This window comes from Gigantopelta aegis, chromosome 9 (genome assembly GCF_016097555.1).
Source record: "Gigantopelta aegis isolate Gae_Host chromosome 9, Gae_host_genome, whole genome shotgun sequence".
NCBI lineage: Eukaryota > Metazoa > Mollusca > Gastropoda > Neomphalida > Peltospiridae > Gigantopelta > Gigantopelta aegis.
Window position 1 is genome coordinate 1,642,490 of NC_054707.1, and position 51,307 is coordinate 1,693,796.

General features: G+C 36.9%; 1 protein-coding gene and 1 long non-coding RNA gene across 4 annotated transcripts in view; both read right to left on the bottom strand.

Annotated features, from left to right (window-relative positions):
• Positions 1-409: 409 nt before the first annotated feature.
• Positions 410-30,664, bottom strand: LOC121382101 (dnaJ homolog subfamily B member 6-like). 2 transcript variants are annotated; one of them, XM_041511596.1, is made up of 7 exons: positions 30,576-30,664; positions 15,507-15,616; positions 12,017-12,126; positions 11,318-11,500; positions 9,063-9,180; positions 8,295-8,408; positions 410-4,034 (listed from the first exon to the last, which is right to left on the bottom strand). In XM_041511596.1, exons 2-7 carry the CDS (start codon positions 15,584-15,586, stop codon positions 3,914-3,916), a joined length of 726 nt encoding a protein of 241 aa, XP_041367530.1. In that variant the 5' UTR covers positions 15,587-15,616; positions 30,576-30,664; the 3' UTR covers positions 410-3,913. The 2 variants fall into 2 exon arrangements, with proteins under 2 accessions (XP_041367530.1, XP_041367531.1); XM_041511597.1 differs by having other exon boundaries at positions 3,913-4,034; positions 8,291-8,408.
• A 20,370-nt stretch (positions 30,665-51,034) lies between these two features.
• Positions 51,035-51,307, bottom strand: part of LOC121380452 — a 9,037-nt gene continuing 8,764 nt past the window's right edge. For both annotated transcript variants that reach the window (XR_005958935.1, XR_005958934.1), the window contains exon 5: positions 51,035-51,188. This is a non-coding gene — a long non-coding RNA (uncharacterized LOC121380452). The remainder of the gene's footprint in view (positions 51,189-51,307) is intronic.

Here is a 51,307-nt window from a genome sequence, read left to right on the forward strand (position 1 = left end):
CATTCCTCATTCCAGCTGATCAATCTCCACTGTGCCATTCCTCAATCCAGCTGATTGTTTTGTTTAACACCACAACTAGAGCATATTGATTCATTGCTCATTGACTGCTGGATGTCAAACATTAGGTCATTCTGACATGTAGTCTTTAGAGGAAACCTGCAACATTTTTCCAATTATAAGTAAAGGATCTTTTATATGCTTTCTTATGGACAGAACACATACCACGGTCTTTGATAGTCCAGTTATGGGGCGCTGTAAAAACCCAATAAAAGAATGGATCCACTGAAGGGGTTTGATCTTACAACCCATACAATTTGAAATAGCCCAACTAAATACCTGCAATTCAAAAGATCCCTGTAGAGCCCTTACAGACCCAGATATGTTGCCTTAAAAGAACCACAAATAAATCTTAAATATGCACCAATTTTATATCAAAATGAACAACACTACAATCATGTTATCACATCATATACACGGCAATATGCCATATATTACAGGACATCTTCTAAGATAATAATAGTGATGAATTGTAAGCCTTCCAGTAACGTTAAGAACATTACAACATGTCCTAAACGATATACTAGTAACTGTTACCAATATAACTGTGAACTGTTAGCATACTAGTGATGAAGAAGCTGATAAAGATCAACTATTGTACATCTTTTATTGATGAGAAAACACTATAACATGCCCCTAACGATGTAGCTTATATTCTTCTGGTGATGCAAAAGCAGAACAGAGACTATTGTCAAATCTGCAATAGTAAATTGTATTGAGATCTTTTGGTGACGTTCAAATCTTAATTATCATCCAGTACAGTCAACATTTGCATGTAGCGATTGAAAGATCACTTACCCTAGGGTTCATACATTTTCTCATGAACAAAATTCCACGACTTTTCATTACCTTAAAAGCCATTTTCATGACATCTATTCTTTTCTTTCTTTTTTTAAAGAAGATTTTCAAGGATTTTTCTGTCATCATCAACATAATATTACAATGAACCTCTTCTGGTGGTATTTAGTCGGTAAACAATTATGTTCAACCAATTTTCATGACTTTCCATGACCCAACTCGAAATCCACAACTCTGTAAGGTCTACAAAAGAACATTTGCAAATTTCACGACTTTCCCGGATTTCCTGAACATGTAAGAACCGTGTTCCTCATATACATGTCCATTAACAGTCACAATTAGATGTATCGATGTAAACATTATTATATAGTCATACACTACTGGTGAATGTTGTTGAAAATCAATTATTTATAAATATGCAACAGCTACAATTAGCAACGACCGCACAGCATCGTGTTATGTAGATCTCTATGTGTGTTTTGAGAGGATAAGCACCCAGTTTAAGTGTTGTATCTTACCTTCTTTAAATAATTAAATGTAAAACAGGCGTTTGAAGATTGTGAGAACGATTGTTTCATCCACGCACGTCAAATTTTTCGCAAACCTCCGTTTGTTCCGAGCATTAAATTTAAGACATCATTTACCTGGTGATAACAGGTTACACACAAACAAAGAGAGGAAAGACAAATGTGTTATCTGCATTTGTTTGTTTGCATAACCCATACACGGATTATGCAAATTTTAACTCTGTTAATTATTTGGGTTTTGTTTTGCTACCAACCCATTTTCAATGTTTTTACTTTATGAACTTAGTTGTGTAATAAAACAGATGCATAAACTTGCAGCCTCAATACTGTTTTCCAGTATACACTTATAACATAACTTCCACTGAACCTCGATACTGTTTTCCGGTATACACTTACAACACAACCGCCACTGAACAAAAGTAAACTTTTACATGATGAAGATTATTTACAGATTTAAAAAAAATTAATTTTTTTTTAGTTCCAATACAAATATCAGTGGAGGATATTACTATTTAGTGACTTATTATTAAATATTTGTACTATTACCGGTAGTACTACTATAAAACTTGGTGGCTTTGATTTTAAATGTTTATTGTGGTACTGCTAGGTAACTAGATGGGCTTCCATAAACAGCAGACATTGGTCCATTCTATCTGCTGCTTGTTGGTACTAATAAGAATTTTCATAAATATACTCCAAAAACCGGATACACCTAGATCAACTAAAGAGTAAAACAGTTTTTTACTACATCCATTTTATTCCCCTCCGTAAAGGTCCAACAGTTTAAAAATCGAAAGGAGACCAACACAAAAATCTATTTTGTATTGGCTCATTCAGAACTCATAACACCCACACACTTTTGACACATACTTAACACAAACTTGTATATCATACCATACATCAAATTAAATACTAAGATGTTTTTTTTGTTTTTTTTAAAGATTGAAGAATGATTTGTTATTAGTTAAAAACATTTATGTCAGATGGAAAAGTAAGAGCAGGAGAAATGTCATTTGCTTAACAATTTAAAAATAAAGATACGGTCATGTCATGATGTGGCAAAATTTAAGTTGGAGAGAGAGCATTGAAAAAACAGAAAAAGAAATGAGCATGAAAGTACTTAATTAAAAGCTTGCAATGAAGCCATCAGCTAAATGTAATACAGTAAAGATAACATACAGTATACAGACAGTTAACAAATGCATGAGTAATAATTGTAATGGATAATTTTTTTAAAATAAAATTAAAAAACAATAAAGAAGAAAAAGTAAAAACATTACAATTTTTCAGTGACAGTGACCTGGTTTATGATGATAATAATGCAAACAACAGGCAATTCTGATTTCTTTAGCAAATTCATAACAGCAGAATAGACTAAAATATACATAGATGTGCCCACGACAATAACCCACACACTATAAATGGGAAAACCATATACATGTGTCAACAAATATAACACAAAAAAATTGGTAACACAAACATCAAAAACTAAATTGGCCTTGGGAACTAAATAGGATTTTTTGTTTCCGTTAAAAAAAAAAATCAAAAAAAATCTGCAGGTTTAAATTTTAGTGACGGGTTCTTAAATAATTTTTTTAAACTTGACAAAAATACATCGATTCTTAATCAGAAGTTCTGTCTAACGTAGTAAAACCATCTGAAACAATTATAAATGTTAAAATGTAAAAAGTAGTCTACTAACTCATCCAATACAACTCAGTCCACAGCAATACATCTTTAAAAGGTAGACAGTGTGACAAACACATGTCATTATTATTAAAAATGTGCCCACAAAATGACCAGAAATCCCATTTCCAATGGGTCCACTGAGCCAACAGACAGACAGATGTATGTGACAATCACCATTTATATACGTACTCAATACACTCTTCTTCCAATGACAATAAAATAAGAAAGAAAGGAAGAATTTCTACCCAATAACTCTAGTTTGAATGTAGGGCTGCTTTGTATCACCATCATTTTTTTTAAACCTAGCCTTTCCGTATAGTAATATCTGCCACAAGGGGGCACCAAGGTAACAAGAACACTGTTTACTATTACAAACATAACACTGAGGCAGACCGCCAATAGGATTCTTTGGCCTGATAAATGACGAACTATTAATACCCATTAGGCACCAATATACATAATACGGCACAAATATCAAACTATATACATATACCCACATGATGAAAGCAATTAATTACTTTCCTGGAGTTAATATCCATTGTTATATTACACACTTTAATACTTTGTCCCCAGTTTGTTTAACAAAAGATTAAAACTCTTATTTAAATACCAGACGAAAGTTTGTAACAAAGTCTGACCACCGATAACCAGGAACAATGACTGAAAGGAAACATTTGTATACTCCAAAGCGTTGCTATGACAGAAAATACATGTAGTTAAAATTGCGACTGGTTAATAACAAATGATGTGCTATTACAGATAAGAGTTCAGTTCTTCCAAAAACAGTTAGGAATACGTAATCCATTTTTGTTAACGCTGTGTCGTTCATTCACGGTTGTCGTCTAAGCTCGAATACTCTGCTGAGCCCGCCCACTTTCAAGCTGTTGGACGCCGTTCACGGATTTCGATTTCAAAACACCATCTTCTTCAATCACCACCGTTTCTGTGCCGTTTTCAACAACTCTGTAATAAACAATTTACACAACACTGTTTAAGTAGGCCTACTATAAACATGCACAAACTCTATCTTCAACAAAGAGAAAACTAATATAATTATTTTATTCATTATGCAAGTATTTTATGCATTGAAATGTTTCTATTTTATTGTTAAAAAGATAGGAATCAAAATTAAAGACACACAGATTTACAAACCCCTCCCAACCCCCCCCCCCCAAACCCCAACCCATCCAAACAACAACAACAACCCCAAACACCCAGGATTTGAACGTTCTAATGAAAAATTAATAAATAAGATTTATTGAAATACTTTAATATATTATAGAAATAACATTGTTATTAGTTGTTAGTGACATAATACCCAAATAGACTTTTTTCTCATTCCACTGCACATGTGCCCGTTGCGGAGTTACTCGAGGATGCAAACCGCGAGATTTCGCCAAAATAGACCTATCTGCAAATTGGGGGGCAAAAGCAATGGGACCATTGTTCAATTATTAACTGTTTCAATCGCATATGTCCGGGAAATTCGTTATCCATCCATTGATATTCAGCCAATGGATATCGGAAACGTTTGTGGGTAATCGTTTCACGTAGAAAACGATTTTAATGTTACTATAAGTACGAGGGTTTGTTCGGCACATTTTCTAGGAGGGAAGCCAGTTAACGCATAAGGGACCAAAACCTTACCGGTTCTGTACAGGACGTTCCTACACAGGGCGGTCTAGTATACTTAGATATGGTGGAAAACACATTAACAGTAGAGAAAATAAATATATATTTTGTATATAAAGAAAATATATGTATATTTCGGATTATACTCAATAAAATATATAACGTGTGCGTGTGTAAATATAAAAAAAATATATGTAGTCAGGACAGCTCTGTACAGAACGTTCCTATACAGGGCGGTCTAGTATTCTCTACTTAGATATGGTAGTAAACAGTAAATAAAATAAAATAAATATATATTTTGTATATACAGAAAATATATGTATATTTCGGACAATACTCAATAGAATATATATATATATATATATATATATATATATATATATATATGAACTTTTAATGTTGTTATTACTCAGTATGTTTCAAATTTAATTATAAGTATTGTCTGTTATTACTTTTACGTTCATCTAGGTATGAACAAAAAAATCATCCGCAAACTTATGTGAGAACGGCTTCGCCGATTCACAGTTTACGGATGATTTATTTGTTCATACCCCGATGAACGTAAAAGAAATAACAGACACTCCTTAAATAATAATAATAATAATATATAAATATATATAGAGTGATGATGGATCTGTACAGGACGTTCCTACACAGGTCCGTCTAGTATTTTATATACTTAGATATGGTGGAAAACACATTAACAGTAAAGAAAATAAATATATTTTGTATAATACTCAATGCGTTCATGTTGACACTGTATAAAAACGTGTGTATGGGTAAACAGAACGGCACCTACCTTCAACCCCCCCACCCCCCAAATCCCCCCTTTTTAAATTCCCACTTTATAGATATACATGTAACAGCATAAAATGTCTTTTTTTTTTTAACTTTTCCCAATTAGACAGACACAAAGAAAAATGCAAAAAAACATCTTCTGATATATATATATATATATATATATATATATATATATATATATATATATATATATATACATACATACAGTCAAACCTGTCCTTAAGCGGCCACTTTGTTCCTCCCAAACGATTTATAATGTAAATGCACCTGTAATAAGCGGTCACCTGTCTAACGCGGCCAGCAGCCACCTAAATCAGAGCCCGAATCGCTAAAATACCTGCATTAAGCGGCCACAGTAAAGTTTTACTCTTATATAAAAGGGATATTTTAACAACAGCGACAAGGTGCAGCAAATAACCTATCTTCACACCTTCAGGAATACTAGTACCCATTCAGTCCCGACATCTCCACTGTGTATCAATTAAGGAAGTATGAATCTGACATGCATCTAATTGCCTCTGGGCAGGCTACGCTTGACATTTGTAGATTTACTTACTATGACAATACATCGCATGAAGTCGGAATTAAATAATTAAATGGAAAAAGAAAACAAACTTGTGGAGAACGGTTAATTTAATATATTCTATTTGCATTATTTCTGAAGGAGATAACATGTCAAAAGTTGATTTATAGTCAACTATGAAGCACACATCCATTAATTAGCAGTACAGACGGTAAAACAAGAAACAACAACAAATGTTTTAAAGACTATATATGTGGCAACCTGTACTCAGCGGCCACCTGTCTTAAGCGGCCATGTTTATCTACTCCCTTGTGTGGCCGCTTAAGACAGGTTTGACTGTATATATATATGTGTGTGTGTGTATATATATACACTCTCTTACTCTTACTCTCTCTCCAAATATATACATCGATCGATGCCATAACCTGTCGAAGGCATAACCTATGGAATCTGTCAAATGTTTTGTTTATACTTTTTACAAGATAGTCTTTTAATATGGCATTATAAAAACCCTCAGATACAAGTCGCAGAGACTTTGTCCAAGTTGTTGCACTGCTTTTTAATTTGAACCATACCGCTGTAAATTTCAGCGGACTGTTTTCTACGGCCATTATACCATCTAATTCGAAATATGTACATGTTAGTTGCCAAAGTTTAAAAGTCTCCTACGAAGCTACTCAAGTCGCCCATAACAACATGTCTGTCACGCCCCCCAATTTGTAAATAGACTAGTTTCAGTCTATTTTGTCAAGGGACGTTACTCTTCGCGCAATAGGAATGCGAAATACCTCTATTGTGTTACTACTAATGCAGAAAGTGTTACGCCCATGGGAATAAGTGAAAGTCAAACTAACAAAATGACTCTACGTGTAGATACTGCATCTATTTTTTCAAGTTCTTGTAACAATTGTACCTGTCTTTGTTGTGATTTTCCCACAAGTTCAATATCAACAAACAATTAATGTCTTTCCACTAGGGAAATCACCAAATGTCTTGGGCAAACAAGTATTCTGAGAGTGAAAGTGGGTAAATCACCACGAAAATAAAATTTAACAGTAACAGTACATGATAAAGCTACCGTATATTGCCGTGTATTAGCTGACTCCTTGTATTACCCAGCCTTAGTTTGACCCTAAATATCTAGTATAAAATTATCAGTCTCGTGTATAAGCCGAGTCATCTTTTGTCCAGTTGTACATTGTATTGATTTCAATAATACTGTCAACAAATAGACTTATGTTTTTCGTTTTTATTATATATTTTCCCCTTTAATTATTACAGACCCGGTAATCGTTATCACAATGCTAAAGTCTTCCATGCCGTGCAAAAAATAATTTAGCACCGATAAATCATAACAGAAAAATAAATAATTCAAGCTGTAACAATATATCACTGCACATAAGTAATTAAATTATTCACTGGACAGCAAATAATAAACTAACTAAGGCATGTTTAATCCCTGTTTTCCCCCCAACACAGAAAACTTATTCTGTGGTCCATGGCTGTTGTTTTCACTGGTGCAGGTGGCAAAATCATGCAATCCAATCAAAGAGCTTACAAAATGATACAGACAGAGGTGTCAAACAAAGATGGCGGATGGTTGGAATAAACATGTTTTTACCATTGAAATGACAATAAAACACTTAATCTTTATTATTATTCATCAAACTATTAATGCATTCAAGTACAAAAAACTACATAATATTGGGGTGTTTTATTTATACTGTGCACAAATTATAAGCTGTGAAAGGCTGTAAGGGTCTGATCAAATTTGTAAGTTGCGGTCGGGAGTGTTTTCGTTCGGAATTTTATCAACCAATTTGTTGCCTCCTTGTATAAGCCGACTCTCTTCTTTTGGAAAGTATTTCTAGACTTCAAAATTCGGCTAATACACAGCAATATACGGTATATACAAAATTTCAGCTCAATATCTCAAGGCCTTGTGGAAAAAAGTCCAGAAAACTAATTTCACATCCCCAAAGGTCAAAGGCCATAACTCCGTCGAAAATGGGAAATTGCCATGAAATTCAAACTTGATCTGTAACAGTACATGATAAAGCTATGCACAAAATTTCAGTATCTCAATATCTCAAGGCATTCTAAAAAAAAACATCCTGAAAACTTTGTGGAACAGACAGACAGACAGACAGGATGGAGATGAAACCTATAAATAGCAGACATTTGTTTTTGATTAATATGTGCCAAACTGTATCTGTAAATATTGTACAGTACTTAAAATTATGCTTCATTATGTAAGCACAACTTACTTTTTCGTGACAACCTTTTTGCCGTTGATGTATTTAATCGATGTTGATGTGGAACGGAAGTTTCCACCAGCAGACGGACCCCCAAATGATGTACTTGAAAAATGGGATGCAAAACTGAAATCAAAGACAAGCATATTTCACTATTTACTGACTGTTGTGACAGCACCATACTTTTTAAATGGATCACAGCTCGTTTTAAAAGAACGATACCAAGTGATCAATCTGTGGATACCGGTTTAACAACAGGATTGTATAAACATTTAAATATAATTACAAAATTACTGCAGTTATACGATTTACTCTATACTGATTGGATGACGCTGCTAAAAACATTAAATGTTATTCTTCTATAAACCTTAGAAAATTATGTCTTCACTTACTGGCAAATTTCACAAGTTTTAAGCCATAATATTTTTCTTTTTTGAGAGACAGGTGCAAAAATTGCATGCTTAAAAACAAGGTGGTTTCAAATTCATACAAGACCCATCTTTTTAAACCTATAAATTAGACAATAAGCCTCCCCATATTCCACCAAACTTTCACGAGCTTTGGCCAAATAGCTTTTGAAATATATTCAAAACAGATTTTCTAAAATAATGTAAAAGAAGAAGAAAAATAACTCTAATGATTACAACAGGGCTCTGTCACAAGGCACTCGGAACCCTAATAATCTGCATTAATAATAGTAACTTGAAAATTGTTAATTCAAATCGACATGGTCTCTGGCAGATGGTGCCATATAGGTGATAAAACGGTGACTATACTCACCCCGAGCTAGCGAACGGGTCGAAGCCACCACCGAAGAATGATGATGTAAATGAAGAGCCAGGGAAGCCGCCGAACGACTGTTCAAACATCGAGCCATTGAAGTCAGAATGTGGCGAAACTAAAACATATCACATCATACTTCTATACCAGGCACACATTTACATGTAGGTCAACGTCCAAGTAATTAATTTTCACAAGAGCTGTTTTGTTAAAATTTGAGGTTTGGTATCGGTATCGGTATCAGTATCATTATATTTTGGGAGATTTACAAAGGTATCGGTACGGTATTGACACAATACCAATACCGAAACTGAGTGGAATTTTTGGTATACTCGGCTTTAAATACATGCCTGAGTTAAGGCTCACCTGCTAATTTCATCTAAATAAAATAAAATTCCATACAAAAGGCTCTCGTCTGATTTATACTCAACCCATTTTGCGTTCATTATATCTATTGTTAGTGCTTTACTAAATGACAGGAAACATTTTAATACCAAAATTTCAGTATTTAGAAATTTACTTGGTACGGTAAATCGGTATCGACACGATACCGATACCGAACGGTATATATGGTATACCGCCCAGCTCTACTTCTGACTTTACATAATATGAGGAGTCTTCTTTAGGAATGGATATCAGGTGGCAAATAAATATTTACAAAACATTTTCATTGTGCGCAATTGAAAACATTGTTGAATAAAACCAACCACTTTTTTGGACAAGTACCGTATTTGACAGGAAATTAGCCCATGTCTTTGAATAAGCCCCCCTCCGTTTTGAGAGCATTTAAGAAATTAGGCCCTCATTTGTAAATAAGCCCACCCCCAACTTCGTCACCTTATAAATAACATGAAACTGCAAGTTTGCTCAAAGCTCATGTAAAAGGTCATACCTCCTGCAGATAATTAAACACAAATGTAACACAATATTTTACCACCAGTGAGATTTAGCAGTCTAACAGTAACAGTGTATACCATTGTTTCCAATTTCATGCCTGCAGTATTTCTTTGAAGTACGTACACAAGCCCAAGTCTGAACCAAAACCAGTGTCTATTTTTACCACCACACTGGGTCCGCAGTTAATGCTAATTAGGCAAATACCTTATTCTGATTGGCTAAGAACAATGACCTAGATTGACAATTCTTTGTAGTGTAAGCTGGCTGCCTGTGTCAGAAACGTGTGTATACGCTATTGAGTTTGTTAATTGCTGTTGTTTTAAGTCTTCTCAGCATTAAATTTTGGATGTAAATAAACAGAACTGGTAAGTAATTGTAACATAGAAGGTGTGTTTTTGATAATTGATACTAGTAAAAAAACCAATTTAATTAATAAACAATTATTATTTATTAATAACAAATGGAACACTAATTAATAGGTGCTACTGAACGATTTTTGTTTTCTTCCTAGTTCATTTAATTATTATTTATTTATTTTTATTTTTTATTTTTTTTCTCAACAAAACTGGCCCCTTGTCTGAGAATAAGCCCACCCCATGCTACGCTCACAATGAGTTGTCTTGGCCCCCTGGGCTTATTTCCGGTCAAATACGGTAATTTCTAGATGTAAATAGACCTGCAAAAAGACAATATAATTAGAAATAATATTACTGCTTAATAGACTTTTAAAATGACATTACAATAAGAATGTGTCTTTACAACAAATACTTGCAAGAGGACATTCAAATTCATTGCAAGAATGGATCTGATTGGATCTCAGCTAAATTTCAGGTGGGAAAAACTATTTTTATTGGCCGCAAATTTTCAAGTCAAAATATGTTGCCAATAAAACTCAATTTGTGACAGTAAAACCACCGATATACATCGGAAAGTAATAATTTATCTTACTACCAAATAGAATTGCAAAAGGACATTATAATAACAAATTAGCTTAGTAAAAAAAACAGACTTGCAAAAGTTTGTTTTGTATAACAACACCACTAGAGCACATTGATTTATTAATCATCGGATAAAGGACGTCAAAGATTTGGTAATTTTGATATATAGTTTTAGAGAGGAAACCCGCTACATTTTTCCATTAGTAGCAAGGGATCTTTTATATGCACCATCCCACAGACTGGAGTGCACATACCATGGTCTTTGATATACCAGTCGTGGTGCACTGGCTGGAACGAGAAATAGTCCAATGGGCCCACCGACAGGAATCGATCCCAAACCAACCACACATCAAGAGAGTGCTTTACTACTGGGCTACGTCCTGTCCCAGGCTTGCAAAACAACATTAGAAATGATCTTACCACCAAAGAGACTTGCGAAAGGATCATCTGTGCCAAAAAAATCTCTGAAGACGTCTTCAGGTCTGCGGAACGTGAAGTGGAAGCCGCCTACACCACCAAACGAATCGAAATCATCACACGTAAACCCTTGGTTTCCACTCAAACCATCTTTACCATACTTGTCGTACATATCACGCTTCTTGGCTGAACAGAAAAATAAATACCACATCATAAGACTTCTTATACAAAAACAAAACAAAAAATCCACTAAATATGTTACTATTTTTAATTGATGTCAGAAAGACAAAATGCTTATTATTTCATTCTAATAAAGTAAAATTGACTTGTTCCCCCATAACAAAAAATTGCAAATTAGAAAATATTAATAATTTGAAACTGGCTTCGGTGGCATCATGAATACGCCATCAAACATACAGCTGGTAGGTACAGCGTTCGCAGCCCAGTACCGGCTCCCACCCATGGGTAGGTGTAAGGCCACTACACCCTCTTCTCTCTCACTAACCACTAACCCACTGTCCTGAAAAGACAACCCAGATAACTGAGCCGTGTGCTCAGGACAGCATGCTTGAACATGAATTGGATGTAAGCATCAAAATAAGTTGAAATGAAACATAAAAGAAAGTAATAATTTGAATATCTTAGTGAATTTTTTTTGTTACAATGTAACTTGTCCCAAAGCAGAAAACATCTTCAACTCACTGTCTGACAATACTTCATATGCCTCTGCCAATTCTTTGAATTTCTTTTCGGCCTCTTCCTTTTTGCCTGGGTTCTTGTCAGGATGCCATTTGAGAGCAAGTCGTCTATACCTACAGAAATGAGTAAAAACACGGGTAAACTCAGTGAGCAAAAACACGGGTAAACTCAGTGAGTCAAAACATGGGTAAACTCAGTGAGCAAAAACATGGGTAAACTCAGTGAGTCAAAACATGGGTAAACTCAGTGAGTAAAAACCCAGGTAAACTCAGTGAGTCAAAACCCAGGTAAACTCAGTGAGTAAAAACATGGGTAAACTCAGTGAGTAAAAACATGGGTAAAGTCAGTAGCCTATTTGTTCCATTCAATAAAGCAGCCTGTAGTGTTATTTTCAAGGATTTGAAACTGTTTTAAATGTACATTACATATATGTCCATTTTGTATGAATAACCTCATGAAAACAATATAGTTAATTCATTTTCTACAATTAATTCATGTCTAAGTTAAAGTTTGTTTTGCACACTGATTAATTAATCATCGACTATTGGAGGTCAAACATTTGATAATTCTGAGGAAACCCGCTACATTTTTCCATTAGTAGTAAGGGATCTTTTATATGCACTTTCCCACAGACAAGAAAGCACATACCATGACCAGTTGTGGTGCACTGGTTGGAATTAGAAAAAACACCCAATCAGTTGAATGGATCCACCGAGGTGGTTCGATCCTGTGACACAATCACCTCAGGCTCAACCGACTGAGCTAAATCCCACCCATTCAAAGAGTAACTGTTCATACAGGAGTACTACAGAGTTCAGGGTTAAAATTTAATTTAAAATTATGGTAATCAGCAAGACCAGCTAAAATAACTTGTTAATGGCCCTTATTAAATTAACTACCCCTCAAATCAAACATATATTAACTACCCCTCATATTAACTGTGTTCATATACATAGCAGGGTTTCTAGATTATGGTAGCCCCACTCCCATGGTTAGTGATATTCAATGTTGGTCTAGTAAATAACTACTATTGCCATGCCAGACGGCTAGTGAAAAAAAGAGATGTCAAATGTTGCAGTTACGTCGATTGTAAATATGCATACATGTACCCATCCCTTGTGATACCAGTAAGCTGTAGTCAGTGCAACTAATTAGTACGTTATATGGACTTGTGTACTACTCTAGTTTTCAAATTTTAATTAGAAGGCAAAATAGACTACCGATAAGAATGGACTGTAGTACAGTGTACTAAATACCAATGAATGGATCACGCCAAACTTTGGTTAGTAAACTTCAATACTGTGGATGTTTAGTAGAATTCATTTAATTCCCATCAGTTGATGTCTTGCAAAATGTTAATGCAATTAAAATGTTTTCAGTAAGAATTTTTACCACCTTAAGAAATATGATTTAACATAATTAGAAATACTACTTCATTTAGGTATTATTTGCTCCTGCAAGCTCCTTCGCCCGAGGAAATTGTGAAAATTATACACTGCGAAACAAAGTATTGGTTATGGGAAAACACCAAGATACCAACCAGGGTACAAATGTAACATGGGGAAAGCCACCTCTGCTGTTTTCAGTGCTCAAATGATGTACAAAAATAAAAACATACTGGCCTTATAGAGCCTGTAAAATTACCAGGTAGACCATAGGTAAGCTCCACCCCACCCCACCCCACCCCACCTCAAAAAACAAAGTAGGTCAGACCAAAGTTCTAGAATTGATGCGGCGATGCAGTTTTTTTCCCCCCAGTTTATTATTTTTTGAAGCATGGATAACACAGAAAAGGTAGGTATATTTGATACCGAAATAAGGGACATATTTAAATTGAAATCAAAATGCATGTCCTAATTCATGTGATGGCAGTTTGGCTCCGAATGCGGTTTTATGTCATAGCAAGAAAAGCACAGAAAAAAATCGATGTTCAAATGTGAATATGTTTATCTTATCTTCTTATGCACCTGCTGGTGAAAACATCATTCGTTATTGTTATTGACACATATATGTGCCATAACATTTTACTGGTCAACATAGGATAGGCTGCACCTAGGTGACGACCAGGTTACCAATGCCATACCACAGGTAGAAATCGATCACTAGATGTGATGTACAAGTCAACAGGAAATTGACCTCTCTGTTAACTTGAATCACTAGGGTCGTACATAGGTTTTAGTTGGAAAACTGTTTTCTGAAGATATGTAAGAAACAGAATACTACATTCGTGTCCGTTAGATACCATTTATCTTACAACTTGTTGTTTAAAAACGTATCCCTCTTGATTTCATTCCTTCGATGTGGTCCGTAACCATATGTCCAACGCCATATACCCGTAAATAAAATGTGTCGAGTGTGTCATTAAATAAAACATTTCCTTCCTTTCCTTTCATTCCTTCGATACATTGTTAAATGACTTGTACGATAAACGGTATGATACCGCATCTAACGGACATTGAATGTAGTATTCTCTACTTATCTTATCTTACTGCAGGATAAAAACAAATTAAAATGTTAAAGTGCGAGGGTCATAATCGACCCGCACGCTGATAAGACCAGAAATTTATTTTGGTTGGTAACGATAATCTGTTATATATATGTTAATACTATAAAACTTGCTTTTTCTTAAAATGGTTCTTGTCTTTACAAAGTTGTAATGGCGAAGGGTTTGATTTAAATGTATCAGTCAACATTTGACAATCGAGACACTAGGTTTGCTATAGTTACTCTCGAACACAGACTCTCAATCTGTGCATGACTGGTTTTGACCAAGACTGCAACTCGAACCCAGACTCGATCTGTGCATGACTGGTTTTGATCAAGACTGCAAGGTCACTGTAGAAGCAAGCAGCGCTAAGTAACCGGCCCATAGTGAAAAGCGGTCGCGACAGTTAAAACGTTTGTTTTGTTTAACAACAACACTAGAGCACACTGATTAATTAATCATTGGCAATTAGTGTCAAACATTTGGTAATTTTGACAGTCTTAGAGAGGGAACCCACTACATTTTTCCATTGGTAGCAAGGGATCTTTTATATACACCATCCCACAGACAGGGTAGCACATACCCCAGCCTTTCATATACCAGTCATGGTGCACTGGCTGGAACGAGAAATAGCCCAATGAGCCAACCAACGGGATCGATGCTAGACTGACCTCGCATCAAGTGAGTGATTTACCACAGGGCTACATCAAGCTACCTGTCGCGACAGAGGCTTTTATTTGTTTTTCTTCCCTAAAAAGAAAAATGCGTCAATATTTGTACTGCATCACATTTGCCTTGTTGGAAAGAACCATATTTTCTAAAACTGATGATGTCCCACACTATATAAATGCACAAACGATGCACAAATGAAATCATCGTTCTTGCAATCCCCCCCCCCCCCCCCCACCCCCACCCCGAGGCCTGAATCCAAGATTAATAATTTTTGTACATACAGGTATCTATGCAAATTTATGTAGAAAAACTAAAAGGTATGAAATGTATAATTACGCTTTTTTAATTTCTTTTGTCGTGGAATTCTTCTGTACACCAAGCACATCATAGTAGTACCATCTTGTAGTGGCTGGCATTGTGGCAGAAACAAATGCTAGCTACAAGACCTGAAAAAGAACAGAATAATTTTTATTGCCATGATTTATTATAAACACTCCAGGAACAATTATTAGCATTCCAGGAGGGAGTGTCTGTGACAAGATAAGAAATATTTAATAAAAATAAGATCAACAGCCATACACACATAACTTTGATGTTTAGCCAAGTTGTTGTACATCATACTATACTCTATATATAGTGAACACAATATATATCTTTTATTGTTTACCCAAATTGGTGTAATATATTCTACATTTAGTCAACACTTAACACTGTATTTATATAAACACAAATCCTGTTCATATCAAAGGAGATATTATTAAGTACTGTTTAAAATTTATCAAATTGTCAACATATTCCAATCAGAATGCCAGTGTTATGTTTATTTGTATCCAAAGGCATTCAGTTATTTACACACTGAATAATTGAGAGCCGACAGTTTTAACAATGCTATAAGAATACTATGATGCTACCAGTACTGATTCAAAGCTGGAAATGTATTAAACGAAGACTGCCAAAGATGAAAACATATAGCAAACATACACATTAGATTAAGAGCCCCTTCTGAATACTTTAAACTAAGGGGGGGGGGGAAGAGGAGGAGAGAGAGAGAGAGAGAGAGAGAGAGAGAGAGAGAGAGAGAGAGAGAGAGAGAGAGAGAGAGGGAGGGGAGAGAGAGGGAGAGACGTGTGCATATTTCACACAAATGCATTATTTTCATTGCATATACGCACTGCAGATACCAACGGTTGTTCACAAAATTTACATGTCACAAATGTGTGCCAATGTGCATATTTGCCCCCCCCCCCCCCCCCCCCCCCCCCCCCCCCCCCCCCCCCCCAAAAACCCAACCATTTTGCTTTCCTACATGTACGGGGTATGACAGTTTTGGCTACGGACAGTGCATACCATGCACGTCAGTCTTGGAATCATGATTTGTGCAATTATAATGCTATGATGATGTTACTGTAGTGTTATACACCTCCTACTTTCTCTCGACTAAAGGTCGACAGGTCAGGTCTGGCATAATAATTTAACAATGGCTGGAAATAGTGTGAAATAAATGTATCAGCATTCACACTGAACGACATTTAAAACCCATTTCCACTCTGAAATCACTTTCAACGTGCATATATATATATATATATATACTGTATGTCATTAGATGTAAATACACATGTAGACCTTTAAAAATTAATATTCAAAAGAAAAAATTGGAGTCTGCACTGTTGAATTTCCTAATAGTAATACACATGTAAATTTAATATGCCAAAATCTGACATGAGAACTATCACTTTTAATCAATTAAAACTTTGCCTTTTTACAAGTTTTTATTGTGCTAAGAAAAACTACTATTTTGCTTACACAATATGCTATATTAACATCAATACTGTTTATTCAGGTTAACACTGAAGTAATGTTTGGAATTGTTTCCTGTGTAAAATCAAAATCACTCATAAAATAGAACAAGATTCAAGCAACAGAACACGTTTTGCTCCATAAATTGTAATATAACATTATGAGATGTAAATACCATTAGGAGTCTACAAAAACCCAGCAAACATTGTGTTCGCTATCACATCAGAGATCAGTAGACAATTCTAAAATGCTCAACAGTAGTTGTTACTCAGTTTTTGAATAACTGATCATCAACTGCGTCGCTAATCAAAATGTTAAAAACAAAATGCTCCCAGAAAATGTATTTAGTTACACATACCTACTTCCCTGTTAATAATAATATAGATATATGTATAATTTAATGTAAAAATGTCCTGTATAATAAACATTAAAATTTAATGGGATAGACCCTAGTTTTTAAACACTAAAGCATATTTTTCACCTACAGCCTAGTTTTAACTCGTAAACATGGTCACTAAGTTTGGTTAATTTACAAACCTGCAACATATTTGGATACAACAGAGTGAAACAAGAGTCTGCGACGTTGAAATACCCTTAAAAATAGACAAAAACGCGACTACATAATTGTTGTTTGTCAGATGCACATGTGTTTTTAAAAATATTAAAAAAAAAGAGCATTTTGTGGTATTAGAAACACCAGGATGACCAGAAACACTTTGATTGTACAGAAATGGATACTCTAAACAATAAAATACCAGTAAAGTTTGATTTCAGTGATAATAAATGGCTCCAATAGTAAAAAATATGCCTTAGTGGGTATGTCCCTTTAATTATCAATTACTGGAAATATACATGTTGCATCAACAAAATGCGCATGTAGTATACATGTACATGCATTCTAGATACATCCAACAAAATATCACAGTATGCAACATATACATGTATATCTATAGTCCGTCTCATCCTCCTATAACTTTAAAAAAAATTTTATTCTGATGTAAGAAAAAAAGTAAAAGTGTTTTGGAAATAACAAAAAAACCCACCTATTTTTCTGTCCAATTTAGAAAACAGTTGGCTCGAAAATAAATAACGTGTAATAAATTCCATAGCATGAAAAAAGGCATTCCCTGTGGGATGGACTACATATAAAGCTATAATACATGTACAGGTCACTATGAAGCTTCAATTAAATTTACATGAACATGTCTCGAAATAGTGGCCTGTAAAAACAAGGCCATTTTGTTTAGGCCTAAACGAAATTCACCAGCTAAAGCCACCCGACCGTATGCAGGTAATTTTGTTTAGGCCTAACAGAAATTCACCAGCTAAAGCCACCCGTCCGTATAAAGCCACCCAACCGAATGCAGGTAATTTTGTTTAGGCCTAAACGAAATTCACCAGCTAAAGCCACCCGACCGTATGCAGGTAATTTTGTTTAGGCCTAACAGAAATTCACCAGCTAAAGCCACCCGTCCGTATAAAGCCACCCAACCGAATGCAGGTAATTTTGTTTAGGCCTAAACGAAATTCACCAGCTAAAGACACCCGACCGTATGCAGGTAATTTTGTTTAGGCCTAACAGAAATTCACCAGCTAAAGCCACCCGACTGAATGCAGGTAATTTTTTTAAGAGGGATGTACACATATTTCTTTCTTGCCCACTGGAATGAATTAGTCAGCTTTTGCACAGTGCTAGATAAATATATCTAGCACCTGCTGCTGGACGATTTCTACATATGCACGACATCATAATTCATGTTTTATGACGACCGACATCATAACTCTTTCTTTTTTTTAGAATTCTGCTTGCCGTTTAATGTTGTATCATTGTTTTAAAAATATTTAAACTTAACTAGTTGTTACAATTTTATGTTATTGCATGATGTGGACTATATTTTTCCTGCATTGATTAAATGAGTTTGTAGGTGAAATGTTTACTAATCGTTCTACAATAAACAAACCCTAGCTTACAAAATTAATGTTTTGTGACTGTAATTAAAGGGCAAGAAAAATAATCAATCACTGTTGTTAGGTATCCATAAGGCAATTCAGCCCTCACAAAAAACATTTTGTCCCTCGGGTTGGAATTGCCGTAACCATACCTCACAATGATAGATTCTTTTAGATTATTGTACGGTTAGCTCATCTGCCATTTAGTTTTTGATTCTGTGCTATATTTCAATTTAAAAAAAAGAAAGCAATGTTTTATTTAATGATGCGCTCAACACATTTTATTTATGGTCATATGGCTTCAGACACATGGTTAAGGACCACACATATATTGGGAGGAAACCCGCTGTCGCCACTTCATGGGCTACTCTTTTCGATTAGCAGCAAGGGATCTTTTATATGGACCATCCCACAGACAGGGTAGTACATACCATGGCCTTTGATATACCAGTCATGGTGCACTGGCTGGAACGAGAAATTGCACAATGGGAACACTGACAGGGATTGATCCCAGACCGACCGCACATCGAGCGAGCGTTTTACCACTGGGCTACGCCCCCCTCCTCCCCCCCATTTCAATTTTATGCTCTAAAATACATTACACAGTATGTTATTTTCCCCTAACTATCCCAAACCTTCCCCGATCACCAGGTGCTACGGTAATTAAAACCCCCCATCATAACAGCAGGCCGTATTTCACTTTCCACATCCATCTAGAGTCCAGCACTCGGCTAATACTAAGAATATTTTGTTTTTTAAAATGTTCATTAGCAACAGTTGTTAAAGGCACAGACCATAGTTTCAGCCCATAAAAATGGACACTAAATTTAGTTAATCCACAAATCTGCAACAAACATTTGGTATGGTTATAACAGAGAAAAGCCAAGTCTGTGATTTTTAAACAGAGAAATACCGTCAAAAATAACTTGAGCTTGTTTCATTAACCATTACTTCTTTAAAACTAGGCTTCGTCGCTTTAATTGATAGAAAATTGATTAGTAACTCCTGTTTAACATTTAAAGTTTTGTTTAACGACAGCACTAGAGCACATTGATTTACTAATCATCGGCTATTGGATGTCAGACATTTGGTAATTATGACATATAGCCAGAGAGAGAAAATCTGCTACACTTTTCCATTAATAGCAAGAAAAATAGCAAGGAAACCCACTACATTTTTTTATTAGTAGCAAGGAATCTTTTATATGCACCATCCCACAGACAGGATAGCACATACCAGCCGTTGATATACCAGTTGTGATGCACTGACTGGAACGAGAAATAGCCCAATAGGCCCACTGATGGGATCCATCCGAAAGCAACGGTGCATCAAGCGAGTGCTTTACCACTTGGCTATGTCCTGCCCCTATTTAACATTTAGAATTACATAGTGATCTCGGAATCTGGCATATTGAATAGTAATGCAGTGCGATATGATAGTGAACCAAATGTTGTATACCACATGTACATAAACATATCCGAGGCATCAGCAAGTGTACAACAGAAATTTATGCTCAACAGGTCGAAGGGGCGGATGTAGCCCAGTGATAAAGTGCTCAGTTTGGGATCAATCCCCGTTGGTGGGCTCATTGGGCTATTTCTCGTTCCAGCCAGTGCACCACGACTGGTATATTAAAGGCCATGGTATGTGCTATCCTGTCTGTGGGATGGTACATACAAAAGAACCCTTGCTGCTAATCGAAAAGAGTAGCCCATGAAGTAGCTGCAGCGGGTCTCCTCTCTCAATATGTGTGTGGTCCTTAACCATATGTCCGACGCCATATAACCGTAAATATAATGTGTTGAGTGTGTCATTAAATAAAGCATTTCCTTCAATAGGTCAGTCATATAGTATACTACATGCAGTATCAACAAAATGTACAACTCACCTCAAGTGAACTTACTACAATGTCAGGTACATACAGCACAAACAAAAATGTGCAACAAATACTACACGTACACAATTCTGTATACTGCCGTAGTAGTATCAACAAAATGTACAACTTACCTCAAGTGAAGTTACTACAATGTCAGGTACATACAGCACAAACAAAAATGTGCAACAAATACTACACGTACACAATTCTGTATACTGCCGTAGTAGTATCAACAAAATGTGCAACATGTACTAGATACACACATGTACATGTTGAATCAACAAAGTGTGCCACACATACCAGACATAGCACCAACAAAGTGAGAGCCTACCCACACATCAATACGTTCTAAGACAGTAACTGAAGCATCACTGTGAATTGAAGCACTGGTATATATAATTATTTAAATGCTGCAAAGTACCGAATTCAGTTGCATCCAGCAGGGCTCTTGAGAGACCAGAAATAGAGGCGTGAGTCAGCCCCAGGCAGCACTCTCTTCTCTCTGTCTCTCTACAAGACGCTATAAATAGCTACCCAGTGTGGGAGTACATTCCACTGTAATCCTTCAGAACTAGCTTATCTCTCGGCAGTCTTACTGACAAACAATCTCACCACCCATCTACGTCATTTAACTTTAATAGTCCGCAATCAGTTTCAACAATCTTGATCTCACTACATGTATAAATTAAGATATATATGCATTATATTTGATTGGAAATAGTGAGACAACAGGGTCTATAATAATATTAATATGGTTACCATGCATGCCTGCAAGGTGGATCTTGAAATAGGGTAACCTTTCATAATTTACCTTTAATAGTCTGCAGTCAGTTTCGACAGTGTTGATCTCACTTAATACTATATTTGTAAAATTATATTTTGGTAAAAATGGTAGGATGACAGTCTATAACATAAATGCCTGCAAGGTGGATCTTGGGGTCTAATAATTTTACTTTAATACTCGTTCATGGTATGTGCTATCCTGTCTGTGGGATCGTGCATATAAAAGATCCCTTGCTGCTAATGGAAAAAAAGTAGCAGGTTTTCTCTCTAAGACGTATATGTCAAAATTACCAAATGCTGATGTTTAATAAATTAATGTGCTGTATAGTGGTGTCGTTTAAAAACCCCAACCCTTAACTTTAATAGACTGCTGTCAGTTTCATATGATGTAATATGCGTTATAGTGGTGTCGTTAAAAACCCCAACCCTTAACTTTAATAGACTGCTGTCAGTTTCATATGATGTAATATGCGTTATATCTTGTATGTTGGGGAAAATGGTGGGAAGACAGGGTCTACAACATACATGCCCACAGGGTGGATTTTGAAATAGTGAATTAATTTGAACTTGAATAGTTTGCAGTCACTTTCAACAATGTAGATCTCGCCAGTGTTCAAAATAACCACTTGTTCGTTAGTCCTGACAAGTGAAAATGTGCTTTGACAATTTTTTTTTTACCTCAGTGATTTTTTAATGCACTTTCATTTTTAGCAGTGAAAAACCATCATCCTTGTGTGTGTGATGGGGAGGGTGTGTGTGTCTGTGATGGGGAAGGTGTGTGTGTGTGTGTAGGGGAGGGTGTCTTTGTGAAGGGGAGGGTGTGTGTGTGTGTGTTTATAGGGGAGTGTGTGTGTATGTGTAGGGGAGGGTGTGTGTAGGGGAGGGTGTGTGCGTTTGTAGGGGAGGGGATGTGTGTGTGTGTAGGGGACTGTGTGCACTTTAAATCTCAAAATAAAACAGATGTACATGATTCTGATAATTTTAGGGGATTCATTCCAATTCCCCTCTAACAACCCCTATTACAGGGTCAAAATCACGGTGGTCAACAGGGCCAATTAAAATAAGTTGTTTCATGTACAAGCCCTTACTGAATTTAACGAGCCCTTAGAAGGAAATGTTTTAGTTAATGAAGCACTCAGCACATTTTATTTATGGATATATGGCATCAGACATATGGTTAAGGTCCACACAGATATAGAGAGGAAACCCGCTGTCACCATTTCATTAGCAGCAAGGGATCTTTTATATATGCACCATCCCACAGACAGGATAGCACATACCACGGCCTTTGTTACACCAGTTGTGGAGCACTGGCTGGAACGAGAAATAGCCCAATGGGGATCGATCCTAAATCGACGGTGCATTAAGCGAGCATTTTACCACTGGGCTACGTCTCGCCCACTAACGAGCCGTACATTGCAGACTTACATGATCTACATGCACATGTAACACATACGTACGTGTACTGAACATGTACACAGATCGGTCATTACTCAAAGTGGGTTGAATGCAACAACTTATTGTAACTGCTTGTACATAGTGCACTCATCTTTTTAACGCATCACATTTTTCAAGAAACCTGTAAAGATGTACACATTAAAAAAAAAATTATGCTTGCCTGGAGGACCACTTTGTAAAACTCAGCTAATAAAGATCACCTTGCATTGATCAGGCAACCAGCCTCGGTGGTGTCGTGGTTAAGTCATCGGACATAATGCTGGTTGGTACTGGATTCACAGTCCGGTACCCGCTCCCAACCAAAGCAAGTTTTAACGACTCATTGGGTAGGTGTAAAACCACTACACCCTCTTTTCTCTCACTAACCACTAACCCACTGTCCTGGACACACAGTCCAGATAGCTGAGGTATGTGGCCAGGACAGCATGCTTGAATCTTAATTGGATATAATTAAAAGCATTGTCAACCTTGTCGTTAGCGGAGCTGCATCATACACAGTTTGATTACTTATTTTCTTAACTCTCAGCAGCACGGTTACTCAAAATACACTTTCCGATCAAACAGTCATGACTCAAAACCCATCCCACAAGTACAGATATATACACGCAGTACTGGTAATAGTAGACCATTGCCACAAAAATGTTCCCATTTTACAAATAATGAATTAAAAAAAGAAAGAAAAAAAAGGTTTTCCTATGTAAATCACGGAAATATAGGGGAGCTATTTAAGTTGTTACCATTTTGATATGATATTTATGTAAAATCACAACACTCCCTAGTGATGGGGAGAGAGAGAGAGAGAGAGAGATAGCTACTCTTTAAACAGCAAGATCAGCTACATATACACATGTATGTAAACTGGTTAATCAAGTTAAAACAAACACTTTGTTTACAGCAGGATCATTCAACTGCCCACTGACCCGGAAGTAAACAGCTAAATACACGTTTAAAAAACACTGTTAGATACCATGTATCTAAAATGTATCTAACAAGCAAAAGCGAGTTGGATAAGTTTTTAAACGAGTTGTGAGATGAATGGTACATGCATTTAACGGACACAAATGTACCATCAAAATTTAAAATAAACAGTAACTTATTAAGGACAATGCATGGTATGTGTTGTCCTGTGTGTGGAGAAGTGCACATACCTGAAAAAGATCCCTAGCAGTTTACAGAAAAAGGTAGCAGGTTGGCTCTGTCAGAATTATCAAATGTTTGACCCCCAGTATTCCATGATTAAATAATCAATGTGCTCTGGTGGTGTCGTTAGACCAAACAAACTTTCTAATTTGCAATTATTCCTCACTGTATCCGTAGTGCATGGGCTGGTTTGTATATTTACACATGATATATTTTTTCGACGCCTCACAGCAAACGACACGGATGGCATACATGTATGCAACCAACCACATTATATACACACATTTAACATAAGCTTGCAGCTGTTATGATATGAATATGCTGTAAGGAGTGAAGATATTAAAAATAAAATAGCACATTCACAAACATTCCACAGCACTGTGTCGAGCCAGCTGGATGTCTTTTATGAGGTCACAAATATGAAAGCATATTTTAATGTAAAATAGACTGCATAAGGAATGAAAACAAAATTCTTGGCAACTGTCAATAATGATAAAGTTACAAACTGTCAATAATGATAAAGTTACAAACTGTCAATAATGATAAAGTTACAAAATCAAAAGGATAAACGTTTTTGCTGGTATACACATTGTATGTGACATGTTCTTTCTTAAATGATGCATAACTTTACATAATTTATGCATGAATGTACATGTTTATGAACAGATATGTCCATAATCAGAACGGTTTATTTAACAGTAAATTAGTTGTCGTCTTTAATTTCTTACGTCTCTACATTTTGTTAACGTTTGTTGTAATTGACCTTGAAATTTCTAAAAATAATATGCAGAATTTTCAGAACAAAAGAAAAAGAAAACAAAAAAGAAAAAAAAGGAAAATGACCTATAGATACTTGAATTATTTATTTATATTTAAAACCAAATATTACAAATCATTTTAATAACAATTTTCATGCACAGTTTTCTTGTAATTACACGCACTGTGGTAAACAAAAGAATGAGAAAAACCAACTACTTTCACATGAATGATTTTATGTTGCTTTTAGTATGTTTTAAATCTAACAGCACTCACATAACTTTCACAAATGTGGATCTATGGGTGCCTTTGATCTAAATATTAAACTGCTAGATGAACGTTTAGATTATGGGTCCTCCGATATATATATATATATATATCAAAATAAGGATGTCATGTACCAGCTAATAAATCTAGCTGAAAATCCGGTTCTACAAGGCCAGTCTATTTGTGTATTCTTATTCCTAGTTTATTACTGTATCATGACATCAAAACAATCATTTCAAACTTAATCTACGAAAAAAACAAGAATCCCATCTCAAAGTGGGAATTTTTTTTAATAGAAAAAACCAACTACCTCAAAACACGATGCTTATCAATAGGCTTACAAGTACAATGTATAGAGATGAGGGCATTGTGTGTGGAAGTTAATTTTATTTAGATGAAATTAGTGGGTGAGACTTAACTCAAGTATGTATTTAAAGCAATCTAATTAAAATTAGCTCCACTGGTTAATTACCTGTGGATTAATTTTGAACACATATCTATATATTTTATGTCGAAATTAATTATTTTTTTTTTTTTAAATATTAAATAGTCCTCTCCTCTCTTCTTTCTCTAATTTAATTTTTGACTGTCCTTCTAAAATGCTCCAAATTATATAAATATTCGGCTGAGCAGTCAATTCTTTTTTATTTTTGGCTTTTTTTTTTTTTTTTTTTTATTCTATTAACTTTTTTACTAATTGCTATTTTTAAAATTCTGCCCATTTTCAAACCCCCCCCCCCCCCTCTCCATCCCGAGTCAGGCCATCGATCTTATCGGAGGTCGGACTCGGGATGGGCGTGTTCGAAACCCTAGTGGTATATGGGCACGTTAAACTAGTTATCATCATCATCATCTACAGATTTCGCAGAATCGGTAGCTCGGACAGCATTAGCCCGAGTACTCTGACTGTAAGAGAGCTAGACGGATATTCAAACATAAACACGCTCTCATTACAGTCAGAGACCAAGCTATGTATTTTTTTGGCAATTGCCGACAACCAAAAAGTTGTCAAAGATTTCCGCTCTAATACCACAACAATCCTATGTTTAATGTCAATTACATTTACATCGACCATTTTCGAGTTACTTGATTAAAAAAAGTTCAGATATTAATCACTAATACACACACTACAGAAAGAAACCCGACAGCATCCACATTCAGCTAAGCTTCGGCAAACTCCGGACAGCAGAATTCTAAGTTCGCCGACCTATATCGTGACGTTGTGTCACATGATCGACCACTCAGCCATTCCGTCTTCAAGTACCCGACAATCACAAAGAAAGTTTGTTTTGTGTAATGACACCACTAGAGCACATTGATTCATTAATCATCGGCTATTGGATGTCAAATATTCGTAATTTTATCATAGTGTTAGAGAGGAAATCTGCTACATTTTATCATTAGTAGTGAATGGATCCACCGAGGTGGTTCAATTCTGTGACGCAAGCACCCCAAGCGAACATTCAACCGACTGAGCTAAATCCTGCCCCAGGCACATAATGTATATTTTCAACACACTTAATTTTATGCTTCAAACTCCAGGGCATCTAGATTGTGGTAGCCCCACTCCCATGGTTAGTGATATTCAATGTTGGGCTAGTAAATAACTACTATTGCCATGCCAGACGGCTAGTGAAAAAAGAAGAAGTCAAATGTTGCAGTTAAGTCGATTTTGTAAATATGAATACCCTGCCCCACCCCAACCCCCAATGTTGGTGTTTTTAAGCTCTACCTCCCCCTTTAGGTGACATATCTGATTATTACTGTTATTTAGTAACATTGTATTAAGTTTAAGTAAAGAGGGCTTGTGAATATTTAAACATGGCTAGTAAATTTTTAAATCACTGATCCCATAGCCAGTGGATTTTATAAAAATCCCAGAATCCCTGAACTCTGGTTTGTTTGTTTTTTTCATGCACAGTTTGCGCAATCAACATCCAATTTTTTGTCGTCTACTTGTCATTAATTTGTGAGGTTTTTCTTCAGTCAAGGAACATTTCCATTAACAATAAAGTTAAAACAAGTATCTAAATACAAAACTTTACAAACCCCTAAAACCATTAAATTTACTAAGCTGTTTTTGTAAATTCCTTAAAATTAGGGAGATCGGGTCCACTGGACTTGTAGAAATTAAGTGAAAATGGAGAAAGATAAATTAACATTCGGTGTATGTCATATGATCTCAAATGTGTCACATCAACAAGGCCAAATCATTTACTTTTTATGATTTTCATGACCCGTTTTTTTAATTATATTTATTTGCAAAAGTATGCTGCATTTTTGTTCCCCTACTGTGTTGAATAATACATAGTCCATTCAGAACAATAGTAAATAATTGTGAGTTTATAAATAGTTTTAACAAAGAATCAGTACATTAGAACATTTTTATTTTACAAACTGTTCACTGGTATGAATAGGTCTATATTGAGTGTTGTCAGCAATCATGGGGAAAAAAGAGGTGGACTGATGTTTCTTGACAAACAAATTTTTCTTTCAAAAAAATATTAATCAAAGGGTTCGTCCACTGCACATTTCAGAAACATTAATTTTTATCATAATATACAGTATAACCTCGATTTAACGCCAACCAATGTTCCAAAATAATTTTGGCGTTATATCGAGTTGGCGGTATAATGAGGGTGCCTTGGGTTTACTACCAAACTTAATTTTTTTTTTTTTAAATTGCTGAATGTCAAGAATATGACATATATGGGCTCCGGCTCAGCATCGGACTCTTCTTCCTGGTCATCAGTCGTTTCGTCGTGAATCTGTTTAACACTTTCAAGAATCTGCTCGTCGCTGTTCGTCGATTGAAAGCCGGCCCGTGACGTCACCAACCAGATCTCGCAACGCTGTCGTTTCATTGGCTGGTGCTTGGTGCAAGTCGGAAATGAGGGTCCCGAGGAACGACCCCTGTGTGAATCCAACAATTTTTGATGGTGGTGGCACTGGCGATATCCCAAACATGTTTCACAAAACGAATGCCGTCACAACGCTGAAAAGTGACTGGCTATATCTTGTTGACTTTTAGTTGAATTTATCTTCGAGTACTGAACAATTTGTCTTTTTTTTAACCGCGTCTAAATCCATTCTGCTGTAATAAAATGCATTACCGGTGTCGTCGCATTTATGCCAACGCTAAATAGCAACTTAACATGAGGCCATGGTCGAAATATGCTCGAGCATAATAAAACTTACATAAAGTTTGTTTATTAATTAAACTTGAGTCGCTGTTGCCAGCATTTCAAAGACCCGACAGAACAATCCGCAATTGAAATAATGAATCTAATGCACGCCTCTGGCACGTGATCACTATAGCGGCTGTTCTTTCTATACCGAGTGTTGATTGGACACAAACACTGTGCCTGCCTAAACAATTCTAGCACTTACATCCATTAATTGCTACACAATAAACAAAAACAGATTCAGTGTATACTGCCAGTGTACAACGGTGTTAGGATTTCCCCAATCAACAGATCGCTAGTAATTATGTCACTATAATCAACTTTGTGACCAGACCATTGGCGGCAAAATCGAGGGGATTATAATGGCTAAATGGAGTTCGGTTCAAAAACGTCGTTGGCAGATGGTGGATACAGAGGGTGGCGTTATATCGAGGGAAATAAACATGAATGAAAACGGTACTTTAAAGAAAGTTGGCGGTATGCGAGGGGCAATAAATCTAGGGTACACTGTAGTCACTTTTAAAATTGAAAGTGATGAACCATGCATGCGTGGGAATGTTATTTTTCCAAATGCATGTGCCTGAATGCACTTAAAAACCAACACTTTTTCCAGTTTATGGATTAACCGATTGGAATATATTATATTACATGTACCATAACTGAGAAATATAGAATATTCCTTCTTTAAGTTAGGCCGAAATAGTAAGTACATATTCGTGATTTTGTTGTTAGCTGAACAAAGTTTGGGACAATCACATTGATGATATGGTAACCAGTCAATTCGTACCAGTCATTTCGTACTATAGTTATTTGGTCATTTCGTACCATGGTTATTTCGTACTATGTCTGTTTGGTCAGTTCGTACCTTGGTCATTTCATATCAGTCATTTCATATCTCAATCATTTATTGTGCAGCTTAGTTGACATATAGATTGTAAAATGTCGAATTACTGATTTAAAAAATAAACATTAGGCTAATGCAGCTATATTGAAGCCCCCACCCTTAAGAAAGAAAGAAAGAAACAAACAAAAAGATGATATATTACTTTTATCATCAAATGTTTCCGTTCATCATTATATTAATTACCAATGAGCACTTTGTGTTACCGTGTGTTAAATAAACAAACGGATTATGGTTTTATAAAATAAACAAAGGCCATGGTTTTCTTCACCAAGTTTATTACAAGAGACCCAACAAATATTTATTACAAGAAGCCCTACAACAATGTTGTTATTTTAGCAGTATCTTTGAACAAATTAGAAGCAATGAAATTTGTCATCCAGGATCAAATAAAACACAATATTCATCAGATCATCAGTGGCAATATGTACATAATTATGTTCATTTAAACCGTTGCTCACTTTACAAGGTATGTTTACATGTCAACGTTTATTCGTCAACAATAAAAATAAGAAGTGGCAACCATGACAAAAATAAAGATACCGAGTACGAAACCACTATGGTACGAAATGACCAAACATTATGGTACGGGATGGTAAAAAGGTACGAAATGGCTATGATACGAAATGACTGTGGTACAAAATGATCAAAGCATTATGGTACGAAACGACTATCGTACGAAATGACTAGTAACCGATGATACCAAATGTACTGCTATATTATTTTATATATAATTTACATTGTTGAGGAGCTCTGCCATTGTTAAGTTAAAGCCCTGCCGATTATAGAAAATAACAGGTCTACTATTTTGATGTCTTTCTTAGTGTTGTTAATTTTTATATCTTCTTGCATTTCTGATAGTGATAATTCGTATAATTGTAAATAATCACAATCGTGACAATGAATCGTGAATGATAAATTATTTGTAGCAAAAGGTTTGAAAAGCCCAAAATTATCGCACAACATTAACTGGAAACTTTAGAAAAACGGTAAAAAACCGGAATGTCCCAAAATGGAAAACAGAATTTGCCAAAATCTGAAACAAAAAATTATCTCCCATAGTTTTATTTTCCATTTCCTGGATTAAAATCTACACCACCTTCTACATCCTGTCATACACCAACAACCACTGAACCAGGTCCAAGCTGAATTCCAAGCAAAGCTTTTCTTGAACATTTGCCAGCAATGTCCAGAAAATACCTAAATACCATAAAAAAAAGCAAGCGAATTATACCAAACAATACGACATATGTCTGAATAACTAATCAACAAATATAAGATGGCATAATTACCGTGAAATTTGACGTAAATGCTGACACAATTGTTAAAACGTTCCAGATATTTCTAAAAATAAACAAGTCTCAAAGTCTCGTTATTTCTCGAAGCTTCCTATGCGAGAATTCGGAGTCTATTTGAACGAAGCCGGGGTTTGCTATGTTACTAAACCGACTGGCCGTTTCATTGATTACTTTTAAAGAAAGAAAGAAATGTTTTATTTAACGACGCACTCAACACATTTTATTTATGGTTATATGGCGTCAGACATATGGTTAAGGACCACACAGATTTTGAGAGGAAATCCACTGTCGCCACTACATGGGCTACTCTTTCCGATTAGCAGCAAGGGATCTTTTATTTGCGCTTCCCACAGGCAGGATAGCACAAAACATGGCCTATTGTCCGAACCAAATTATTAACAACTACACAAATTACTCTCCTACCTTTAATTGCCGTTAGATTTCCTCCAAAATTTGTCCAGACACAAATCGCAAAAAACCCACTACAAATATACAGATTCCACACGAGACTGCAACGATGTCGCCGATATCGTCTTTGCTGAGATAGCATAGGAAAAAAATACATGCAGTTTTCTGCCGTCTGCCATGTTGCTTGTTTATGGAATACTCTTCAAGAGGGGTGAAAGCCTCCAAAGTATGTGAGACAATTAATATGAAATCAATGATCTCTAGTGGTATCATTAATTTTTTTTTAATAATAATAAATAAAAAAATATAATAATATGACGTCATCACGTTTGCTTTTTATATCATAACATGTTATGACGTTGTTAGATTAAGTCCTATCCTTTCACCCCTCTTGAAGAATATTAAAAAAAAAGTCAAAATGCAGCTGGCACAAAATTACATGGTTTTTGCCCTATGCGCTCTCAGCGAAGTCAATATAGGTGACATAGTTATCTGGTATGTGGTATGTGGAATCTGTGTCATTGTAATGGTTTTTTCAAGATTTCTGTCTGGACAAACTTTGGAGGAAATCTAATGGCAATTAAAGGTAGGAGAGTAATTTTTCGTAGTTGTTAACAATTTGGTTCGGACAATAGCAGCACTGGAAGATTGACTACCCTACTCTAAGAAGAAATAGGAAGTGGGGTCGGCCCCTACTACTCTTTTCTAGATTTACTTTGTTTTATATTGCTACTATCTCGTATCCTCCGCAATCGGGCCCATCTGCACCACTATACCAACTCATGACGACTGGACTATAGCCTCTATGCCTATTAGAAACATACTTATCTGCCTTTGATTTGCATGTACGCTAAGCGGCCCAAAAATTCACTAAATTACTTCCGGCGCGTGCAACAAAGGCCCTTTGTTCCTACTGAATCGTGGAGTGGTCGTTGTTCTTTTATTTTTTGACGTTAATAAAGTTTCCTATTTCTATTATTGTTTATCAGATTGTGTGCAATCTCCGTCTTTTACAGAAAAGAAAATGTACAATATTTGTTCTGTTCAACATTTATACTTACGAACACGTCTTAGGGAGACCAAGAAAAAGGGGCTTATTGATGATTAACTGGTTAAAACGGCATTATAATAAAGTTTTGATATTTGCAATTAATGTGCATGTTCTTTTTGTACATATCACTGTGTACGAACGGAAGTGTACATTAATTTGACTAAACAGGGCCGTACCCTGGGGGGGGGGGGGGGCAAGGGGCAGTTGCCCTTCTGAGAATCTCACTTTGTTTGTTTTGGGGGTTTTTTCCTCCAGAAAATAGCATACACATCTCAGAGTTTAATTTGTATAGTGTTTCATTCGTTTATAACAAGTAGTGACCCCCCCCCCCCCCCCCCGGATTTAGATCAGGGTACGGCCCTGCTAAATATCTGGCTGCGATTTTCTGTACCACTAGCTGCATTATTAACTACGGCCTATGCAGTTGTAAAATAATGAAACTAACGATAAAAAAAATTCACATCTTCGCCTAACGATAAGGTTTCTACTGTCTGACTCGGTAATAAAGACAGTTTCGGGAGCAAACATGCACATATTTTTCAGTGGAATAAACACCATGACGTATATTAAATTTAATATAATACTGACGATGCAAATAAATGCATTATTGGTAAAATACGCAAACAAATTAGAACAGCGAGTCCAGTGTTATTGTCAGACAAGGTGTAATTGACAGTGTAACGGACACAATTTCATATGTAATTTAATAGTTACAATCGACTATCTACCTGTAATTATTAATTTTAAGTAAAAGTCAGTATCTAGCTGTGATATTTGTGTTTTTGCACAGTTGTTTACTGTTTTTATTTGAATTTTTGTATTGATGTTGATCATCACCTTCTTTGTTTGCATTACCATAGTTTGACACCCAATAGCCGATGTAATTTTCGTGCTGGGGTGTCGTTAAACATTTATTTATTCATTAATTCATTCATACTCTTAAAAAAAAGGTAGGGGAACCTGAAATATTAATGTTAATATCAACTATTAGACCGAACATACATTTTGACTACATACATATCCTAGTAAAAAACGTTCAGGTCTGTTTATCAACACATTCCATAGTTTGCACGTGCATCACGCACTTTGCCCCGTACATGTGCGTGGGGTGTCATTCTCGATTTTGACAATTTCAAGGAAGGTCGATTAATCACTGTAAAACATTATTTCTGTCAATCCTTTTCATTCTGTTGATCATACAGTTGTTATTGTTTTGTTTTTAGTAATTTTTATTGCTTGAATTTGCGATGCGGCGTATGCAACGCGATGAGCGTCTTCGGGCTATTGGCATGCTGCAAACGGACAGAAGTCAGCGTGAAGTGACCAACGTTTCGAAGTCGGTGATTAGCAGATTATGGATCAGGTACCAAGAAACCCAAAATGTTGACGATCGACCCCGTTCAGGTTGTCCTAGGGCAACGACAGGAGTACAGGGTCGATTCATCCGTAACCAGGCTCTAAGAAATCGATCTCAAACGGCAAATCAAATTGTTGCAAACCTTCATCAGGCTACTGGTGTCCGAGTTACGGGTTAGACGATTAGAAATTGTCTTCATGCTGGTCACGTGTCATGTTTTCAGATGAGTCCCTATTCACTTTAGACTTCCTTGACAGGCGTTGTCGGGTCTGGCGACGACGAAATGAACGACACGCCAACGTCACGATGCGATTTCATGACAGATTTGACGGTGGATCGATTATGGTGTGGAGTGGTATCACTATGACTGACAGAACCCGCCCCCCCCCCCCCTCCATATTGTGCAAGGAAGGGTCACTGGGCAGGACTACCGGAACAACATACTGACACCCTTTGTCGTCCCGTTTGCTAGGTGTGTGGGTCGACGTTTTTTTTCTCCAGGATAACAATGCCCGTGCTCACCGTGCACGAATCGTCAATTCCCATCTCCAGCAGCACAACATCTATCGAATGCCATGGCCAGCAATGAGCCCAGACCTTTCCCTCATTGAACACGTCTGGGACATGATAGCGAAAAGTGTGCGTCAACGTCAAAGACCGCCGACCACGTTACATGGGCGGATCCAAGGGGGGGGGGGACCAGGGGGACGCGTCCCCCCAAAAAATTGTTCAAGTGCCCTCAAAATGTCCAAGTGCCCTTTTTGTTTGTAGAATTTTTTTTTTTTTAAGTAAACAATAATTATATTGTAGATAAATGAAATCAAGATTTTCGTGTACATGCGCAAGCTTGCAGATATGTGTCTGTGTTATTGAGTCTCAATGGGGCCCCATTGAGGTTCTAACGCGAGTGACGCCAATTTACTTCATTATTGCTAGTATATTATGACGTAGAACTGTAGGAATTCATATTTCCTGGATCCGCCCATGCGTTAGCGGAACTTGGTCAGGCGCTGCAAGAGGAGTGGAACATATTCCCTCAAATGGCCGTTGGGAGACTTATACGCAGTATGCCTCGTCGACTGAATGAATGTCTGACACATCGTGGAGGTATCACCCACTACTGATAAAAAACGTCAACTTTCAAATTTCACATCTGACCCCAATCGTCCTTCAAGTTCTTTGGTGGTCATAAAACCTACTGTAATACTGAACTACCGGTTGTAATGTTTGCCCAATTAATTCACTATTATCATATAATCATTCCCCACTGGTAATCAACCTAAATACGCATCCTGTACAAATTGATAAAACAATATTACAATAATGGAAATGAGAGTGTATAAAAAATAATCTGTTTGTCTCAATGACGTCAAGATGAGAATGACGTCAGGATGACGTTACGTCATCTTATTGTTAATTTGAAAAAGGCAATATGCCGAAACATGTCATTATTAAATAACTGAACTGTTGGTAGTAGTTTTATTATTATATTTTTTCAAAATATAATTTTGTTATATATATATATATATATATATATATATATATAGTGTACACACACACACACACACACACACACACACACGTACACACATACACATACAAACACACACACATACACACACACATACATACACACACATACGCACACATACATACATACACACACATACACATACATATACATACACACACATATATACACACACACACACACACACACACACATTATGACATATATTTATATATCAGAGATGGGGCGATTACTTGACAAAAGTAATCGATTACGATTACCTTAGAATGTCACGATTACGATTATAATTACAAGATAATTGAAAGTAATCGATTACGATTGCGAATACATTGTCTAGCAATCATGATTACAATCATGATTACATTCCCACAAATCTACACAAATAATGAAATGATATTCATGAAGTGATCCACTTTATTTTACAACCATACCGATTTCATTCATTGAAAAACAATGGATAATTTTGGATTATTTATTAAATTATTTTAAACATTTATAAACGTATGTATACTGCAGGAAGGGAATCAGTTTCCAAAGCCAGATTTATTATTCTTAAATTTGGATTATTGACGAAAAGGTACCCATAACCATAGGTATAATTATTGTATCAATGCATAACACATATATTTTGTTATATTATTGAAATAAGTCATAATTAGTAATTGCCAACTGTCTGATCACTATTATTTGGGTTTTTTATTGTTTGTAGAACGTATACCATTTAATACCATCCACAAATTAAGATAACATTTTTTTTTTTTTAAACTATAAATGAAGAAATAAAAAACGAAAGAAAAGAACAAACAAGTAAATAAATAATTAAATTGATATCTGCATACATATACATGTGCACAAGTTGCTCATTGCATTTAATTGTTGACATTCTAAAAATGACTATTATTAATGAATCGATTTGCAGTCATGCTTGCTTTGTGCCATATTATCCAAGGATCCAACTGTATCGGTGAAAATTACAAGTGGGTGTGTTTATTTTGGTATCATTAGAAGCGCCGCGTTTCGTAGAACATCTATTAAAATCAGCTTTTGAGAATTTTTATTAGACGTATTAATATTTTAAGCTGTTTTAAAGGAAAATAAACCAAGGTTTATCGTGATAGACTACTTTCAACTGGATGTTTGCTTAATTAGTTACGTTATTTGTGGTTGTGTCTGCAACAGGGCGAGGATGACTGTCCATGGAATCAAGCTTGATACGACTGGCTGGCTGCCCGTCTGCAGTCGTAACCACTAACAAAAGAGTGCGAGTGCGAATAATTTTAACATGCTCATATACCACTAGAGTTTCGAGCATGTCCGTCCCGGGGCCTGTCTCTGGATAGCCAGTGACTTGCTCCGGGACAGAACAAAATTAAGGGGATAATTTTGAAATTTACATCTAAAAATTAAATAGTGGGAATTGACTGCTCGGCCGAATATTTATATAATTTGGAGCATTTTAGAAGGACAGTCCAAAAATAAATAAGAGAAAGAAGAGAGGATCGGACTATTTAATAATATTTTTGACATAAAATTTTGAACTAAGGTCTAAAAGTTTAAAGTCCGATCTATATGGTCCGGGCCGGGGGGGTAATTTTGAGGTGGGCGGAATTTGGAATACGAATTTAGTAGTTAGGTCAAAGACCGAAGACCAAAATGTGCTACAAAAATTTAAGTCCAAACAATAAAATTAGAGTGCTCGACCGAAAAGGTTTTAAAGTGATTTGAGCAATTTAGACGGGCTGCCAAAATAAACTGCGTCGGACTGTTTACAAAGAAAAAAACCCATAAAATTTTGAACTGCGGCCAAAAATGTTTTTAAAGTCCAATTGAGCCCTAAAAACGGAAGTACATGTCCTAGGAAAAGAAAGTTTGCCACGGTACCATTGGTGGACTTTCACACTTGTGACAAAACGAGATACTGTCAAGCGTTTTTTTTAGTTGAATTCAAACCCGTGATAACGCTGTATATACATTCAGAGGAACGCAAGTGTTTTATTATAAAAACAAATATAATATATATATATATATATATATATATATATATATATATATATATATATATATATTATTCATTTTTTTACGGCAATGAATTAGGACACAAAACTGGGGCATGGTGCAGCGCCCTTTTATATATTGCTAGCTAGAACACTGTATTCATTCAAATGATTTTATAGTAATGTGTGTCTTCATCCCCTGGGTAACATTCATTTGATAATCCAGACGTTATGATCCCCTGTTTCTTAAGGCAAATAATAGTTCTACTATGAGAGTAGTAGACAATGGGAGATCAGTTCTACTGACTGACAAGGGTACGCGGTAACTTCGGACTTCGGTAATCTCGGCCCATTGTTACTGGGTGCATAGAAATACCACTGCTTTTATCAGTTACAAATACTAGGGGTATAAATAAAACAAATAAAACGTGGAAAAATTAACCATTTTGTATATCTTTTATTTGTATCACATATACATTTATGAACCATTTATAATATAATAAAACCTTTATAAATCAATGAATGTGCCTGCATGAGGTTTGTATATATTTAGTTACGTGACTGACACTCTTGGGGTGTGTTTATGGTAGGCCGTTTCTGTCGGATCAACAGTTATTATTGCTAGGCTCAATGGGTAGGTGTAAACCACTTGCATCGACCAGTGATCCATAACTGGTTCAACAAAGGCAATGGTTTGTGCTCTCCTGCCTGTGGGAAGCGCAAATAAAAGATCCCTTGCTGCCTGTCGTAAAAGAGTAGCGTATGTAGCGACAGCGGGTTACCTCTAAAAAACAGTGTCAGAATGACCATATGTTTGACGTCCAATAGCCGATGATAAGATAAAAAAAATCAACGTGCCCTAGAGACGTCGTTATATATGCCCTGCTGAAAGAGTTCTCTCTGTCGATCCAAAATGGGAAGCATGTGACGGCGAAGAATTTCATCCCGGTAGCGTACAGCTGTCAGGTTGCCGTATACGAACACAAGTTCACTTCTGCCAGTGAACGAGATGGCTCCCCACATCATAGGGAGAGGCTATAACACTCCCTCCACCGAATCTGTCAAGTTGGGCGACGCAGTTGTTGGCAAAACGTTCATTGTGGCGTCTGTAAAGACGTTGTCGTCCATCACGTCGCTGTAGAAGGAACCGTACTCGCTGCCACTTTCTCAAGTTCCACCTCTGTACATTCGTGCACCAGCGAACACATAAATGTCGATGTTGACGTCGCAGGACGGGGTCAACATACGGTCACCTAGCCCGTAAATCAGCTTCTCGAAGTCGGTTCCAAATGGTTTGTGCAGACACCCTTCTCAAACCAGGTATGCGTCCTGCGGTGTTCGTTGCTGTGGCAGTTCGGTGACGCAAGTGCAGAACCCGGATGTAGCGATCTTGTGCTGCAGTTGTTATGCGAGGTCTTCCACTTGTGGGCCGGTCTTCAGCTGATTGAAACTGCTGGTACCTGTCCCAGAAACGTGAAATGGTGCTCTGATGGGACGTTCATGTGGCGTGCGACTGCTGACTGCGATTCACCTAACTGGAGCGGCCTATTGCAATGTTTCGATTCGGCAGGTTTAGTCTTGACATCTTGTAACTCGTCCACGTCGAAATGGAAATAAAGCATCATTGCGAGCATTACAACTTCAAATACCCATCACTACCCCAATCTGTTCCCAGAGTTTCACGTGCATTCACCAAAACCTGAGCATTTCACGCCAATTACCTCATATATATATATACATGTATATATATTTATTACATACCCATTAAATCTTACTATATAAATACAGCTCTGAATACAAGAATTGAATACAAGAAAGAAAGAAAGAAATGTTTTATTTAACGACGCACTCAACACATTTTATTTACGGTTATATGGCGTCAGACATATGGTTAAGGACCACACAGATTTGAAGAGGGATCTTTTATTTGCGCTTCCCACAGGCAGGATAGCACAAACCATGGCCTTTGTTGAACCAGTTATGGATCACTGGTCGGTGCAAGTGGTTTACACCTACCCATTGAGCCTTGCGGAGAACTCACTCAGGGTTTGGAGTCGGTATCTGGATTAAAAATCCCATGCCTCGACTGGGATCCGAACCCAGTACCTACCAGCCTGTAGACCGATGGCCTAACCACGACGCCACCGAGGTAGATTGAATACAACTTTCCGTATTCAACTCAACTGCCGGAACTATACCGTATTCAACGCTACTATTTATAGCACATGGTTACCGGGAATGCCCTTCGCGATATGTAAACAAAGTTTGTGCTTGGTTTGTTTAAAATGTTATTTTGTGGAAAGTTTGAACTGAAAACAGACGAAAACGGTGACAAATATTTACAATTTAATGAGCGCGATACCAAAACTTGAGACGGGAACACTACTAACCAACGAGCTTTTAATCCACGATAGTTAAGGTCGACGACAGTCACTTTTTGGACCCTTGTTTTGGCTTCGTTACATCGTACACAATTCTTATTCTTTTTCAATAAATAAAACATCCCCAACCGTAATTTTGTGATATGATATATTTGACAAAAGGTACGTTTTATTTCTTTCATCTTTCAAAACTTCAAATTAATATTTTATCCAGAATTATGAAAAAAAGAGAAAAAAGTACCGACCTGTAAAGAGCGTTGTCTGCTTATTATAGGAATTTGACAGGGGTCAAGGTTAGGCTGCCTTTCCATTGGTCCGGTTTTACCCGCGCGGCTATTTCTGCCGCTAAGCGGTAAAAATCAAATGCGTTGATTTGCATTGACGTCTTTCCATTGACACGGGTGCTAACCCTGCGGCAAAAGAAAGTCGATCATGTTTCGATTTTTTTGCCAGCCGTGCGGCTCGAACCGCATGGGGAATCCATAAAATGACGTCATTTTGGGGTATTACCCATGATTACCCATCTCCTGCACTTGTGTGTTTTATAGCGTTATTTAATTTTCAAGTTTTAGGAGTAGGCATTTTTAGCATTCTTTGTGCAATGGGTGAGAAAAGTTCACACATAAGCAAATTGAAATTTTAACTGACTTGCTGATCGAAAACCCGGTATTTATTACCAATCCTTAAATGAATATAAATACCAGATCTGAACTAACAATTGCTGGACGACAATCGCACGAAAATTCAACGTCCAAGATATGACAGGTGCAACAACAACAACAACAACAACAATAATCATAATCATAATCATAATTTAATATTATGCTACTATTATACACGCATATTAATGGAAAGTTGATAAACACAACCATCATAATGAATTAAAATAATATTACGTTCACTAAACTATGTCTACACAGTATCGATGACGGATCCGGAAATTTTGCAATGTTTTAATTTTTAAAGATTTCAAGTTTGTCAATTTAAAAATTTATTTATTGAAAAAAAAGAAGCGAATCCGGACCCCCATGTTTCCCTCCTGAATCCGCTTATGTTAACACCCTTTATCCTCGTTCAATGATGAAAAACGCCGTATCGATACTACAATAACATGAAATGAGTTCAAATAACTGATGTGCATGCTCACCAACTTCTTACTAACAATAATATTTACCCTGTTCACTTTAGTAACAAAGAATAAAAAGACCTTTTATAGCAAGAATTATGTTATTTTAAGAGGTAAACTATTGTGTTTTTAAAGTAATTTTTATGATACGGTGGGTTGTTCGGTCCCTCTTACCCATCCCTGCATACAGACCTGTGGTAGGGGCGTAGCGTGATCTGGACCTGGGGGTGGGGTTCGAATATGAACCAAGTGGACCCTGTTTCTATTTTGTTTTGGCACCACCAGAAACTCCATATACATAAACCTGTATGTTTTAGTTCTGAAAGCGGACCATTTGCTTCAGCCCCTGTGAGTGGTGTCAGTAAAACAAAATCGGTTCCTCATTATTTTATGTTTCCAAAATATGTGTGTCATTTTACATGTGTTAGCTCTCGTATCCGTTGTTGGTTTTTGTTTTTGTTTTGTTGTTGTTGTTGTTGGTGGTGGTGGTGGTGGTGGTGGTGTGTGTGTGTGTGTGTGTGTGTGTGTGTGTGTGTGTGTGTGTGTGTGTGTGTGTGTAATTAATTTCAGTTTGGTTTGATGTAAAAAGAAAAGTAGGCTTATGTGTTTTGGAATAGGCCTATAACAAAAAAAAAAAACCCAACAACTATTTTTGTGTCCAATTTAAAAAACAATCGTCTCAAAAATAAATAATATGTAGTAAGTTACATAGTATGGGGTGGGAGCATTCCCTGTGGGAAGGACTTAAGTAATAGTTCAAATCTCGATTTGATCAAATGTTTTTTTTTTCTGTACAAATTTCATTAGTAATGGATCTTCCTCATTTTACAATGGCATATTTCAATTTGCATAATGGCCACTTGATTAATGAATGACGTCACATGGAAGAAACCGTGTCATAAGAACGCCTCAATGGAAATGTGCTAGCCGCGCGGGTAGAACCGCTCCGCGGCCAGCCGCGCGGGTAAAACCGTGTCAATGGAAAGGCAGCCTAAGTAGTAGACTAGTTATTATTTTAATGTGGCGCAGCATTGTAATAATACAGCTAATTTTTAATTTAAATGACGTCAGTATTCCAATGACGTCACTTTTCATCTCCTTACAATAACCATAAACTGGGTACATGACGTTTCCTTTCTGGAAAAATTCCAATGTAAAATTGCTATTGAATTTTTTTTCTTCTTAAAATTACTAATGCATCTGGATGTCTTCGAACAAAATCTTGTGATTAAAAAATTGCACCTTTTACGAAATATGGATTTCTAGTGAAACCACGGTAACATATGCTATATTTATTGTGTACGAAGCCAAAACAAGGGTGCGAAAAGTTACTGTCGTCGACTTTAGCAACAATGCCGTCTCCTCACGTAGAAAACTTGAATGAACTGTCAACCGGATTATTAAGTGGAGCGATGATTTATGGAGGCACATTTAATATAAACTTAAACTTTTCAGCAACGAATAATTCCATGAACATAAATAAAAGAAAACACACCGATGACGACACTGTGTAAACAATTCTTGACATTTTTCTTCGTTGATAAAACTGGCGCGCTGAAGGTTTTCTGACGTATTACGAGCAAATTAAATATTATATTGGTCGTGAATTTTGGCTATTACATTGTCTTTAAAAGGCATTTCAAACAATATCATTAAAATTATAGGTAACTTTTCACTCGTTCTTTCTTATTTCTGTTTATTGTTTAAATAGAACTATATTCCTATGTGTAATAATTGGTGGTTCTTCGGTCCGCGTAGTAACACAGCTGACCTAGTTGTGCAAATTTAGAAATCCCCGTCATTCGACGACAGTCACTTTTCGCACCCTTGTTTTGGCTTCGTACACAATAAATATTGCATATCTTACCGTAATTTCACTAGAAATCCATATTTCGTAAAAGGTGCAATTTTTTAATCACAAGATTTTGTTCAAAGACATCCAGGTACATTAGTAATGTTAAGAAAGAAAAAAAAAAATTCAATAGCAATTTTACATTGGAATTTTCCCAAAAAGGAAACGTCATGTACCCAGTTTATGGTTATTGTAAGGAGATGCAAAGTGGCGTCATTGGAATACTGACGTCATTTAAATTAATATTAGCTGTATTATTACAATGCTGCGCCACATTAAAATAAAAACTAGTCTGCTAACCTTGACCCCTGTCAAATTCCTATAACAAGCAGACAACGCTGTTTACAGGTCGGTACTTTTTTTATTTTTCATAATTCTGGACAAAATATTAATTTGAAGTTTTGAAAGATGAAAGAAATAAAACGTACCTTTTGTCAAATATATCATATCACAAAATTACGGTTGGAGATGTTTTATTTATTGAAAAAGAATAAGAATTGTGTACGATGTAACGAAGCCAAAACAAGGGTCTAAAAAGTAACTGTCGTCGACCTTAGGCTTAACTATCGTGGATTAAAAGCTCGTTGGTTAGTAGTGTTCCCGTCTCAAGTTTTGATATCGCGCTCTGTGACGGTACATGCTCTTAATTTCTTTTCGCCTGTGGCGATATTAATTGTTTTAGCAGGCCGTGTGCAGTTCCAAATGCACTTAGCCCAGGTGGGCAACTTGTTACGTGATACCTCTGCGCGACGGCCGTGTGCAGTTTCTAATACACACCCAGCCAGGTGCGGAGGCAATGTGGCCAGTAGTTACGTAATACCTCCGCGCGACCATGGAATCTCTAGCAAACTGGCGACATTAAGTCTGACGATCTGAGAAAAAAAATACCGCTTGGTCGCGGTGGAAATAGCACTTGTAGGGATTCGGTGCCGCGATGTACCCCCAGGCGATATTCGCTGTCTCTGAGAGTTTTGAATAAATAGCTAGGATTTAGATATATGGAGGAGAAAGATAGGAAGGCTCCAGGGGATCGCTGTCCGTCCACTGAACGATATATATTAGTTCAGACGGGACTTTGATAAATATATATTTTCTGCTCTGTGTATAACCTTGATGTGATTGATGTGATTTTAAATATGCCGGTCATCTGACGCAGTATTATGTAGGCTCACCGTTCTGATATATATATATATATATATATATATATATATATAAATAAAGCTTAGCCAGTCATCCTAGAGGACCTAGGTAAACTGTAGGTTATTGTCTTTATTGTGATAGGTACCAGTATTAATTATGTGTTACAAGGTTGCTGAATGAGTAGTTAAGGGTTAATTAAAAATTAACCGGTTAGGAATAGAGTGGTAATTCCTTTATTAATTAAGTTCCCCTGGAAGCGTTTCTCCATTATCACACGTGTGTGTGTTAGCGTTTCTCAATTATCACACGTGTGGGTGTTGTGTCACGGTGAAGTGATTAGCATATTGTGTAAACTAGACACCTAGAGATTAACTAATTAAGTGATCAGTTCTGGGTTGTTATTATTTGTTGTTGTTAATTAACTACTGCGGCAGTACATTTGTTAGCGTAGGTTAATACAGATTCCAAAGTGTATTGTGTTTTGTTGTGTTTTCTAGTGAACTAAACGTGCTATAATAATATATACCTTATATAAGATCGTATCTCTGATCATACCTAGACGAGCCATACTAGGGTTTAACCGCCCGTTACAGAGAGATCTAATAGATATACAGTTAGGAGAGATATTTTGATAACCGTGTTTCATTCAGTTACGGGTATTATAGGATCCCCGTGACAGGAGTAGAAAATTGGGGCGCTCGTCCCGGATCTGAAACGGGACATGCATATTTAAAAAAAGTATTGTTTGTAAATGGGGGCTTTATAAATTATTTTTACAAATTACCAGAAGTAGCAACGTTGTTCACTAGAAAATTAATTAATAATAAGTGCGTCATATCTAAACATGGATAAGAATTTGCTGGATAGGCCTACGCTCAGTGTAGTGGAGATTAAGCGAGCATGTAAGGCCGAGTTAGTTGAAATCGCTAGTGAGCGCGAAATTGATTTAACATCAGCTAAAACCTTAGGAGATATAAGGACAATTATTATCCAGGAAGTTTTTGGTGATAGTCCTGTTATGGAAGACAGTGAGATTGTTCCAGAGATAGAGATAAATGTGTGGAACAACAATTAGCTTTTAAAAAGCTTGAGTACGAAAGAGAAGAACGTGCATTAGATAGAGAGAGAGAGAAGAGAGAGAGATAGAGAGAGAGAGAAGAGAAAGATAGAGAGAGATAAAGAGAGAGAGAGAGAGAAGAGAGAGATAGAGAGAGGGATAGAGAGAGAGAAAAAAAAGAAGATAGAGATAGAGAGAGAGAGAGAGAGAGAGAGAGAGAGAGAGAGAGAGAGAGAGAGAGAGAGAGAGAGAGAGAGAGAGAGAAAGAGAAGGAAGGGATAGAGAAGAGAGAGAGATAGAGAGAGAGAGAGAGAGAAGAGAGAGAGAGAGCGAGAGAGAGAGAGAGAGAGAGAGAGAGAGAGAGAGAGAGAGAGAGAGAGAGAGAGAGAGAGAGAGAGAGAGAGAGATAGGGATAGAGAATTCCAGTTAGCAAAATTAAAAGTGGAACATGAGTTAAAGTTGAATACTGAAGAAGTTAGACGGGAAGCCGGAAATGGTTTTAACATGTCGGAGGCTTATAGATCAGTGCCTGTATTTGATGACCAGGAGGTAGACATGTTCTTCCAACTTTTTGAACGGGCCGCTAAGCAGCTAAATTGGCCGCAGTCTAAGTGGACATTGTTAGCCGTGTCTAAGTTTAAGGGGAAGGCTAGTGTAGCTTATAATTCAATTTGAGCGAGCAAGTCAGTACGACCTAGTTAAGGCTGCAGTGTTGAGGGCTTATGAATTACGACCTGAGGATTATCGTTTACGGTATAACGAGTTGAGAAAAACGCAGGGTCAGTCTTATAGTGAGTTTGTGGCTAAGAAGGCAGGGATGTTTGATAAATGGGTGGTGTCTCATCAGGTAGAGTCATATACCGAGTTATGGGAGTTGTTGATCTTACAGGACATTAAAAATGGATTACCAGTTAGCTTACGTATTCATTTAGAGGATCGTGATGTCAAAAAGATAGAGGAGGCAGGCATAGTGGCATAGCAGACTACGTGTTAATACACAAGGCTCAGGCAGTACAGGGTAGCTCTATACAACAGGGTGATAAGAAGACATTTCAGCCAGGTTTTTCCCGGGAAAGTAACTATCGGGGAGAGTCATCTAGTTGGTCAGCTAGTCAGGCAAGGAATGCACCTGGTGGGCAAAGTAAGGATAAGCCTGCATTATCAGCCAATGCACGAACTTTTCGTCCACATTGCAGTTACTGTAAAAAGGATAACCATCTTGTCGGGGACTGTTTTAAAAGGAAACGCGATAATGCGCAAGTGGTCGGTTTAGTGAGGTCAGCTCCGTTAGCGAGAGAGTTAATGGTTAGTCCCATGACAGAGAAGGTAAATCCGTATGTGTCCACTGGTATGGTTTGTGATGTGAAACAAGAATTGAGTCCTAAGGCAATATCAATCTATCGAGATACAGGCTGTAGTCAGTCGCTGATCACGTCGGAGTGTTTAGCTAGTATTAAGAATTCAGATACAGGACGTAGTTTGGCTTTAACCTCAGTTACTGGAGAAAATATGGTTGTCCGGTTACATAACGTTTTCTTGTGTTCGAAGTTTGTGACGGGACCAGTCATTATTGGTGTTGTGAAGGACTTGCCTGTTGAAAACATAGGAGTTTTGTTGGGTAATGATTTGACTAGTCAGTGTTGTCAGCCGAAATGTGACCAATTGTTAATTAAAGACAGCACCTTACCAATAGAAGAGTGTGAGGTTGATGAGATTAAATATCCTGCGTGTATAAAGACTAGGACTATGGCCAGAAGGGTAAAACGAGACCCAGAGGATATGTGTGATTTGTCTGATACATGTGTGAGCCATGAAATTGGAGTGGATGGGGTTATCAGTAAATTGGTAGATAAGTCACCTGACGAACTAAATATGGTGGAACCTATTGATCTCCCGCAGATGGGGAATTGAACCAGTTGTGTTTGATAGAGGGGATTTACCTTGTAATAGACAAGAGTTAATTCTAGAGCAGGGGGCTGGTCCAAAATTGTTGGCAGCTCGCACTACATTGTTAACAGAGGGTGAGATGGAGGATCAGATATCAGGTTATGATATGGACAAGGAAGTATTAATGAATAAGACAGTTAGAGATAGGAAGGCTAAGAAGCAACTGAGCCATGCTAAGAGCAAAATAAAATCAGTGTTTGATAGGAAGACTAGGAGTCGAGAATTTAAACCAGGGGATAAGGTGCTGCTGTACCTTCCCATTAAACGGGGTTCATTGCAGAACAGGTATTTCGAGCCCTATGTTGTGCACAAACGGGTTAATGAGACAGGGTATGTGATAAACACTCCTGATAGGGTTAGGAAAAGTAGGTATTGTCACATCAATTTGCTAAAAGGTTATTTTGACAGACTGCCGATAGTTCCAGAGTTACCGGTCCAAATTGAGAGTCACTCAATTTCCTGTGATGAAGTCAAGACTGCAGAGAGAAAATTGGCCAACGGCCAGATTCTAGCAGACTTGAGGCCCCATCGAGCAAAGTTGACTACGCTGATACAAGACAATGTTTCCATTTGTCAGGACCTTCCAACGGTTACCAATACCTTAAGCCAAGATGTGCGCTTGGAACCCAACGCTACACCGATTCGACAGCATGCCTATCGGAGAAAACCTGGAAAACGTGTGACACTGAAAAAGAAAGAAACGAAGTTCCAGTGGTCAGGTGAATGCGAGAAGTCATTCAACCGTCTCAAGCAGATGCGCTACTCGTCTCCCGTGATGGCAGCACCAGACTACCGAATGCCGTTCAAGCTAGCTGTGGATGCCAGTGACGTGGGAGCTGGAGCTGTGCTGTTCCAGGAAGACGAAAATGGACTGGACCATCCTGTAAGTTTCTTCTGCAAAAAGTTTGACAAACACCAGGTGAACTATTCCACTATAGAGAAGGAAGCTTTGGCCATGGTACAAGCTCTGAAGCATTTTCAGATCTACGTGAAATCGGCAGTGTATCAAGTGGTGGTCTTTACTGATCATAATCCGCTTACCATCATTCACAGAATGAAAGCCACCAACCAGAGAGTTTTGAGATGGAGTCTTCTTCTGCAGGAATACCCAATTACCATTGAACATATCAAGGGCACATCCAATGTAATCGCTGATGCCCTGTCCCGAAGTTGAACATTATGATAATGTGTTGACATTCTTGATTTCTGTTTTGTTTATATATATTTTATTTGTATACCAGGGACTCAGAGACTAAGTGTGATTACTGGTAGTCACCTTATTATTACATGTGTTATAAATGCCCGTATGCGTCGGTTAACGCACCTTTTTGTTTTAATGTAGTATATTTCCCTATTCCTAGAGCAGAGGAAATATCCTTTTTGAGGTGGGTGTGTGTGACGGTACATGCTCTTAATTTCTTTTCGCCTGTGGCGATATTAATTGTTTTAGCAGGCCGTGTACAGTTCCAAATGCACTTAGCCCAGGTGGGCAACTTGTTACGTGATACCTCTGCGCGACGGCCGTGTGCAGTTTCTAATACACACTCAGCCAGGTGCGGAGGCCATGTGGCCAGTAGTTACGTAATACCTCCGCGCGACCATGGAATCCCTAGCGAACTGGCGACATTAAGTCTGACGATCTGAGAAAAAAAATACCGCTTGGTGGAAATAGCACTTGTAGGGATTCGGTGCCGCGATGTACCCCCAGGCGATATTCGCTCTCTCTGAGAGTTTTGAATAAATAGCTAGGATTTAGATATATGGAGGAGAAAGATAGGAAGGCTCCAGGGGATCGCTGTCCGTCCACTGAACGATCTATATTAGTTCAGACGGGACTTTGGTAAATATATATTTTCTGCTCTGTGTATAACCTTGATGTGATTGATGTGACTTTAAATATTTTAATACTGTATTATACCAATATTATTTAGACGGTGCTGCCGGTCATCTGACGCAGTATTCTGTAGGCTCACCGTTCTGATATATATATATATATATATATATAAAGCTTAGCCAGTCATCCTAGAGGACCTAGGTAAACTGTAGGTTATTGTCTTTATTGTGATAGGTACCAGTATTAATTATGTGTTACAAGGTTACTGAATGAGTAGTTAAGGGTTAATTAAAAATTAACCAGTTAGGAATAGAGTGGTAATTCCTTTATTAATTAAGTTCCCCTGGAAGCGTTTCTCCATTATCACACGTGTGTGTGTTAGCGTTTCTCAATTATCACACGTGTGGGTGTTGTGTCACGGTGAAGTGATTAGCATATTGTGTAAACTAGACACCTAGAGATTAACTAATTAAGTGATCAGTTCTGGGTTGTTATTATTTGTTGTTGTTAATTAACTACTGCGGCAGTACATTTGTTAGCGTAGGTTAATACAGATTCCAAAGTGTATTGTGTTTTGTTGTGTTTTCTAGTGAACTAAACGTGCTATAATAATATATACCTTATATAAGATCGTATCTCTGATCATACCTAGACGAGCCATACTAGGGTTTAACCGCCCGTTACAGAGAGATCTAATAGATATACAGTTAGGAGAGATATTTTGATAACCGTGTTTCATTCAGTTACGGGTATTATAGGATCCCCGTGACACGCTCATTAAATTGTAAATATTTGTCACCGTTTTCGTCTGTTTTCAGTTCAAATTTTTCACAAATAACATTTTAAACAAACCAAGCACAAACTTTGTTTACATATTGTGAAGTGCCTTCCCGGTAACCATGTGCTATAAATAGTAGCGTTGAATACGGTATAGTTCCGGCAGTTGAGTTGAATACGGAAAGTTGTATTCAATTCTTGTATTCAGAGCTGTATTTATATAGTAAGATTTAAGGGGTATGTAATAAATATATGTATATATATATATATATATATATATATATATATGTATGTATGTATGTATGTATGTATGTATGTATGTATGTATGTATGTATGTATGTATGTATGTATGTATGTATGTGTGTGTGTGTGTGTGTGTGTGCGTGCAGGTGTGCGTGCGCACCTCCCCATGCCACCTGCCTACGCCACTGGTATTATTATGTACATAAATAAAACCTTTTTTTTTCAAATGTGCGTGTTCGTCTGGGTTATGTTTTTGATTGTGCGTGTGTACTGGTGTGTGGACTTGTTTTGTAGGCTATTGTTTATTTGGGGTCAGTTTGTTGTTGTTACTGAGGTTTTCTGGGGGGGGGGGGGGGGGGGAAGAGGTAAAATTGTTGAGGGTTTTTTATTTTTAAAATATTATATTTTTTGTTTTGCCTGCCACTTACGCTTATAATTATGTATACAATAATGTCTTCATTTTAACATGTTGGACATCTACCTACCTTAAATAATCGGCATGCAAGACTAACATAAATATGTTTACACAAGTATTTTGATGTAAACAAAACAAGTACTGTTACTATAGGTAGATGTTTTTAGGTTAAATTATATATTTAGCTGCAAAATTTACACTTTATAATGCAATGTATATAGGCCTAATTCATTTGCAATAAACACAATATTTAGTCAAACAGGCGCGTGTGCAGGAGATTGTGTAGAGGAAGTCTAGACTGACTAGTGGTGTTTTTATGGGAGGGGTCGGGTCTTGCGTTCCCGGAAATACATTGAAAAACAAGAACAAACAAACACAATTATAGCACGTGGGGAAGGGGACTGTTCTGATCGGAATATTACATATAGTCCGTCCCATCCTCCTACAAAAATGTTTTGTTGTTTTTGTAAATAATTTAAATTTGGTTTGACGTAAAAATTAAAATAAAAGTGTTTTGGAAATAGCAAAAATATACTATTTCTGTGTGTAATTTAGAAAACAAGCGGCTCAGAAATAAATAACGTGTAGTAAATTCCATAGTTGTCTAACTATTACAACTGTGTTTTAACGTCACACACAATTAATTAAAACCGAAGGTGTGTTTGTATGTTTAAATTAAATTATAATAATTAATGTGAGGCGAGATTGCAGCTTTGAAAAAAACAAACAAATTCCATGCAAGAAAACCAAAACAGTCAGGGTGGGTGACAACTCGCTAGATTCATTTCCTATATTTAACATGTCACATGATCAATTATAACAAAACGCAATGTCATCAACTTTTTTTCTTTTTGTTTTGTACTTTTTTACTAATTGCTATTTTCAAAATTCTGCCCATTTTCAACTCAACCCCCCCCCCCCCACCCCCCCCCCCCCCCCCCCCCCCCCCCCCCCACCCCCCCACACCCCCCCCCCCCCCCCCCCCCCACCCCCCCCACCCCCCCCCCACCCCCCCCACCCCACCCCCCCCCCTACCCCCCCCCCCCCCCCCCTTCTGTCTCGGACCCAGTCACTGGCAAAGTTAGATATTGTGCCCGGGAGAGACGTACTTGAACCTTAATTGGATTATCCAATCCAATCCAAACGGCCGAGCTAAATCCCGCCCCGGGAAACGAGGTCTCAACCAAATACGATCACTTTCGGTGCAGACTCGCTAACTTGAACCTGACCGTTTGAATATGATGCAAGTGTAAATCGATCAATTCTTTACGATAGTGCAGGCTTATTTATCTTCGCCCGAATTATGACGGCAGTGAAAGAAGGTAACACATAACAAATGTTCAAAGATTATTTTCTTTATTTAAGAAAGATACAAATATAGAGTTTAGTAAGAAGAAGACTTTAATATTGTAGAAAAACAAATCTCTTAACGCTGTCAACAGACGCGGCTGGTCATCTCAGAGAGTAGGTGACTTCATTAGTATTGCCTGGCTCTGCAAAATAAAATGCAATTGCAGATTCATTTGACAGTTATAATTACATTATTATCAATAAATCGAATTGGAACCAACTTGCATATTGTAGACCTGTTAGACAGTACTAAATATCAGTG

What these genes read in the sequence shown, in the direction of transcription:
- LOC121382101 (XM_041511596.1), bottom strand. Translation starts at nt 15,586, where the DNA reads ATGCCAGCCACTACAAGATGGTACTACTATGATGTGCTTGGTGTACAG. An exon ending in ACAAAAGAAATTAAAAAAGC is followed by an intron (nt 12,127 to 15,506) that starts GTAATTATACAT and finishes TCATTTCTGTAG; the next exon opens with GTATAGACGACTTGCTCTCA. An exon ending in ATATGAAGTATTGTCAGACA is followed by an intron (nt 11,501 to 12,016) that starts GTGAGTTGAAGA and finishes TTTTCTGTTCAG; the next exon opens with CCAAGAAGCGTGATATGTAC.